Consider the following 54,500-nt stretch of genomic DNA (forward strand, 5'->3'; position numbering starts at 1 on the left):
AATCCCAAAGGCCAAGGATGGTTTACAGCCCACCCTGGACCTGTGAGACCTCAACAAGTACCTAAAGAATTTAAAGTTCTGCATTGTTTCCCTGGCTTCTATTATCCCCTCCCTGGATCCAGGAGACTGGTATGCCACCCTCAACTTGAAGGATGCGTACTTACACATAGTGATCTACCAGTTTGCAGTCTTCCCATTCGGCCTGGCAACAGCACCAAGAGTGTTTACCAAGTGCATGTCGGTGGTCGTGGCTTACCTCAGGCGTCGGAGTATTCAGATCTACCCGTACCAAGATGACTGACTCGTCAAGGGCGGCTCCAGGTCTCAAGTCCAAAGGGATGTCACGGTGCTTCAGGCCATGTGCCGCTCTCTGGGTCTACTGGTAAATGACAAAAAGTCAACATTAATGCTGGTGCAGAGGATAGAGTTCATCAGCGCGGTCCTTGATTCAACCTGCCGCTGGAAAGGTTCCACACGTTGATGAACCTCATTGCGGAAGTCCCCTCTGACTACAGCCAAGGCCTCTCTGTGCCTCCTGGGTCACATGGCAGCATGCATTTATGTGGTCCGCCATGCCAACCTATGGATGTGGCCCCTGCAACAATGGCTGGGGATGGTCTATTCCCAGTCCAGAGACGCCCTGGAAAAGATGGCTACCATTCCCCAGGCAATACTTACCTCTCTGCAATGGTGGACAATCCTGGAGGGGGTTCCGTTCGACAACCCCCCTCACTCCATCGAGTTGGTGTTGGATGCCTTGGACCTTGGCTGAGGTGCGCGTCTTGGTGACCTCCAGACGCAGGGGATGTGGTCCCCAGAGGAGGCGAAGTTTCACATAACCGTCAAAGAGCTCCAAGCAGTCTGACTGGTGTTCGGAGTCTTCCTACCCCACCTGTCAAGCAAGGTGGTATGAGAGCTGATGGACAACACAGCCTTGATGTTCTACATCAACAGGCATGGGGTAGCGCGCTCGTTGACTCTCTGTTCAGAGGCACTCCGTCTATGGGACTTCTGCAATAGCCATGAAATCCACCTGGAAGCTTGTCACCTTCCCAGTGTCAGGAATACGCGGGCAGACCATCTCAGCAGCGACTTCTTCTCTCACCACGAGTGGTCTCTCCATCCAGAGGTAGCCTGCATGATCTTCCAAAGGTGGGGAACTCCCCAAGTGGACCTTTTCACTACCAGACAGAACAGGAAATGCCACTGGTTTTGCTCTCGGCAAGCCCTCAACCAGACTGACTTACCTGGCCAAGTGGAAGAGATTTTCCTACTGGGCATCTGAGCGTGGCATCTCTCCCTCGCGTTCTTCCATACAGGCTGTCATGGACTACCTGCTCCATTTGAGGAAACGGGCTGGTACACTTTTCCATTAGAATGCATCTAGCAGCCATCTCCACTTTTCACCCGATGATCCAAGGACAGACGGTGTTTTCCCATGACATGGTGGTCAAATTCTTGAGAGGGCTCTCGAGACTGTTCCCACAGGTACGGACTCCTGTCCCGCAGTGGGATCTTAACTTGGTCCTCTCTAGGCTCATCAACCTGCCCTTTGAGCCGCTGGATTCCTGCTCCCTTTCCCACCTGTCATGGAAGGTCACATTCCTGGTGGTGGTGATGTCGGCAGCTCGGGTCTCTGAAATTAAAGCTTTGACCTCAGAAGACCTCCCCACATGGTCTTTTCCAAAGATAAGGTTCAGTTGCTGCCCCTCCCAGCCTTCCTACTAAAGATGGTCTCCACCTTCCATATGAACCAGGACATCTTCCTCCCAATGTTCTTTCCCAAACCACACAAGACCAGTGAGCAGAGGCGTCTTTACGCCCTGGACGTCTGAAGGGCTTTGGCTTTCTACTTAGAACGTACCAAGCCTTCCAAAAATCAACTCAACTCTTCATCGCTACTGCGGATAGGACGAATAGCCACCCGGTGTCCTCGCAGAGGATTTCCAATTGGATTACCTCGTGCATAAGGACCTGTTACGATCAGGCAGGGGTTTTGCCGCCGCCGATTGTCAGAGCACACTCGACGAGAGCGCAGGCATCTTCGGTGGACTTCCTGGTGCACATCCCTATCCAGGACATCTATAGAGCTGCAATGTGGTCCTCTGTTCACTTTTACCGCTCATTATACCGTCACTCAGCAGGGAAGAGATGACGCTGGGTTTGGCAGAGCTGTGTTGCAATCTACATGTCCGTGAACTCCTACTCACCTCCAGGGGTACTGCTCTCGAGTCACCTAATATAGTATGGACATGAGCAAGCACTCGAAGAAGAAAATAGTTACGTTTTCTGTAACTGGTGTTCTTCGAGATGTGTTGCTCATGTCCATTCCATAACTCGCCCTCTTTCCCCACTGTCAGAGTTTCCAGCAAAAAGAAACTGAGGGTGGGGAGAGATACTGCTGAGGGAAAACTTCCGGCACCAGTGCATGTGGAGAGCACACACACCTAATATGGAATGGACATGAGCAACATGTCTCAAAGAACACCAGTTACGGAAAAGGTAACTGTCTTTTTAGGGCTCCCACCCTCCTGCTCCACAAGCACAGGCCCCTGCACCACAGATCCTGGGACACACAGTCAAGCTGTTCTGCTGCTAAGACATGCTGATAGTAGCAGGAGTGATATTACATTACATTAACACCTAGAGGCTCCAACTGAGACTGAGTGTTAAGTACTGTATGTACACATAGTGAAAGGTAGTCCATGCTGCAAAAACTTCAGTAGACAAAGGACTGGACAGGAACCAGAGTGGGGGAAGTGACTTGCCAGTAGCAGAGCTGGGAATAGAAGGCAGGTCTTCTGAATTCTATCCTAGTGCTCTAGCTACCGGACCAGACTGGCTCTCAGTAATGTCATATCATTTGTACTGTGTTCAAGCCACTGTAGTTTGATTGCTTTCCCCTTCCCAAGGGATGGTGTATAGACTTCATTATGCTCAAGGTCCTAGTGGAATACCCAGCAGGTTAGCACATCACCCTAAAATACAATAATACTTTGCACTTTACTACACCATTCATCTGATGTTTTTGAAGGCATTTTATAATTATTAGCTAAATCTCACTATGACCCCCGCCACCCATGTGGTAGAGAGATATCACCCCATTTTACAAGAGGGGAAACTGAGAACATAAGAACATAAGAATGGCCATACTGGGTCAGACCAAAGGTCCATCCAGTCCAGTATCCTGTCTGCCGACAGTGGCCAATGCCAGGTGCCCCAGAGGGAGTGAACCTAACAGGTAATGATCAAGTGATCTCTCTCCTGCCATCCATCTCCACTCTCTGACAAACAGAGGCTAGGGACACCATTCCTTACCCATCCTGGCTAGTAGCCATTAATGGACTTAACCTCCATGAATGTATCCAGTTCTCTTTTAAACCCTGTTATAGTCCTAGCCTTCACAACCTCCTCAGGCAAGGAGTTCCACAGGCTGACCGTGCGTTGTGTGAAGAATAACTTCCTTTTATTTGCTTTAAAACTGCTGCCCATTAATTTCATTTGGTGGCCCCTAGTTCTTATATTATGGGAACAACTAAATAACTTTTCCTTATTCACTTTCTCCACACCACTCATGATTTTATATACTTCTATCATATCCCCCTTTACTCTCCTCTTTTTCAAGCTGAAAAGTCCTAGCCTCTTTAATCTCTCCTCATATGGCACCCGTTCCAAACCCCTAATCATTTTAGTTGCCCTTCTCTGAACCTTTTCTAATGCCACTATATCTTTTTGAAATGAGACCACATCTGTACACAGTATTCAAGATGTGGGCGTACCATGGATTTATATAAGGGCAATAAGATATTCTCCGTCATATTCTCTATCTCTTTTTTAATGATTCCTAACATCCTGTTTGCTTTTTTGACTGCCACTGCACACTGCGTGGAGGTCTTCAGAGAACTATCCACGATGACTCCAAGATCTCTTTCCTGATTAGTTGTAGCTAAATTAGCCCCCATCATATTGCATATATAGCTGGGGTTATTTTTTCCAGTGTGCATTACTTTACATTTATCCACATTAAATTTAATTTGCCATTTTGTTGCCCAGTCACTTACTTTTCTGAGATGTTTTTGAAGTTCTTCACAGTCTGCTTTGGTCTTAACTATCTTGAGCAGTTTAGTATCGTCTGCAAACTTTGCCACCTCACTGTTTACCCCTTTCTCCAGATCATTTATGAATAAGTTGAACAGGATTGGTCCTAGGACTGACCCTTGGGGAACACCACTAGTTACCCCTCTCCATTCTGAACCTTTACCATTTATTCCTACCCTTTGTTCCCTGTCTTTTAACCAGTTCTCAATCCATGAAAGGATCTTCCCTCTTATCCCATGATAACTTAATTTACGTAAGAGCCTATGGTGAGGGACCTTGTCAAAGGCTTTCTGGAAATCTAAGTACACTATGTCCACTGGATCCCCCTTGTCCACATGTTTGTTGACCCCTTCAAAGAACTCTAATAGATTGGTAAGACAGGATTTCCCTTTACAGAAACCAAGTTGGCTTTTGCCCAACACTTTATGTTCTTCTATGTGTCTGACAATTTTATTCTTTACTACTGTTTCAACTAATTTGCCTGGTACTGCCGTTAGACTTGCCCAAAGTCATGCAGGTCGCCTGTGGTTTAGCTGGAAAATGACACCAAGCATTTCTGACTTCCAGTCTCAGTCTCTAACTGCTAGAGAACACTCTCTCCCTAGAGTCAGTAAGTAGGCTGTGGTTTAATTCCAGGTGGGCAGGGTGGACGAAGGAGCCATGTGTGTGAGAGCATACAGAGCCTCCTGAGTTTTAGTAGACGAAGGTCCCTGACACAATTCTGGGTCTATTGTAAAAGACAGACATCAATTCCTTGGGCTGAAGGGATGGGTGAGCAGAATGAGGTAATTGAAGGGAATGGCTCCTAATAAAGGACAGAAATGCATTTTCACTTTTGCCAGCAACTGTTGCTATGGTTACCAATGTGCTTTAAAAAAAGGAAGAAAAGTTAATCAGGAACTAAAAGCTTCTAGACACTTCAACAAACTCTCAGGCTGTCCACAGAGAACCTGATAGGTGGAGACCTCTCAGCATGATACTCTCTCTGGTTTCTCTTGGAACCATTCTGGCTCCTTCTGGATCCTGACTCAGTTGTTTTAAAGGTATTTAAACAGGGAAGTTTGGAGGTGACCTTCTAGTGTCTGGACTCCTCCATGGGCATGTATATATCATGAGATTTGATTCTGTGTCTGTTTACCTCGCTGCTTGTCTTCCTGGAATCCTGGTTCTTGTAAGAGAACAATGGGAGGTCTGATGCGAGAAGATGGATTCCTTTGTCAGGGTCTGGCTGCCTAGTCCGAATGTGGATGCAAAGAGAAAGTCGTTTCCATTGGCTGAATGGAAGCCTGTTATCTTACTCAGGTTTCAAAGTTTGGTTAGATTCCACGTTGGCCTTAAGTTTATATGTAGTTGTTTGATGCAACTGAATGAGTTTGGAGGTGAAAGTCTCTTCTCACCGTAGGAGAGGGTGGTTACTCTGGGCCAGGGCTAGGGTCTGTTTGGCAGAGCAAGGTGGAAGAGCCCGGGGCTGAATGAAGATGCACAGTGTACCCAGAAATCATAGAGGGCCATCAGCTTTTGGGCACAGAATCCTGCTTACTAGACAAGTCCTTACTTCCTTACTGGAAGATATTTTTGTTTAAATAGCAAAGTCTGCCAGGCTTGTGTGTCAGGAGTGGCGATGGGCCAGAACCATCAGAAAACCCCAAACTTTGATGGAGTTTGGCTTTGAGATCTATGCCACAGCTATAGGCTGTACTAAAAGTGGTTTTCAAACACTGCTCCTCTCTCTCAGACCAAACTTTTAAGACTGCTAGCCATCCTGTGTAGATTGATCTGAATGGGGCTAGTCACCCGGTTCAGAAAACCCTTTTCTTATCTTGTTTATACAAAAGTAGCCCCTTCCCTACTCTGTTGTTGTTTCTCTTTTTCTTTTTCTTTCCTAACAGCTTGCAGTGGCTGACGCATTGTTTTTCATCCTGCTGAGGAAATATTAACTGGCCTGTATTTTTTCAATGTGCTTTTTTTCTCTTTAAATAGGTGTGTTGACATTCTGTACCAAGACGGCACAGTTCAGAAGGTTCTCTAGGCGTAATAATTCAGCTTGTTCAGTCCAAGCTGAACCCTGATACAGCAGCTGTAGGGAGCTCACCACTATTCTGGTTTCAGCTTTTTCGTACTGTGTGCGTCAAGGGAATGATGTAACAGCTCTGGCTGTAGGGAGTTTTCAGCTATACACAGGTCCACTCTCTGCCAGCAGGAGGTGCTGTAGGGAATGCTGTATACATTCTGGCAGCATGGGAGTCATAGTAATTCCAGTTCCAGCAATAGGGAATGGTACAGGCATTCTGATTATGCTGGGGGGAGGGGGACTGTAGGGGATGAGGGAGCTCACATTTCAGGCCTCTCATCTATCTCTAGATTTTATGTACTCGTATGGCTGACAAAATTGTAGAGCTGAGCACCTCCTAATTTTTACTTTATTTCTCCTCACAACACCCCTATGAGGCTGGGCAGTGCTATTATCCCCATTTTGCAGATGGGGAAATTGAGGCACAGAGCGATACAGTTAGGCCCGTAAATAACTCTAAGGCTCTATGCCTAATTTATTGGCCCAAGGTTACAGAGAGTCTGTGGTAGAGGATGGAATTGAACCAAGATCCCCCAAGTCTGAGGTTAGCATTCTAACCACTAGACCCTCCTCTCCCCGTTACAGAAAGAACGATCCAGGAATTCTGACTACAGATTAGCTGATGGCTACACTGGTCCCAGTGAGACTCACTGGAAGGAATGGTGTAGGACCCCAAGCTGTAGGGAGCTCCCCTAATGTCTCTTAAGTTCCTGTAGGACTGTATACATTTGGAGACTATATTTCTCTGCCTATGGTATAATTATTTTCTGATTTTGTTCCAAGTTTGCAGCCTTCCTGGGCCTCACTCTGTTTTCTCTCCTTTCCTCTGGAGCTCTTGTAAGGAAGCGTTTCTGTAACACTGCAGCTTTGGCCTTTTCCCAAATGCCTTTGGAATGAGAGAGATGGGGGAAGTGGGGATGGGAGACTGACTCTGACAAAGAGCAAATGGCACCAAAAACAACATGAAAAATCTCCATTGGTGAAAAAGCAGAATAACATTCTTTTCTGCCAAAGAAAAACAGTCTGATTTGGCCAAATAACTGTATTTAAAGAAAAACAATATATTCTTCTCCTGGGCAGAAACCCCACCGGATGTTCTGAACATTAAGTACAATAATTTAAACAAGAGGAATGTATTAGATAGAGTTAGGGGTCAAAGAAACATTTATAAAAGGTTTAAATAAGAGGCTACATGGATAGTACATTTCCCTTTATTTGTGCCTCTCATTTATTGTCTTTCCATTTTCACTTTCAGCCTCCTCCCTTTCTTTCCTACTCTTTCCAAACAAATTTTTCACCTTTTTCCCTCTCTTTCTGGCCCTGATCCTGCAAACATGGACACCTGGTTAATGTTACTACTGTGAGTAGCCCCATTGATCTGGTGGTAGTGTTAAGTACATTTATGTGTCTAAAGCATAGAGGCCTCTGTCCCTATGTCTCTCTATCATTTTGAGTTTGATTCCAGTACCATGACATCAGTTTTTGGGCCCAACCCTACATTTTTTTATCATTTGAGGAGTCCTGTTGAAGCCAACAGGGAGTGAGAATGGCTTAAGTAAAGATTTGCAGGATCCAGCCTTCATAATAAAAACACACATTCTTTTGATGCACCAAGCAGAGCATATTTTATCATAATACAACAGCCTTAATTCTGAACCAAAATAAATATCATTCTTTCCTCTGTAATCTCATAATATGCACACAAATTCTGAAACCTGTGTGTGTGTAATAAACATATTTATCTCAAATGCAAGACCACATATATAATCTATCATAGATTGATAACCTTACTCACTTTCCTTTTAAACTACATATACAACATCATTCTTAAGATCAGTAATAGCAAGGGCTTTACCACAATATTCTTTTGCAGGTTGATAAATATAAACTGATATTTCCTATTTAATTGTAACCCTTAAAGAAAAATTAATGCAAACACCTAAATCAAAATAACAAAAATACTCTGAAGAACAAATCAATATAAAACAGCACCCCTGGGGTCAGAATTTAGGTGATTGTGTTGTCATGAGAGATTTCTTTATACTTACTTCATAAGAAGAATATGCTTGCTCATTATATAGTCAGTATAAGAATAATACTAGCCTTAATAATTTTTAAGTGCGTGGATTCAGTAAATTATGGGATAGATAAGGACACTGTTGTCACTTAGCAAAATTAACTGGCTTTGAACAGACCAGGCAAAAATACAGGTAATTTCCCCATCAGATGCTTTTAGCATCCTCTTTGTCCTGGACCAGTCTGCACCTGGGTAAGGCATCCTTAAAAGAGATTGTATAAAATGTTTCCCATAGGATTACCGGCTCTTTAATCACCACTTGCCTTCTTTCTGCATGTATCTGTGGCCAGTAGGGTCTCCCACTTCCATATTGTGAGCATCTTTATTATGGGGACTTTGGCTCAGCACTGTTGGTTTATGTCACAAGAATCCTCTAATGGAATTCCTTGTGTCTCACTGCACCAACCCATTGTTCTCTGTCATCTGCTTTGTCCTTTAGACCAGCTGTGAGTGCTCCAGCTGGCAGTCTGTTCTGCTTCAAGACAAAAGGCCAGTTGTGGCTTAAGTGTGCTAGTAACAAGCCACTGTGTGTGTATGTGTGTGTGTGTGCGCGTGCGCGCCTGCCTCATGAATTGGATAAGTCATTAGGCTTGTGTGATTTAACTCTCATGGAGGCACAATGTTGCTGTTTTTTATACATTGCCACATGCATTTTCAGATTGTGGAGCAGTCTATTTGGTTCAATGTCCAGCCAGCCTTTAGATGTCATAGGGGTTTTCTGACCAGGAAGTGACAAAGTGGGGGGTTCTCTTGTTTTTTTCTTGTTTTTTTCAATGGTTTGCATGCAGAGGAGGTGGGACACAGTTTCCCTGGGTGTTACTGGTTTAACGAGATGATGGGAGAGGGAGTTTGTTGTTACAGAGGACCAATGACGGAACTTGGGACCCCAGCCAATCGCCTGGAGAATGGATACCCCAACAACTGGTGACCGGGAGGCCAAGCTCGGGAGTCACAGCCGGTTCTTGCCAGTGGGAGGACAATAAGCTGCTGAGAGAGGACCCCGGTGACCTGACCAGCAGATTCCAGCCAGAGGGGTGCAAAGGACACCTGAGAGGAGAGGAGACCCAGGAGACCCTGTTTACCTGGATAGAAGACAATGGGCAGAGGCGGGACTTGGGGGAAGTGATATCAGATGCCCAGCTGGAAAGCACCGGGGGCGGGGAGACTCGGGACTGGAGAGAGAGAGCAGGCAGAGCCCACCTGGATGCAGGAGAGACTTAGATGTACTGTGCTGAGGGAGCCAGGCCTGAGAACCCTGAGATTTTCCTGTGCTGTGTTCAGATGCTCAATAAACCCACCTATTTTATGCTGGCTGAGAGTCGCTCGGGTCTAGAGAACAGGGTTGCATTATTTCCTTTGGGAGTGGAGGCTCCAGGGGTCCAGAGCAAGTGGACTTTCTGAGGGGGCCCACAGCGAGAGACAGGCATGCTAAGGCTCAGAGAGGTGCAGTTCCAGGAGACGGAGGGGCTTAACCCCCGAAAGAGAGTGGACCCCCCAAGAAGGGCTGTCACACTGAAGAGGGTTGCCCCCAGGGACTGTATGGGCCAAGAGTGGGCTCAAGCTGTGAGTCCGTGACAGAGGGTCCCAGCAGGGGCCAGCCGTGGTCACTCAATTAGGGTGAACTGCACAGAACGGGACAGACAAACCCCAAAAAGCTGGTGGATATTCCAATACTTAGATTTACCAAGCCAGCATAAAACAGTTTCTTTATTACCTTACTAGTTACTCAGAAGTCCAAACAACACAGTTCCCTTAAAGTGATTCAGCCTCAGGCCTCCATCCAGGTACCTAAGTCAAATATCATGATTTCTGAAAATCTTATTTCATCATTTAAAAGAAAAGGTTCTACCAATCTCAAAGGATCAGACACATTACCTCCCAGGTTAATGAATATTATAGATTTTACCCAAATACACACTACAGTCAAATTCTTAACTAAACTAAAATTTATTAAAAAACAAAAGAGAGAGAGTATGGTTAAAAGATCAATATACATACAGACATAAGTTCAATCCACTGATTCATAGCAGAGATGGTGAACTTTGTGGTTGCAAAGAGTTCCTTTAGAATTCAGTTCATAGGTTATAGTCCAAAGTCCAAATATCATATTCAGGGCATACCAACATAACTGGGACCTCAGCCTTGTGACTCAAACTTCCCCTTGCTGAAGCTTAAGCAGATCTGAGATGAACAGGATCAGGACCCAAGGGTCTTTTAAGTGTCCTAGCATCCATTTTATCACACAGTCCTGGTCAAACAATAGGCTTTTGATGTAACTTTTTGCTTTCTAAACACCACCAGTAATTAGTTACACAAATTAACACAGGGCAATTTATCCATTAGGCAGTCGATTACAAATTTCAAAGAGACATATAGACAATGACATTATTTTACCCAAGATTCATCCAAATGTTAATATTCCCTTTTGATCTCTGAATCAATAGTTATAGTCACAGACAGGAACTGTCTTTTTATGGGTAGCATCTAAGATACACACCATTTGTACAAAGAAAAGGAGTACTTGTGGCACCTTAGAGACTAACAAATTTATTTGTGCATAAGCTTTTGTGAGCTATAGCTCACTTCATCGGATGCATTCAGTGGAAAATACAATGGGGAGATTTATGTACATAGAGAACATGAACCAATGGGTGTTATCATGCACACTGTAACCAGAGTGATCACTTAAGGTGAGCTATTACCAGCAGGAGAGCCGGGGGCAGGGAGGGGGGATTTTGTAGTGATAATCAAGGTGGGCCATTTCCAGCAGTTGACAAGAACGTCTGAGGAACAGTGGCGGGGGGTGGGAGGAGAATAAACAAGAGGAAATAGTTTTACTTTGTGTAATGACCCATCCACTCCCAGTCTCTTTTCAAGCCTAAGTTAATTGTATCCAGTTTGCAAATTAATTCCAATTCAGCAGTCTCTCGTTGGAGTCTGTTTTTGAACTTTTTTTGTTGAAGAATTGCAACTTTTAGGTCTGTAATCGAGTGACCAAAGAGATTGAAGTGTTCTCCAACTGGTTTTTGAATGTTATAATTCTTAACATCTGATTTGTGTCCATTTATTCTTTTACGTACAGACTGTCCAGTTTGACCAATGTACATGGCAGAGGGGCATTGCTGGCACATGATGGCATATATCACATTGGTAGATGTGCAGATGAGTGAGCCTCTGATAGTGTGGCTGATGTGATTAGACCCTATGATGGTGTCCCCTGAATAGATATGTGGGCACAGTTGGCAACGGGCTTTGTTGCAAGGATAGGTTCCTGGGTTAGTGGTTCTGTTGTGTGGTGTGTGGTTGCTGGTGAGTATTTGCTTCAGATTGTGGGGCTGTCTGTAGGCAAGGACTGGCCTGTCTCCCAAGATTTGTGAGAGTGATGGGTCATCCTTCAGGATAGGTTGTAGATCCTTGATGATGCGCTGGAGAGGTTTTAGTTGGGGGCTGAAGGTGATGGCTAGTGGCGTTCTGTTATTTTCTTTGTTGGGCCTGTCCTGTAGTAGGTGACTTCTGCGTACTCCTCTGGCTCTGTCAGTCTGTTTCTTCACTTCAGCAGGTGGGTATTGTAGTTGTAAGAGTGCTTGATAGAGATCTTGTAGGTGTTTGTCTCTGTCTGGGGGGTTGGAGCAAATGCAGTTGTATCGTAGAGCTTGGCTGTAGACAATGGATCGTGTGGTGTGGTCTGGATGAAAGCTGGAGGCATGTAGGTAGGAATAGCTGTCAGTAGGTTTCCGGTATAGGGTGGTGTTTATGTGACCATCGCTTATTAGCACCATAGTGTCCAGGAAGTGGATCTCTTGTGTGGACTGGTCCAGGCTGAGGTTGATGGTGGGATGGAAATTGCTGAAATCATGGTGGAATTCCTCAAGGGCTTCTTTTCCATGGGTCCAGATGATGAAGATGTCATCAATGTAGCGCAAGTAGAGTAGTGGCATTAGGGGAGAAGAGCTGAGGAAGCATTGTTCTAAGTCAGCCATAAAAATATTGGCATACTGTGGGGCCATGCAAATACCCATAGCAGTGCCGCTGATTTGAAGATATACATTGTCCCCAAATGTGAAATAGTTATGGGTGAGAACAAAGTCACAAAGTTCAGCCACCAGGTTTGCCGTGACATTATCGGGGATACTGTTCCTGACGGCTTGTAGTCCATCTTTACATGGAATGTTGGTGTAGAGGGCTTCTACATCCATAGTGGCCAGGATGGTGTTTTCAGGAAGATCACGGATGGATTGTAGTTTCCTCAGGAAGTCAGTGGTGTCTCGAAGATAGCTGGGAGTGCTGGTAGCGTAGGGCCTGAGGAGGGATAGGTTTGCATTTCAAAATTCTAGCCCATTTAGCATTAATGGTCCTAATTATCATTTGCATACCATTCTAACATGACTTTAAAGGTGGGCTTTGGGTCATTCAGCCTGCAAGCTGTTTAACCCTTTCTAGCCATGCGTCACAGGTGGTGTCTAGTCTACTGCTTAGAATTGGAGATTAGGTGCCAGCAGTTCTGGATTTTCTATCTGGTTCTTCTACTGACTCACTCTATGACATCAGACAATTCATGTCACCTCAATTGCCCAACATGTAAAATGGGGCTAATACAGACTTACCTTGCCATGCAGGGCTTCATTCACTCCTGTTTGTAAAGTGTTTTGAGATTAATGGATGAAAGGTGGGGCCCCTGCAAATCTGCAGTCCTAGATGAACTTCTTATGTGTTGTCATTGTGCTGCACAACAGCCACTTGGTGCTAGCAGTGGGACCAGAACTCAGATCATCCTTCTCCAAAGGCACCACCTGAATCACCTGAATTATTCCCTACCAGAGACATACATCTCTCTCTGGCCTCTATGGAAGACAGCGGAAGTGTCACTTCTATAGGATAAAACTTGGTTTCCAATTGTTAGTGAGATTCAGAGTCTTTCACCTCCTGGGTCTCAATTCAAAGCCATCTTTTGATTGTGAGTTGGGCCTGGTACAAAATGGTTTTGGCACTTTCTATTCAGTTCCCAATACACAGGGGCCCTGATTCTGACCTCTGTTAGTGTAAAGGGGACAGAGCCTCCTTCTCAGAGGGGAATAGCCTCAGCTTAAGGGGGCTCCATGGACAATTTAGAGTTGTCACAATGGCTTTATGCTGCTCATATTTGCAGTTCCCAGTGTAGGCATGTACTATGGAGAGGGGGATGGCTTGAGTCCAGCTGGTCTTGGCTGCTGGGCAGCCCCTAAGACCACTGTAGCCAGAGCTTAAACTAAAGCAGCCCTATGGCAACTTGCATCAGGAACCATGCAGGCCTTGGCAGACAATGGCTTAAAGCCACATACTCTCCCATTGGTGTGCTGAGCTGAGCAGAGGACTGGAGCATCTGACCCATGGTGTCCACATCCCAAACAGCACCTCCACACGTAGCACTAGTTGGCTCCTACTGTGGTAGTTTCTCAGCAGAGAGGTCATGGAACTAATGGGCCACAGAGAGCAAATTAGCCTGCCGTTTATAGTCAGGGCTGAGTCAGGGCTGCGGCATGTTGCCAACAGCGCAGGGACTGGGCTGCTAATGCTGTACCTTATCTGATGATTATTAGAGGGCTTCTGTTGGTCCCGTCCCTTTCCCCAGCTCCATGCATTTGCTGACTATTGTATGGCACATGGAATACCGCAATACTGGCTTCTTGGCTGTGTGGCACCTGGCCCCATGGAGTTCTTAGGCAGTTCCACAAAGCAAATGATGATAATAACTATTAGCAGACACCAGGAGAGGGTGCCTCTGCCCCACCCTGAGAGGGGATGTCCCTGTCCCTCCTGCCCACAGAGGCCCCTCTGCCCCATCCTGGGAGTGGTATGTTGGAGGCTTGGGAATGATTTGGTTTTCTCTGTTTTACAAAGGTAAAGCAGCCTCTGTTTATTCCTTCCTTGTGTGAATGGCTGTGGGACAGTGGACTTGGCCTATCTGTGTGAGGGAGTTTGGAGCAGGTTATAGCCCCAGTTAAGAGAACTGATGGTCCAGGAAGTGCATTGTCAGGCTGAGGGGCTGACCAGAGGAGCAAGCGTTTGGTGCTAGCACGTGAGAATGTGGGGAGGCCAAAGCGTTTGGGAATCATTACAAATCTCTCTTGCAGCTTTTTTAGCTCTGGGTCAAGGGGGTTGATGCAGCCAGAAGGAAAACTTGAAAGGGGCAGAGGGGGAGTGGGAGTGCTATCAGACAACCATGTTCTTCCACAGACACCCCTGCCCACCCTGCCCAGCAAGTCATGTCCAAGGGAAACAGCTACTTTGGGAGAAGGGTATGGGAAGGAGAGAGCAAAAACTAGGAGTATGAATTCATTTACAGAAAAGATTGGGAGAGGACAAAGGAAGGCTGGAAATCTGGGAGCATGGAAGTGTCAAGACATGATCTCTGTGCTTCGCTGGGAAAATTGGGTTTAACAGCCCAGCACAATGAGGCCTTGTGGTTTGTAATGTATGACAAGAATTAGGCCTGACAGCACCTCTGATGGGAGTCTCTCTAGCCTCTTGCCCACCCTTCCTCCACCAGAGCTATTTCAGCAATGTGAGCCTGGCTCTCTGCACTGCTAAGTTGCCATCATTAACCTAATTCCAAGCTGCCCCTTTATGCTGCTCACTTCCAGAGAATATGTTTTCCACAGCCAGGCAGCTAGACCTGTTAGAAGTGTGTATGGGGGGGAGGGGGGAGGAGATCAGAAATGTAGGGGGCAAGGTCCTTGTCCTGCTCCCTCATTTCACTTCTGTTGGGTTTAAGGCCTGGCCAATACCTTGTGTTAAAAAGGCAGAAATTTCAACGCAGATGCTCCTGCAGGAGGGGTAAGGGGACCTGATGATTAAGAGAATGGCAGCCCTATGCCATGGGGCGAAATATCTGGCCATATACTTCACTAGCCTCTCATACAGAACCATTCCTTTCAACAGAAAACAGATCTAAGGGGACAGCACTTAGCTGCCACTCTATGGCTGGAATCTCTGCCAGTGTAACCACTGGTTACGAGTCCCCCTCACTACCAGTTCCAGTCTTATAACCAAACTCTCCTATGGGTTGGTTCAATCTACAAGGGCCAAAGCAATCCATGTTATTACACAGGTGGTAAGGGCATTCCTGTGTTATAACACAGCTCCACAACGCAGCCTTCTGTATATAAAGGGTTAATAAATTATTGGTAGAGGTATAAGCATGTTACAGCATAGTATTGTGCTATTGATGGTTATAAGCACATCAAAAGAAGGTGTTACAGAGGGTAACAGGTCAGGTTATAAGTAACTTGGACTCCATAACAATCAACTATTTATTAAAATGTCTATTTACCCTTTATTAAAAGAACCTTAATATAAAGTGTGACTTCCAGTTTGTAATGTAGATATGACCAAAGCAATGTCCATAGAACATGCTAAGGCCTAAGGCTGTAGCATATTTCAGGAATAAGGTGAAAGTCCTACCTACACTATACAATGAAACCAACACAGCTGTCACTGGGATGCAGAGGAGGTCTGAATGCTGCACTATAGCTACTCCCTGACTCCTTTTCTGGTTCAGAGCAGACAGGTTCATTGGCATCAGGGTAGATTAAACCAAAGGACCAAGGCTACTGAGTTAAACAGAGATACACCAGGGTTGAATTTGGCACTGAGTTGCTCCAATCACACGATGCTTCTACCTTGGTGTTTCATGGGCTAAGCTTGTTAGCTGCTGTCCACCTGGAGAGCCCTGTGAAAGCCTCTCTCCAACTTGTTAAGCTCTTACAAAATCTCGGTTATTAGTTTTTGTTAACTTTCCCCAAACTCAATTTTGTTTCAAAACTAGTGAGATAGGAACACAGCCTGACCCAGCGTCCCCAGAAAAAAATCACGGACGCAAGCGTTGCTAGAAATACTCATTTTTTTATATGGTGTTTCAAAACCACAGATGACAAATACAATTTTTTATTTCAAACCACAACAAGAAGAAATCTCATTGTTACAAACTACACAGAATCAGGGCTTCCTTCCTTACCTTGTAAATAGACGTTATATGTATAAACTCAATTACAAAGATTCTCACGGCCATTGACTACACCCTACAGAATGGCGACAGCTAATGTGCCAGGCAGTGTTTTACAGCTGTGGAGATGCACTTTATATTAAGATTTCAAATTAAAAAAACAAAACAAAACATGCTTTACACATAAAAGTTTAGTCTTCAAAAAAAACCCACAAATTTGGTATCATTATAACTTTTAGTGCACATATGGTGTCCCCATTCCATTGTCAAATATCACTCCTCTCCCAAATAAGCGTTTTTGGATAGGAAGTGGGGCAGAATCATGTGAACCGTCATTCATTGGCCGCAGGTCCCATCCACACTTCATATGAAACAATGGTGTTGTAACCTGTCTCATCTAACCCTTTACAACAGACATGTCTCCGTGCTGCAGATTTTTTCACAGTGCAACCATGTTACAGATGTTTATGTGTTCACACCTACCCTAGGTTTGTAGCAGTGCATTGTGGGAATCATAGAATCATAGAATATCAGGGTTGGAAGGGACCTCAGGAGGTCATCTAGTCCAACCCCCTGCTCAAAAGCAGGACCCATCACCAGTTAAATCATCCCAGCCAGGGCTTTGTCAAGCCTGACCTTAAAAATTTCTAAGGAAGGAGATTCCACCACCTCCCTAGGCAACGCATTCCAGTGTTTCACCACCCTCCTAATGAAAAAGTTTTTCCTAATATCCAACCTAAACCTCCCCCACTGCAACTTGAGACCATTACTCCTTGTCCTGTCCTCTTCCACCACTGAGAATAGTCTAGAACCATCCTCTCTGGAACCACCTCTCAGGTAGTTGAAAGCAGCTATCAAATCCCACCTCATTCTTCTCTTCCGCAGACTAAACAATCCCAGTTCCCTCAGCCTCTCCTCATAAGTCATGTGTTCCAGACCCTTAATTATTTTTGTTGCCCTTCGCTGGACTCTTTCCAATTTATCCACATCCTTCTTGTAGTGTGGGGCCCAAAACTGGACACAATATTCCAGATGAGGCCTCACCAATGTCGAACAGAGGGGGACGATCACGTCCCTCGATCTGCTCGCTATGCCCCTACTTATACATCCCAAAATGCCATTGGCCTTCTTGGCAACAAGGGCACACTGCTGACTCATATCCAGCTTCTCATCCACTGTCACCCCTAGGTCCTTTTCCGCAGAACTGCTGCCTAGCCATTCGGTCCCTAGTCTGTAGCTGTGCATTGGGTTCTTCCGTCCTAAGTGCAGGACTCTGCACTTATCCTTATTGAACCTCATCAGATTTCTTTTGGCCCAATCCTCCAATTTGTCTAGGTCCCTCTGTATCCTATCCCTGCCCTCCAGAGTATCTACCACTCCTCCCAGTTTAGTATCATCCGCAAATTTGCTGAGGGTGCAATCCACACCATCCTCCAGATCATTTATGAAGATATTGAACAAAACTGGGAAAATCTGGGCAGCTCTCATGACACCTCAACAGGGTCTAGAGTAGAGGACATGCTGCAGCAGGGGGACCAAAGCATGCTGGGCTGTTCACCTGCACAGCAAAAACATGTTACAAACTGGTTACAAGAAGCCAACCATGTTCCAGGCTAGATCTGAACTGAGCCAAAACTACCTAGTTAGTTGCCATGATTACTAAATGAGTGTTAATAGTGTCGTGTATGTAGACACAAGCCATGGTTAGGGTCAGCTGTGCCACTAATAAGTTACAAACTCAATTGGAAGTTGTAGTGTAGCCAAGGTCTAAAACTCCTGGGCTTTAGCAGCAGTTTCCACATGAAATTAGGAGTGTGCTGATAGTTAACTGGTGTGACTGACTTTGTCCCAAACTCCCCTCAGCCCTGTCCCTTTAACTCAAAATTTCTGTTCTACAGCTTCTGAGCACCCCAAAGTGGATGTGTCAGCTTAAAACTGAAAACCCAGATCTCCTTCCCACACACCCCAATAACCGAACCAAGAGATTATTCTTCTCTGCAGTTGTCCAAGTTCCAACTGTTTGTAATGATCTAGAAGACAAGAGTCTTTTGAATCTCTTGATCCTTAGTCCTATCTCCTGTTCTCCAATGAGAAGCTTCTGCTTTCTTGCTCTCTCCTCCCAAGGTCTTTGCTTCTGCCTGAATGCTTCCATCAGCAGCTGTTGCCTGCCTACTTTCCACCACTGGTGGCTGAAGCACACTGATCTGTGATGGCATGGCAATCTCTGTTCCACATGTACAGATTCTCTGTAGGGACTCCTCACAATGTTGCAAATCCATCTCCTTCAATACACAAATGGTTGACAATACTGTATATCTATACAGTGTGTTGAGATACCATCCGCTCAGAAATACACAAGCTGCAGAAAGACAAACCTGTGCTCTCCAGTCACATCTCCGCCATGCACTCAGGCTCCCACAGGTGCCATTAGTTTATGGGGTCTATTATACAGGAACCTTTTCTTCAAACTACAGTCTACCCAAATCTTCATTTAAAAATATTTCCCTTGTGAGAGTTCACTGCTGTACACACAAGAGTTATACTGGACTGTCTTCTGCACCACTTCAGGCTGAATTTCGCAAAGGTTCTTCCCACCCCACTTGTCCTGTCAAGGCCCGTAGATGATGATCACAGACCAGAGACAGCACAAAAGTGATGCTAAAATGGTGTCAGCTTCTTTAGTGCAGAGATGAAACCAGACTGGAACACCAGAACCAGAACCCTGGATCTGGATCTGAAGCAGAACTCGGGGGAAGTTTAGAGCCAATCTCAGCCTGGGCCCTGGGCTCTCTTTTAAAGTGTTCTAGAAGCTGTTTGGTGATTCTGCATTTTGGGTGTTGCTGAAGGCAAGGACAATGCCAGGTTCCTTGCTGGCAGATATAAACTACTTCCCCAGCACCCAAAACCCATAGCAGGTAATCTTCCTCCTCCCCTGGCAGATACAGATTGATACCCACATTCTGCTCTGCTACTGTAGTGTAAAGCTGGGGCCCCTCCAGGGAACACTCCCCAAGTGTCAATGAGAGTAGACACAAGATACCTGTGAGGACTCTATGGGGCAACTTTTTGGCAGCCAAGTTCAGAGCCAGGGATAGGCAAACTTCTAGCTGTGATCCATTAATTTATGTCCTTTCAAGAGCCCATCCAGCAGATATCCCCAACGCTGCTCTGACTCTCCCCCATAACTCAGCTATCCCCCACTTTCCCATGCTGTGTACAAAGCAGTGTCTTCACATTTCTACCCAAACAAACACTAAATGGAATGTAAAAATGATAGCTGCCACTCCCTGGGTCTTCCTCCCATCCCTGGAGGGGTGAAGCTCTGGGGGAAGGAGAGGGAGCAGGGCAATTTCAGAACCAAACTTTATCAGAGCAACAAGGCCCCAATTCTACAAAGCACACAGATGCCTAAATACCTTTGAGGCTCTAGGCCTTAGTCCCTTTGAAGTCAATGGGACTGACAGCATGTGCTCAAGAACTTTGCTGAATCAGGTTCTATGGGTCAAACCAGGTGCAGTTAGAATGGCCTCTTTCTTCAGGCAGGATTTTCACAGACAGGCTCCCATGCCATTGGCTGGTTTTGCCAAAGCCTTTTCCATGATGTGTGGGTGTGTTTCGGTGCAAAATGAGAAGCAGAATTGCTCATGCATTGGTTTCCAGTTCTGATGATCCACGCGCTCAGCCCACTCCCATGTTTAGTCTGAACAGTCACAGTACAGCAAGAAAGTCCCTCAGCGCTGGGACTCGCCTGGCAATGAATCTTGGGATACCAAGGATTGACTTAGCAACTGTGCAGAGACTGTGTCATTTCACTGGCATTTTTTGTCCCCTCAAGCTGCTTAAATGGAGGGTTGACTAGAAGTCCTGCTGTCCATTAGTCAGTCCTATGTGTATTACTGTTCCCCACAAGGGGAGGGTCTAATTCCCTTTATGTTACTCAGTGTGTGCCCACTCCTAATCATTAGTCTGGGGACCTCCGCCCCAGGGGCCAGGTTCCTGTTAGCACAGAAGGTGCCTTACAACTCTCTTCAGCACAGAGCAAGTGAAGCACGAATGGGGACCACTGCAGGTCTGTATGGGAAGGGGAGAACTCTTGCTAGCTCCAGGCTGGTGGATGTGAGCCCTTGGTGGCGCCATTGTTGCTGCTGGTGATCCCCATTCCCAAGGGTCAGGCTGAATGCCCCTGCCCTCATCGCTCAGTCCAGCGAGACTTCGCAGGGGTTCTCATGAGCCTGGTGCGCATCCTCATAGATACGCCGGAAGTCTTTGTAACGGGGAGCACAGGTAAGCCAGGCCTCCCCAAAGTGCAGCCACCCCATGAAGAGGAAGCTGCCAGGTCCTGGTTTCACTCCACATTGCAGCAGGGTGTGGATGCTGCCCATGGATTTGCTGGATTTGCCGGCAGGCTGGAACAAAGTGAATTTCTGCCTGTGAATGCGCATGGCACTCACGCTGATGATGGATTCCTGCATCTCAACATCATTGGAGACGGTCCGGATGTTGCCACGAATGACTGAGGGGAAAGGTGGTAGGACAGACACAATTACTCATTGATCCAGAGCTAGGAACTGTTGCACTGCTGTGACTTCTGCATCCCTAACTGGGAACACTTAGCTATCTGGTAAAAACTGACTAGGTCCAGGTGGCACAGGCTATCCACTGGGTCACTGCACCAGCCTCTTATTTCTGGAGACCTGGGCCCAAAGGCTGATGTATTTACATGTTCAGCACACTGGCAGCTCTGCATGGGGATGTGGTGCTGGAATAGTTGAAGGGACTGCAGGTCACAATGGAGGTGCATTATAGATTTGTAAGACCAGAAGGAACCACTGTGAGCATCAAGTCTGACCTCCTGCATAACACAGGCCAGAGAACCTCTCCCAGGGATTCCTGCACTGAGCCCAGTTACCAGTGCTTTGTGGGCAGGGGAGCTGCAGGAGAGAATTGAGGTTCACTGGCCAAAATAAGAAGGGGAGATACTTGAGTAAGTCTAGGGGACAGTGGCAAAAACACCCATGCTCAATCCATGCCAGTGCTCTTATCCTTACTACCACGGTTAGAGCTGCATCCCCCGCAGAAGTCTAGTATAGACCAGTGCTCAGTGGGTTCTCCTGTGCTAATCCCCTTGTAATGCAGATGATGGATGTCAAGTGCTGTATTCTAAAGGGATCATCACCACCCCTCTCTCTCTGTTCTAGTTGGGATGTCACTCCATGAAAGAAATGGCTGGTAAGTTTAGAAAGAACACAAAAGAATATCCCCCTTCACACAGAGGACAGCCAACCTGGGGAATGTGCTTTTGCTGGGGGTCATTGAATACATAGGCTGGATACTCATGGGCATTTCCTAGCATTCACAGTTATGTACTGAGATAAAGGTTATGAAGCCCCATTCTTCAGTGAACGCACTGATTGCCTGTGAGGGTCAGGAAGGGATTTTCCCCTCCCTGCACATATTATGTGTAATACTGCACAATTAGCTGGGTGCGTTCTAGTGGGGTTGGCCTTCCCTGAATCAGCAGGTATTGGCCTCTGCCAGACCACTGGATTTATGATCTGATCTAGCATGGCAAATCCCTTGCTCTTATGTTTGACTTCTTCATTGGCATGGCAACTCTGGACTGGACAGCCAGTGACCCCTGACCCTCCTTCTACTGTTTAGAGATGCAAATTAGGAGCTTAACAGCACGTGCAGGAATAATTGGCAACTGTACACTGTGGCACAGCCATGTGTGGACATTTAAATAGGAGCAAGGCTGTTTTCGGCTGCATGGTCACAGCCTGGGAGCAAATGCCTTGGCTTAGCTCTGTCGGCAGCACTTACCACAGGCTACCTGCTGACGATATTAACTCTGCCATGGCCTGGCCTGCCAGCTATGAGTCAGCTAATTAAGTGGCAGGAACAAAGGGCAATGGCTGGTTTGTTTGCCGTTGTAAAGCTGCCACACTGGGCTCTCTGTGATTCCACACCAACTGCCCCTTGTTTTGCTCAGCATATGGAAAGTTCACACTGCGAATAGCTCCCATGCACATGCTCTGTCAGATCTGGACTATGCCCAACCCTGTGTGTGCGTGCAGGGGCTGGCAAGGATGAAAAGATGGCCCCTCCTTCCCATTTCAAGTGCCTGGCTTCTGTGCTGCAGGGGAAAGAGCTTTTCTGCTTTGCCTATGCTGTTGAATTTCTCCCTCTTCCTCTTTTATTTCTGCACCAATTATTTCACTGGGAAGACCAGTGGAATACAGGGGTGTACGAAAGACTCAACACAGAGTACATTAAGTAACAAATCTGGCCACACAGTACTCCAGCTTTCATTCCAATACTTACTAGAGCAGGGTGGAACATTTTTGACCAAATGACTTTGACTGATATATGCTATTTTGTCAAAGAGGAAACGTTTTGCAGAAACGTATTGGTTTAGCCTGCTTTCATAGGCGAGGCTTTTTTTGGCCAAGTGCTCTCTGGTCACATCTGATGAGGGAAGGCGACCCAGATTGAAAAGCTCACATTTTGCATCCAAAAACAGATGTTTCAACATGATTCAGTTTAGCTAAAACGTGTGAAATGTTCTAATGTGGAACAAAAATAAAGTTCAGAACCTTGAGAACTGCCCCGGAATGAAATTGTTGCACTCTGCACAGCTCTAGTGCTTGCCAGAGATCTCCCAAAACTCCTTGGTAAGACGGGGAATAGATTTCAAGGCCTTTTAATCCACCAGCACAGTTCCTTACCACTTGAGATAAGGAAGAATCTCCTTAGTTGTCATAAGGCCTATGACACATAACTGAGCTGTTCTCATTCTCTCTAGTAGAGGCCAGTGCTAAATAGTACTGTGTATTATGTGCTGGTTAGCATGTCTCTTTATCATGGGGACATCAGAGACTGGATTTTTCTTTGTTCTGTGTTTAATTCTTGGATCCACTGATGTCAGACACCCCCGATTCCTGGAAAAAGAACTCGTGGGGGAAGAGAATGTGAAGCAGAAGAGGGCAACAGTAAATGTAGAAATGGCAAAAGCTTACTCACCAAAGTCACTAGTGCAAATGGCCATCAAGATCTCCGTGTTATTACACGGCCGGCATGCCCCTGCAGCATTCAAACAGAGAAAAGTTGTGTTAGAAGTGAGTCCCAGGCTTTCTTCTCAGATATTCCCGAGGCGGGAATGCTGGCTTAATCCCTTTTGTTTGCAGGTGCCACACAGCATCGCCATCTGGCCTCCTCAGACCATCGGGTGCCTGGGGCTCTGCCTTTGTTCTCACAAGGGTTGCTCTGCTGCCCAGTGCCCTCTCGGGGCTCTCTCTACTTGGAAGCTGGCCTCGTGGAATACAGCTTCCCCCTGCAATAGCACCATGCACAAAGGATGTGGATTCTGCAGAGAAAATACAAAGGTCCCAGAGTCAAGCTCAGAGCTTCTGGATTTGTGTGGGGAAAGCTGCAGAGGCAATGTGCTCTGAGGGAGCTCTGCTGAGTCAGGAATTGCAATGAGCTGCTCAGGAGAAGGGAAGAACAAGATAGGGGTTGCTGGTATCCTGTATCCAAGTGCTTCCAGGTGCTTGTGGGCCATTGCAGGCAGAGGTTATGCATGCAGAACATAAGCAGTGCTGGACAGTACCTTCTGCACTGAGGGACAGAGCATCGAACCCTCTGTGGGCAGAGAACAAGTGTGTTGGAGGAAATGTGGGCTGAAGTGTGATCCTCATCATGCTAATGAGCTGTTTAGCTACACTCTCCTCTCTTAGGCCTCACTCCTGCTCCTGGGCAGTAGAAAGTTGGCAGCTGCGCTCTCCCTGCCTTGCTCTGTACTTTGTAGCTTGTGCTCACACATGCAACACCTGTGAGAGTTAGATCAAGAGTCCAGCTTTACCCTTCAGTCAAAATACAACCACTCTGCCAGAGGAAGGTGATGACCCGGGTCAGTGTTTGGGCGTATTGGTTTCCATTCTAGCCTGGCTCCTTTCCCCAGATCTCTAGCTGCTGACTTCCATCTCTGGTGTAGTACCAGTTTGGGAGACTGCATCCCAATTCCTTACTGTCCCAAGCTCCACTGAGACAACAGATCCTCCTGTTCCCGCCCACCCCTGCTCTGCACATGGTATGTAAAGGCAGAGTCGGCTTAAGGTCTCCTGGGGCCCTGGTTCAGAGCAAGTGGAGGAACCCTGGCGCCAGAACTGGGGCCCAGCCCATGGCCCAACCCCATTCCACCCCTTCCCTCATAGCCCTGCCCCTGTTTCGCCCACAGTCCCACCCCCCCCATTCTGCCTCCCCACTTCACCCCCATTCCCACCCCTACCTCCTGTTCGCTCCTTTCTCCCGCCCCCACTGCAGCCTCAAGACCAGAGAAGCTCTGTCCCCCCCACCACAGGCCCAGCGCCACAGCGGCGAGTGAGAGCTACTTGAGACTCAGGGCTACAGCGAGGGCTCCAGGTGCTGGGACTTTCCCCACTGCCCCGTGCTTCTCCTGGGGACCTGGGTCTTGGTGCTGGGGCTTCCCCTGCCTGCCCCACGGCTTCTGCCAGGGCTCCTGGCTTCTGCCGCCCCATAGCAAATTTCTGCTGTGGTGCTCATTTTTCCGGGGCGCCCCAATTGGCTGGGCCCCCTGGGCAAGGGTAATCCACCACTGGCAAAGGTCACTCTCAGCAAAACCCCTCCTTTCTCCATAGTGCAGGGCAGTCTCCACTGAGCAAATGGCTGTGTAAGACAGTGGTTCTCAGCCAGGGGTCCAGGGCCCCCTGGGAAGCTGTGAGCAGATTTCAGGGGGCCCGCCAAGCACGGCTGGCATTAGACTTGCTGGGGCTCAAGCCCTACTGCATGGCACTGAAGCCCGGGGCCCCAAGTCCCGCCACCTGAGGCTGAAGCTGAAGCCTGAGCAACTTACCTTAGCAGGGTCCTCTGTGGTGTGGCCCTGCTTGCTTCCCCTAATGCTGGCCCTGGCTTTTATATGCAGAAAACTAGTTGTTGTGGCACATGTAGGCTGTGGAGTTTTTATAGCATGTTGTGGGGGCCTCAGAAAGAAAAAGACTGAGCACCTCTGGTGTAAGGCACTGTTGAGACTGCTCCACTGCCCCTCCAGAGAGCATAAGGAGTTAAGAGACCAGAGAAAGCACATTTCAGAATTGGTGCACTAGCCGCTGGAACCAGAAAAACAAGTCAAGATACCACTGCCCACCCCTCCGCCCCTGGAGTTCACACTCTGGAGCAGAGACTGAAAGGAATCCTTAAGCTGAGGTGCACATCTGTCTGAGCCAGGCTGCCCTCTGGGCTGAGGCCGTGGGGCTGGGCAAGTGCAACAGGACTAACTGCTGTTCATAACCCTCTCTGAGCTTTGTCAGATCTCATGGGCTAACCCTGCTTGGGCCACACACTACTCAGCCAAAAGGGGAATAATATTTAGCATTCATATTTCTCAAGCATTAATTTATCTTTGCATCTCCCTTCCCAAGGACCCAAGGAAGCATTATCCCATTTGGCAGCAAAGAGAGGTAAAGTGATTTGCCCAAAGCAACACAGTGAATTGGCAGCAGAGTGCAGGAACTGAGCTGACAAATTCTTGACTGTTAGCCCTGAATTCAAGTCACTAGACCACATAGCTTCTGTGTATCATGTTCCCCATGGAAAACTTCGTACACTTGCTTCATTTCTGTGGCATGGTGCCCCCCAAAAACACGCTCACAGGCTGATGTGTTGTTGCCCATCATCCTACAGTACGACAGTATCTTTCCTGTACAGGCTGTCTGGTGATGTTCCAAGCTGTGTACACCTGAGTTGCAGGCTGGGCGGTCCACACACACATGAGTTTTGGTCCTGCCTGACCTCCAGTTTATAATAGTATTATTATGCATCCCCTCTGCGACCTCTGTCAGTTGGCATCAAGTGGTCCCTGGGTCACAGTGAAGCCTGCTAAACAACCAGTGGGGCCATTGGACGATCGAGATGCTAAAGAAGCACTCAAGGACGATAAGGCCATTGCGGAGAAACTAAATGAATTCTTTGTATCGGTCTTCATGGCTGAGGATGTGAGGGAGATTCCCAAACCTGGGCCATTCTTTTTAGGCAACAAATCTGAGCAAGTGTCCCAGATTGAGGTGTCATTAGAGGAGGTTTTGGAACAAATTGATAAACTAAACAGTAATAAGTCACCAGGCCCAGATGGTATTCACCCAAGAGTTCTGAAGGAACTCAGATGTGAAATTGCAGACCTACTAACTGTAGATTGTAACCTATCGTTTAAATCAGCTTCTGTACCAAATGACTGGAGGATAGCTAATATGATGTCAATTTTTAAAAAGGGCTCCAGAGGTTATCCTGGCAATTACAGGCAAGTAAGCCTGACTTCAGTACCAGGCAAACTGGTTGAAACTATAGTAAAGAATAAAATGGTCAGACATCTAGATGAACATAACTTGTTGGAGAAGAGTCAACATGGTTTTTGTAAAGGGAAATCATGCCTCACCAATATACTAGAATTCTTTGAGGGGGTCAACAAGCATGTGGACAAGGGGGATACAGTGAATATAGTGTACTTAGATTTTCAGAAAGCCTTTGACAAGGTCTCTCACCAAAGGCTCTTAAGCAAAGTAAGTTGTCATGGGATGAAAGGGAAGGTCCTCTCATGGATTGGTAACTGGTTAAAAGATAGGAAACAAAGGGTAGGAATAAATGATCAGTTTTCAGAATGGAGAGAGGTAAATAGTGGTGTCCCTCAGGGGTCTGTACTGGGACCCATCCTATTCAACATATTCATAAATGATCTGGAAAAAGGGCTAAACAGTGAGGTGGCAAAATTTGATACAAAACTACTCAAGATAGTTAAGTCCCAAGCAGACTGCAAAGAGCTACAAAAAGATATCACAAAACCAGGTGACTGGGCAACAAAATGGGAGGTGAAATTCAATGTTGGTAAATGCAAAGTAATGCACATTGGAAAACATAATCCCAATCATACATATAAAATGATGGGGTCTAAATTAGCTTTTACCACTCAAGAAAGAGAGTTGTGGATAGTTCTCTGAAAACATTCACTCAATGTGCAGCAGCAGTCAAAAAAGTGAACAGAATGTTGGGAATCATTACAAATGAGATAGATAATAAGACAGAAAATATCATATTGCCTCTATATAAATCCATGGTATGCCCACATCTTGAATACTGCATGCAGATATGATCGCCCCATCTCAAAAAAGATACATTGGAATAGAAAAGGTTCAGAAAAGGGCACCAAAAATGATTAGGGATATGGAGCTGCTGCCAGATGAGGAAATATTAATAAGACGGGGACTTTTCAGCTTGGAAAAGAGATGACTAAGGGGGGATATGGTAGAGGTCTATAAAATCATGACTGGTGTGGAGAAAGTAAGGAAGGACGTGTTATTTACTCCTTCTCATAACACAAGAACTATGGGGTCACCAAATGAAATTAATAGGCAGCAGATTTAAAACAAAAGGAAACATTTGTTTTTTCACACAACGCACAGTAAACCTGTGGAACTCCTTGCCAGAGGATGTTGTGAAGGCTAAGACTATAACAGGGTTCAAAAAAGAACTAGAAGAGTTAATGGAGGATAGGTCCATCAATGGCTATTAGCCAGGATGGGCCAGGGATCATGTCCCTAGCCTCTGTTTGCCAGAAGCTGGAAATGGGAGACAGGGGATGGATCAAGTTGCAGTGGGGAAGGTTTAGATTGGATATTAGGAAAAAAATTTTCACTAAGAGGGTGGTGAAACACTGGAATGCGTTACCTAGGGAGGTGGTAGAATCTCCTTCCTTAGAGGTTTTTAAGGTCAGGCTTGACAAAGCCCTGGCTGGGATGATTTAACTGGGAATTGGTCCTGCTTTGAGCAGGGGGTTGGACTAGATGACCTTCTGGGGTCCCTTCCAACCCTGATATTCTATGATTCTATGATTCTATGATCACTTGATGATTACCTGTTCTGTCCATTCCCTCTGGGGCACCTGACATTGGCCACTGTTGGAAGACAGGATACTGGGCTAGATGGACCTTTGGTCTGACCCAGTATGACCATTCTTATGTTCACAGACCCCTCATTCTGCCAGGTGCTGTATGTACACATAGCAAGAGACAGCTCTGACCTAAAGCAGTTACAAGCTAAACAGACAGGATCGATAAGGAGAGGGAGAAAGCAAGCATGACCACCCTTGCTTTACAGCTGGGGAACAAAGTGCTTAAATGACTTGCCCAAGGTCAGCCGAGGAGTCTGTGGCAGAGCCAGGAATTGAACCGACTCTCAGGGTGCTGTGTTAAGCACAAGACCATCTTTCCTCCCAGTACAGTTTATCCTTCCCCTAACCTGTCAATCTAAAGGTCTCAAAGCGCTTTACAAAGAGCAATTCATGTATCCTTGCCCCTCCCCTGCATGGTAGTTCATTGTTGGCATCCCCAGTGCAGAGAGCAGGAAACTGAGCAGTTCAGTGACTTGCCCTGGGAACAGAATACAGAGTCCCTGACTCGGAGCACACTCACGGGACCACCGTGTGCCCTTTGAGGAGGAGCCTCTTCTACTACCCATACAAACTGGGAAGTAAGAGCCAAATGAAACTGAACTGGTAACAGCCATTAGGGGAGAGGGGAAGCCCTCTCCATTCTTGGGACATTCTGAACAGGGCCATGAATGCTATTTCTCACCAAGGGGAAATGTTTCCTCTATCCCAACCCCAGTGTTCTTTAATAATCAGAAATACACAGTGATTGACAGCTGCCACAGGAGGAAGGCAATGACATGCTCCCCTTCTGTGATATAGGCTAGAGATGGAGCCAGGGATTTGGCTTGAACCCAAGTTTCCCTTGGTCTGAATGACCCCTACCACATGCATGTCCCTCCCTGGTTCAAACACTGCTGAGCTTTCGAGCTGAGAACCCAGAGTAGGAGGAGAACTTTCCTGGTGTTCAAGGTGCCTGGGATTCAACAGTCGGTTTCTGACCTCTTATACAGACAGGCTCAGGTTGTCTCTAGGCTCAAGGTTCCCAGACAAGCCCTTGTGGCAGGTGTTGGTGTTATGGTACCTTTACATAGGGTGATGAACCTGACTAGGACAGACTAGCTCTCCAGGCAGGGAGGGGTATGCTAGCTCTGTGGCAAAATACTGCTAATTCACCCAGCCCACAGCTTCCAGATCTTTGTGCTCTTTCCCTGACCCAGGGGTCAGCTCTGCTGCCATCGGAGGTGTTCCTATGGCTGGGAAGGAGAAGAGGGGGGAGGAGCACCATTGCTGCAGGGCCAGGCTATTTCTTTCCAAATCCCCTTTCCTGAAAAACCAGTCACACTAATCCCGTGTTTAGGGTTCACAGGGCGCTGCAAGAGAGCAACCCTTGCCATTCCCATGTGGAGAATGCCGGGGTTGCCATGGCAACCAGGAGAGCCCCTTATCTCTGGGGTGGCTGAATGGCAGGGATGTCCCTCACGGGCTGCAGAGTGGACTTTTGTTAGCTCAGCTGTGGAGCGAGATGGCACTGATTAAACATGTCTATAGGAGCTGCTTTGAGATCCTCCTCCGGCTCCTGGCTTCGCTCTCTAAACACGCTCAGGAAAAGAGGCCAGCTTGGGTTGCCACCCCCTCCCTGTCCCTGACAGGAGGCCCACATCATGCGGGTCCTTTAGCAGCCAGTAGCTGGAACCTCCTACAGCCTGTGCCTCTTTGCAGCCTGGAGCAGCAAGAAACCCAAGAAGATTCCCACTGACCAAAATGCTCCTACTGTGTAACAGCTGCGTGGCTCAGGGCCCTGCTATTGCGGTCAATAATGGGCCCAATCCTGGCACCCTGACTCAAGCAAAACTTCCCATTGTCTTCATTAATCGAGGGGAATTTTGCCTGAATGCAAACTAAGTAAGGCCTTGAGGACTGATCTTTTAATAATTAATTATCCTGTGAAGTATATCAGCAGTGGTACCCTGATCTTACAGAGAGGGAAGCTGAAGTACAAAGAGGTGAAGCAATTTGCCCAAGGTTATGCAGTGAGTGAGTCAGTGTCAGAATCAGAAATAGAACCCAGGAGTCCTGGGTCCTTGTGTCCTGCTTCAGCCAGCCTCCCTCTGTAAAAGGATGCGCACAAGTCTAGATTTTTAGCTGGCCCTGGTAGAACAATGCAGTAAGGAATCTCATCCTGCTGGAGCAGCAGCTCATGTCAGGAGGACACTGTTGTGGTGGATCTCACCCTCCTTGCCCAGTGAGGGAGGAGACTGGCAAAGTCACAGGACAGGACAGGAGGGCAATACAGATTAGCAGCGAAATTGGTTAACAGTCCTGGTGTAACCCACACACCTCCTGGGTGTGGTGTTCTGTTCCCTCTCGTGGCACCAAGACTACTTAGAGAGAGAGATTAATGAGTCTTCTTTACAGACTTGGCTGTATGGCTTTTAGGTCATGCAGTAGAGGCTCATACATTTAGCTCCAGAGGTCCCAGGTTCTTTCCCGCCCACCGATGGCCAGGGTCTGTCAGTGTTACACTTGCACCCTGTGGAGCCATGCCACTGGCTATTTACCTTCCATGCTGAGGTTGCTGGAGGGCAGTGAGAGGCGTGAGTTCCAGTCTCCCCGCAGCTCATAGCGGAAGGCAGCAATCCGACGGCTGATGTCCTGGTGCAGGGTAGACTGAAGGAACAGTGCCACTTTCTCCTGGGGCAGCCAGGTGAAGCAGCGCACCCTGCGGCGAAGGGAGGCATCTGCCTCAGACAACAGCAGCTCCAGGATCCCATTCCTCTCCAGATAGATCTGAGCTCCTCGGAAGGTGCTGGAGGGCTTGATACAGGTGGTGACCTGCCTGGGGCTCTTCCCTTTGGCTGCAGTGCTCATGGGGAGGCGAGGGGAGAGGCTGAGGCGTAAAGCCCCGGCTGGGTACAGCCACTCAAGTGAGCCCTCAGCACAGTGTAGAGAGATCTGCTCCACGCTGCCCGATTCCTGGGACAGGCCACTGCGAGGGGAGAACAAACGCATGTTACCATATTACTAGTCCAGTGGTTCTCAACTTATTACACATTGTGGGCCGCATATGTGGCCCACAATGTGTTAGCTGGGCCTCAGGGGCCAAGTGGCAGGGCAGCAGCAGTCCGGACCCCTGCCATGTGGGGCTGGCTTCCCACCCCAGACCCTTGCCGCATGGCTGCTCCAGACTCCCACCACATGTCTGCCCTGGACCCCAGAGCTTGTGGGGCTGGGTGACTGTCTGCCCCAGACCCCCACCACATGGCTGCCCTGAACCTCAGCGCTTGCAGGGCCGGGCCGCTGCCCCGGACCCTATGAGGTGGGTTGGCAGCCCTGGACCCCTGCCATGCAGCTTCCCTGGACTGGGGCCGGCTGGCTGCCCCAGACCCTGGAGCTCACGGGGCTGGCCGCCTGCCCCAACCCCAGACCCCTGCTGCGTGGGGCGGGCTGGCTTCCCCGACCCTGGACCCCTGCCATGCAGGGCTGGCCAGTTGCCCCGACCCCGGATCCTCGCCCCATAGCTGCCTGGACCCCAGAGTTTGCGGGGCCAGGCAGCTGCCCCAGGCCCCAACCCTGTGGGGCCAGCTGGCAGCCCCGGACACCTGACTCCACGGGGCTGGCTGGCAACCTGAACCCCTGACCCCGCCACGCTAGGCAGCCCGGATCCCTCCGCACCGAGAACCTGGCAGACCCTGGCATGCAGGCAGACTTTAGCACACAGCTGAGCTGGGCCACAGCTGTGTGCTAATTGGGCTGCATGCAGCCACGGGCCCTGGGCTGAGAACCACTGTACTAGCCCATTGGCACAAGGCTCTCTATCCCAGCATGCTCCAGGGCCACTTCAGCTCCCAATGGTCTCGCCATGCAGCAGATTAAACTAGCATCCAATGGCCACAGCTACCAGCACTGACTCCACTTGCCAAGAGCCTTGGGAGTAGGACTAGGCCCTGATCCTCTAAGGTATTTAAGTTAGATGCCTAACTCCCACTCAAATCAATTGGATGTAAGCACTTAACTCCCTTGCAGGATGTGGGTTTTAGTGACTGGGGCACTCCATGACGGAGCTAGAATGTGGGCTTGTAACAAAGAGTCAGGCTGAACACTTTCCTGACTGCTCCTTTTGTCTTCCTCCTCCAGTTCTGGGCTGACTTCATGCTTACTCGCTCCTTCCTTGTGGAGCAGCCTGCTCAATTACTGTGCGACCAGCTTGGAAATCACCTGTTCCAGGTGGAGATGGACCTGAGTCAGACCCTGGATCCCCAAATCCACTGCCCCTATCCAAATTTCTTAGCTGTTCCTCATTTTTTCTCTGGGTGCTGAACCCAGACCTTGGCTCCGGACACCCTGATGCTTTGGTGAAGTTCAGACGCAAATGCAGCGCTGGGGGCCCCCTTCTCTACCTCACTGCAGAAGCAGCATGACAGTCATAGAATCCTAGGCTAGCAGGGACTGCAAGAGTCAGCTAGTCTAACCCCCTGCCAAGATGCAGCATTATGAGGTGGAAAGGCTCCAGGGAATGAAGCTGCTCTTATCCCTATTATATCAGCATCTCCCAACCAAAGATACCACTAAGCTTGAATACATGGCATACCAGGCTCCAGGCCTGGACGTCTCATGCTCTTCTTTATCCAAATTATGCCTGATCTTCCCAAGAGATGAACATCATCCTCTTTCCCTAAGACTTTATCTTCTTTCTGGCTGCCTGGCCACCACCAAACTCCTCCTTTCCATGGCCAGAATTTTCAAGCCTGGCCTCTGATTGTGAGGGGAGGCCCTCATTTTTTTGAGGGGGGGCTAATATCTTGAACCTCATTGTCTGAGCTACTGGGCCCCAGCAGCTTGTAGAGATTTCACTTGTGGATGTTCAGCACCTCCTGGTTCAAGATGCCTCTAGAGCAGTGGTTCTTAACCTTTACTGCAGACTGCACCCCTTTGGTTCTCAAAATATGTTCTCTCACCCCTTATCAAAAATCATTGAAGTAGGTCAGTTCTTTAAAAGTAGATATATTTTTGTTTGTATATTACAGTAATCGTTAAATGTATAATGTTAATAAATACATAGGTTTGATGAAACAAAGTAGTTGTACTTACGTGCCTGTGCTCAATTTGTGTTTTCGATGATTTACCTTCTGAAAAAATCTGGCATGTCTCGCACCCCCAGGGGGTGCATGCACCCCAGGTTAAGAACCACTGCTCTAGAGGGTACCTGCAAATCACTGGCCTCTGTGACATTGTTGGCCTGAGGTTTTGTCATAATCATTGAGTTTGGGTCCAGAAGTGGCCACCAGATCATCTAGTCTTATCTCCTGCATATCCCAGGCCTCAGACACCACTCAGGAGCTTTTGTTGTCTCCTGGCTTTTGCTTTGCTAACTGAGAGGACAGGAGCTTGGTACAGGGAGTCTGCATGGGACCCTGCTCAGCAAGGGCTCTGGCAGGCATACCTGTGCCTGCCACGGTGGGTGTGGCTCTAGAGGGGAGGTATCAGGCTGAAGGACCAACTCCACCACACAGCCTCTTGTGGCATCAGTTGTGTCTGCCCTATAGTTCATGTCTGAAAGCTGTCCGATGACTAAGCTGGTTAGATCCCGCTGCAGCAGCTGGTTAATCACTGACCCATTTCTTACCCACCAGACTGACAGATTATAAAGAGTCCTCCAGGCCCTAATAGTTGCCATATGGTGATGTTCAGTGACCTGCTGCCAACTCTTGTGATACTGAGGGATTTTCTTAGCACCCCAGCTCCTGGAGCCAAGTGAGTATGTGAGACTCCCAGCTTTCTTTTCTTTTTTTAAAAAAGGATGTTTGTATCTCTTGAGGCTACAGAGCAAAGCTTGAAAACATGAAGGGAGCACAGCTTAAAGGCTCAGAAACCAGAAGGCAAATGCAAAGAGCCCAAAATTTATTATTTAAAAAAAAAATCCTGATTTTTTTGTGCCTGACTCACAATTTTTGAATGCCTCAGGCTGGCCATAGTGGGCATGTTGGAGGGAAAGTGAGCCTGGGGGACACGTGATAGAACCAGCTCAGCTACTGCACCAGAGCCTTTCCTTCCAGAATAAATGGCAATGTATAGTGTTCCCCTTACTCAAAGGTGAACCCAAGGGGTTTGGCTGAGAAGAGACGGAGAAGGCTGGAGCCCCACACAGCTGGGCAAACTCCTAAGAGGTGTCCATCGAAAGGCAGAGGGAGCTCACAGAGAAGGACAGGTTGTGGGGGCAGTGGGGGTAGCTTGCCCCTGCGCCCGCCTGTTGTCTTTTACAAATTAAAGCCCAGCTTTCTCCTGAATCCGAGATGGGATTTACTCTGCTTTCCTTGTGCAAGAAGAGATTTGAGGCCATTCAGAGTAAACTTAGTTGAGCAGCAGGCCTGCAGATGCTTGCTGTGGGCAAAGTCATCCTGCTGCTCTACTACGCTGCTGCCTTGTATACATCTCTAGGCACGTGGAGTGTGCACAGTATAAACAACAGAGAGTGCAGAGGGGAGTCCCCCTTCCTGGAAGATGAACTATGGCCTCCACTTTTCTCCATGCTGGCGTTTAGTATCTATAGCCACTCCTGACGCCTTAACCTAGCCCCTCCCTGTGGGCCTGGAACAACCGTTTGGTGCAGGAACTCAGTGTCCTTCAGCGACATTCCCCTGCAGGGAAGGCAGAATTTTAAGGCTCCGTGATTGTATTTTGTACCTCTCCTTTGGTGTTTGATAGCCCTTTTTAGCTAAGGATCTCCAAGTGCATCAACAATCATCGGTCCCCCTTCCCCCACGATGAGGTGGGTTAGACAGGTAAAGTGAGACACAGAGAGACTTGTGCAAGGTCATACCATGAGCCTGAAGCACAGCCTAGGCAGCCCAGCTCCTAATCACATTCCTGACCCACAAGACCATCTTTTATCTGTAACGCAAATGAAGATACATTAGAATCCCATATGTGAGAACAGAATGGAGGCTCTGAGAGGCAGCATGTACTAATGGATAGGGCACCCAGCTGGGACCGTTAGAGCAAACACATAGCAGGATACAATCTCTGCCCCAAAGTGGTTGCAGTAGAGAAGACAGGCAAAGGATTGCAGGGGAAACCAAAGCACAGAGCAGGAATGTGACTTGCCAAGTAGCAGAGACAGGAATAGAACCAGGTCTTCTTAGTCATAGTTTAGTGTCCAATCCAGTCTACCTCCTGGGTTTTTTTTAAACAAAAAAAATTATAATATAAAACTACTGTGTTGTTCTATAGTGCTTTCCACCCAAAAAACTCAAAGCAGGCAGGGATATATAAGGAGCACTTCACACCTGTATTGAAATACCTTTGATATGAAACACAACAGTTGCTAAGCTATAGTGTGACTGTGCGCTGTTAGTTGAAGTGCAGAAAACTAGCTGTATCTGATTTAAACTATAGGTAAGATTTGGAAGGCTAATTACCTGCTTTGGAATTTGGTCCATACACACAACGCTGACAAAGAATGCCAGGGGATCATTAATGAGAACAAGTGGCCAGGATCTTGGTTTGCTGTCTTATCTCAAAGGTGCTAAGAGGCTTAAGAAAGAAAAATAATCTTTAGGTTTTTTCAATGGGGTCTCTCGTCCAAGTACTGACCCAGCCCAACTCTGTGTCGTTTGAGAAAGTGCATACATGAAGCTAGTAGAGCTTGCAGTCTACTAGCCAGCAAGTCTTCCCCAGTGTTCTATTCTAATACAAGTTGAGTCTTTGACCAGGGAAAGGAGGGAGAGAAATATCTGCCCAGGTTGGTCCCCCAAAATTGTGAATCTGTAACCAGGCCCCATAACAAAACAGTGAAATCTACAGAGTTACAGCCTGGCAGGAAAAACTAGTTCAGTCATTCACTAGATATTCACATATGATCCAAAAGAGGGACCAAGTCATTTATTTAGAAACCTTTTCAGGGCTACTGATTCTGTTAAATCTCTGCTGTAAAAGCAAAAGCCAAACTTTTCTAAAGTAGTTCCAAAGCTTTTGGAGCAGTAAGAGTGTGATAATATGAGTACTTCTCCATTCTTTGCACTATCAAGCAAGCAAAAGTCTCAGCAGGAGGTAGAAGGGCATGAGTCTTTAATCTAGACTGAACCAGTGACAGTCACTTTACCTGTTTTTGCTCCTTTGTAGTTAACTCATCTGTAGAACTGCACATAGGCAAAAACACTGAGAAACAGATGCTGCCACTGAACTATCTTGGGTATCAGAGTAGCAGCCGTGTTAGTCTGTATTCGCAAAAAGAAAAGGAGTACTTGTGGCACCTTAGAGACTAACAAATTTATTTGAGCATAAGCTTTCGTGAGCTGCAGCTCACTTCATCACTTCAGGCCCCACTATCCTAGGCACTGTACCCACACAATGAAAAGGTGTTCCAAGCCCCAGGGCTCTTACAGTAACTGCTTGACAAACCTTGCTTTGTTCTCGGATCTGAACAATGTTTGTGGTTTTAAATGACTCCTTGGCCTGGGAGTTCTGCAACCTCCCAACAAAATCATGTCAAAGAGCAATTTGGCTCATGTATTAAAGCAGGCTGCTCAGAGGCTTTCTATTTTGAGGTTTTCACTTGAGTTCTTTTCCTATGAAAGCAGGCAGCATGGTGTATTTGGAAAGGATTAGCTACTACTGCATCCGATTTTATTGTTCACTATTGATATTATTATGAAGTGCAAAACAGTTAGGTTGGAGAGGACAGGGAATCAAGAAACTGCAAGTGGCAGAGGTCTGTAACTCTCACATGTCCCTGTAACACTGCAGGGAGTAAGATCACTGTTTAATTCTAGGGGGCAGCTTTGACCTTGCAAGGGGGCATGCCATAAAGATGAGAAAAACTAAACAAACTCCAGCACTTTCACTTCTTTACTCCTTTCTCCCCTCCTGCCACCTTACAAAGAAACAATAAGAGGCCTGCAGCCCTAGGATGCAATAAAACAATCATCACACCAAGTAAAACCCACCACTACGGAGCACAGAGAAGCTGAGGTAGCCAGCGGGAGGGTTTATGTGATGCAGAGACCATAACCTCTGCCGGAGGACACAAGATGCTGCCCCTCACAGAGAGACGGTTTGGGAGGATGGATGTTGTTCTCTCAGACTGGATTTAAGTTAAAACCTTGTAAGCTTTCATCTAGCTAGCTTTGAGGGAGATACTTTCCCCCTCTGATAGCAGTCGGGGAATGGGGGGTAGAGGACAGAACCCAAACCATCACCTCCTTAGAGGAAAGCAATCCGTTTTCCCCAGAGGCTCTGTGAAAGTTAAACTCAATTGACTAAAAATGGCAGCCACAAGAACTGGAATTTTCCTTTTCTCAAACATAAAGTGGAAACTCAATTATTTCCCTGGGCATAGGTTAGTAAGAAGAATGCAAACTTCTGGTTAAAAGCTCCTCTCCTTTACACCATTGACTTCAGTGGGTTTACTCCTGATTGACACCAGGATAAGTGCGACCAGAATCAGGCCCCCTCTTGATACTTATAACAGCTCATCCAGAACATGCACTACCCCATCCACCCGCTCCTAACACCCGAAACTCTGCTGCACCAATACCCATCCGGCCGGCCGGACTCCCACTGGGGGCAATGGGGCTGGAAGGTATGAGCCTGCATTACTAACAGAAAGTTATCTGAGTTTCTGGACAAAGCAGATAGTTTCCCACCATAGGGCACATTTAGCACAGCGCGATCTCTGGCGATCCTTGCCAATGGTTACTTATTTTTAATTGAGGACCGAAGTTCGTACCTCCCCCTCCAGCTGCACTGGTCTTCTGAATAACTGCAAAGGGCCGTATCCAGGACACCAAGGCAAAGAGCCCACAGCACCAAAGGCATCTTCTCTGAGATTTCGTCTCCCAATAAACCAGAAGGAGGAATCAAATGCCAGAGACTACAGTAAATCCTTCCCCAACAGACACCATGCTGGAATGTGCGTGGGGAGGTAACGCCTGCATGTCTCCGCCATCCATCTCCCCAGGCCTCCGCCGCAAAAGTTGTCAGGATGCAAAGCAGGATTTCCCTCCTTCCTCCTGCTAGTCCGGAGTGATGCTGTGATTCAGAGCCAGGGGACAAGCAGCCGAGATGAAAGTGACCAGAAGGCTCATTGTGAAATTGACTAAGGTGTCCACAGATTGCTGGTCAGATTCAACGACGGTGGACTAAGGGGCGAATGCGTGGGGGGCGGGGGGGAAGGAGATGATTTGCCATTCTCCAATCGGAGCAGGGCTCGGAAACTTTCAGCCAATCGGAGCAGAGAGAAGGATGAGGGGTGGGCTCCCTTTCTCCATTAACAACTAGAATTTGAGAACAATATAATGAAATAGAAAAAAAGAGTGAAAAGGCTGATTTGAAGTGATTGTTGTCCAGATGCGAGGAGTTCAGCACACAGACAGCTGATGGTGTGCACAGTGATTTGAGGGAATGCTTAATTTTTGAGAAAGGTTTGGGGAAATATATATACTGCTGATTGATTAAATGGTAAAATATACATGAACACAACTTGTAAACAAACCCCTTTCTATTATTCAGACACACAACATGAATAAAACACTGAATCAATGAGTCTTTTGCACATAGGATCTGACCTCCCTAGGACTAATATTTATCTTGGAAAATGTAATTGTCAAATCTGTGGTTTTGAGGTAAGTTACACAGGAAATGCCAGCTTGGGTAGATCTAATCAGGATGCAGGTTGCTTGAATTATAAATGATATTTACAATATAAGATAAGTAATATCAAATTATGCATAAAGGGCCAAATTTGATGTCCCTGCTCAGTTTTTATTCCATCCTTATTCAGAGCATGAAGCCAATGGAGCTGTGTACAATCTTAAAAAAGGTTCTTTTAATCTGATCATCTAACTTTGTAACAGGTATTTTGCCTGGACTTAGAGCTTCAGAATTTGGCCCACTGTGTATCTGACCCAACCCTTCTTTTTGTCTGTAGCAATGGAATAGAATTGCATTACAGATTTGTTAAGAGCTCTGAAAACATACAGGGAATGCATTCCCCATTACCCAGTTGTTGCTGTTATTAGCCTGTTCATCAGCATAGCATAAAACTCCTTTATTTTTTTTTTGCAAAAGCCGTTCCTAATGATTTTATTTTTTTCAGACGCTATTGTCCCAGGTCCACAAGCCCTGCAATTAATTAAGTTTCCATTGGAGTTATAGCCCGCCAAAATGTTTGAAATAAACATGGAACAATTGCAATGCAATGATACAGGCAAGAGAACAAAGCCTCTAGGGAGAGGGTGGAGCAGAATGGTAATGAGGGATTGTAAATTTGGATGGAAGAAAGAAAGAAAGGGAAGGGGGGTTGGGGTAGGGAAAAGGAGGTTGCAATCTGGATTCAGAGCCCTCAGGCCATGAAATGATACTGAAAGAAGTCAATCTGTTGGAATCCATAGAAAATGAATCCAGTCTGAAAGCGATGGCATGGTCCATTATTATGCTCTTGTCTGATAATAAACCAGCAGCAGAAGTTTAAGGTGGAACAAGTCCTGGGGGAAAGCTTGTGAGTAGAAAGGAGCCAGAGGAGAGATGCACACAGACCCGATGCTGTTGTAAAATTAGTGTCTTGGTATGTCAGAAACACTGCCCCAGTCACAGTGACTGTCAGCCCAGAAGTTGGCATGTTTGTTGGGTAAGATCCTTTTAGTGCATGGATCTGATCAAGATTTCCTTCAGCGTGGAAAACCCATTTCACATTCATCTGTCTGGGTTTGTATACGGCCCACATCCCCATAGAATCTGAGCACCTCACAATCATTAAAGGATTTTATACTCACAACAGCCCTGTGAGAGTGGGTTATGTTATCTAGCCACTGTTTGATCAATAGGGAAACGGGGCGCAGGGGTGGATTAAATTATTTTCTTAAGGTCTCAAAGGAAGTGTATAGCTGAGCCAGAAGCTGAACCTAAGTCCTCATAATCCCAGTATCCTATCCACTAGGCCACCTTTCCCCTACTTCTATTGACAGTTTAGGTAACCTGCACCCAGCTAAGAACAGCCAGAGCCACAAAACTTGGATTCAGAGCCAAACATTTCCCACATTTTAGGGAAAGGGATTTGGGTTCAGACTTGTCTCTGTTTAAGAGAGGAATTATTTAGCAGCCCCAGACAAGGGTGCCACTGACACAGCCGTTGGCAGTGCCCCTTGGGATAATTGGCTTGTTGGCCAAACCTTAGTGAGTACAACTGGTTTAGCTCATGCGTCTGATGAAAACATTGTCTATATCAATACTGTTGTTTGTCTTCAAGCAGGTATATTTTGCAATGGGCTGTGACAACCTATCACTTTAAGGTTGTCACAGAAGCTGCTCCTTCCTTCACTGTGATGGCAAAGAGAGAATTCAGACCTCCTGCTCCAAAAACACAAGCCCTTGACCACTTGTGCTGAAGGTGAGTTTCTCTTAGCAGTATAGGGCCTATGATATATCATTGAGCAGTTCTGATTCCATCCACTAGATGGCAGCAGCACATATACCTAGTGGCTAGTTCATCACAGTGTTTTCATTTCACAATTGTATACTACAGCCAATGTAAAATACTAAATAATTTAAGAGCTACAAAGAGATCACACTTAACATGCATATACTTACAGCCTCAAACATTACTTTTTACAACTGAGACCTCATATAACAGAGGTGTGCATTAGCCTCATTTTACTAATGGGGAAGCTGAAACTAAGAGCTTAAGGATATGTCTACACTGCAATTAGACACCTGTAGCTGGCCAATGCCAGCTGATTCATGCTCATGGGACTTGGGCTAAGGGACTTTTAATTGTAGTGTGTAAACATTTGGGTTCAGGTTGGAGCCTGGGTTCTAGGACCCTGCGAGGTGGGAGGGTCCTGGCACTCAAGCTGCAGCCCAAGTCTGAACATCTACATTGCAATTAAACAGCCCTGGAACCTGAGCCCCGTGAGCCCGAGTCAGCTGGCATGGGCAGCTGTGAGTATCTCATTGCAGTGTAGCCATACCTGAAGTGACTTGCTGAAGGTCACAGTACAAAGGCAGTGGCAGAGTGGGGTTAAATGCCAGAAACTTATGAATGAGTGTCCTGTGTTCAACTTCAATCAACTTGACAATGCTGCCCAGCAAACGAGCCCCATGGCTCAGGGTTATGCCCCTCCATACTTCCCCAAGTTCCTAAGCATGTGTCTATTAATCCTGGGGTAGGAGAGGGCTGGACAGGTAGGGCAGGCCTAATGCTGCCTTCTGGGCCAAGTCGCTTCTCCAAGCAAATGAGCAAGGCTGAGGTACAGCCCTTTTTTAATGCAAATGCTGACAGGTCCCGTTGCTATAGTGGCACTGAAATGATCTGCACACGCTGGGCATGAGGCAGTGATGCCCAGAGGAAAGCCCCTCTTCCTGTGATCTCACTGACCTTTGGGAGATCCTTTGGGCCACACCATGGCTAAGACAGAGAAGGGTTTCTACATCAAACTGATTTTTTTCAATGGCTCCTTCTGTCTCTGTGCTACTCCGTGTCATAAGAGGAGCTGGTAAGGCCTTGCTTAGTGCTGACCAGAGTATTGTAATAAAAATCCCCCCACTCACCCAGAGGCAGATTACGGTTTTGCGGGGCCCTGGGCCAGAGCCAGAGGGGGCCCCTCCCCACCCCTTCCGCCTGAGGTCCCCCCTCTCCCCTCTGCATTCCTGCTGGGGAAATGGACTCAGGGCACAGGGACTTTCCCCACTCTGCCTGCCTGGTGCTCTTGCCAGGGAGCAGGGTCAGGGTGCGGGGGCTTGCCCTACTCCCTGACAGGAGCGCTAGCCAGGCAGAGTGAGACAAGCCCCTGCACCCCGACCCCGCTCCCCAGCAGGAGCGCCGGGCAGGAGGAGTGGGTTGGGGTGCAGGGGCGCCCATTTTTCCAGGGCCCCCCAGTCTGCCAGGTGGGGCCCACTAGGTTTGCTCAGTTTAGTCCAGAGGAAGAGGAGCTCCATGGGTGATGAGGGGTTGGACAAGCTGGCTGCTGCTCCGGTTTTAGGTTCCTCCTGCAGATGTTTTATTTCAGACTATATTGTGTCCCCCTGGGAGAACATTTGCCCAGGCTCCCCAAGAAACACTAGCCTTGCTACTATGTGGTGACGCCCACTGGGGCCCGTAAGCCTCTATTGTCAAAGTATAATCCCCCTCCCCCGCACCCCTAGTTCATTGCTGAGTCGCCTATTGTGTCTGGTATTCCCAGATGGCAGCCTGTAACCAGGGCTCTTTCATTAGTTATTTAACCTCCGGCCCAGAGCTGATACAGCTGTGCTCTTCAGGGGCTAGGCAGTGCTCTTGCCTCCTGGCATTTCCCTTGTCACAAGGAGGCAGCTACCTTTATTTGAAAGCAGCCATGCAACAGGAGCTGCAGTCCCCACACAAGTCCCTTTCACAACGTCACGCCCACCTGGGTACCCACAACAACCTGCACAAAAATACTCTCTGGTTTTCCCCTGATCTCATGCAATCCTAGCTTCTGTTTGAATGTTCTGGTGGGCCTTGGCATGTGGACATGGCCCCTCCCTCAGCCACCGGCCCTACCCATAAACACAAGTGTGGAGGCTGGTGATTTGTGATCTCCAAGGCTAAACCCCATCCCCTCTTCATTCTGATCTGGGTCTCCTGGATCCTCACTTAACAGCCTCTCTGAACCTGAGATTCCCCCACTCCATTCACCCCATCCCCGACAAAGGGATGGGCCTAGCTGAATCATGTACAAGGATGGATTTATGTCTCATGCATGGTCCAGAAAGGTAGGAGAATCTGGGCTCCAGCCCCTGCTTGACCACTTTTCTTGTTATTGACATAGGGTTATCAACTTTCTGATTGCAGAAAACCGAACACCCCTGTCCTGCACCCTCCTGAGGCCCCACCCCTGCCATATCCCTTCTCGTAGTCCTGCCCCCCCCATCCCTCCTCCCTCCATTGCTCACTCTCCCTGACCCTTGCTCATTTTCACTGGGCTGGACAGGAGGTTGGGGTGCAGGAGAGAGTGAGGGCTCTGGGGTGGGGCCAGAAATTAGGGGTTCAGGGAGCTCTAGGCTGGGGCAGGGGGTTGGGGTATGGGGGATGAGGGCTCTAGCTGGGGCTGTGGGCAGGGAGTTGGGGTGCAGGAGGGGGTTTGGTGTGCGGGCGCCAGGTGTTGCTTCCTTCAGGCAGCTCCTGGAAGTGGCTGGCATTTTTCTCCAGCTCCTAGGTGGAGGGGCGGCCAGACAGCTCTACGTGCTGCCCTCGTCCACAGGCACTGCCCCTGCAGCTCTCATTGGCTGCAGTTCCCAGCCAATGGAAGCTGCGGAGCCAGCGCTCAGGGCCGGGAGCATCGCGCGGTGCCCCCATAGCTGTGCCTCTGCTTAGGAGCCAGAGGGACATGCTGGCCACTTCAAGGAACCACCTGGAGCCAAGGCAAGCAGGGAGCCTGAATCAGCCCTGCTGTGCCACCAACCAGACTTTTAATGGCCCGGTCAGCAATGCTGAGCGTCGCCGGCAGGGTCTCTTTTCGACTGGGTGTTCCCATCAAAAACCGGATGCCTATCAACCCTATATTGACATTAAAGTAACATCTGAGCAGGGCCCAGTGTGCTAGGCATGGTACATGCACACAGTAAGAGACAAGCCCTGCTCTAAAGAGTTTCTGATCTAAAGAGGCAGGGCAGACAATGTGTGGGAGAAAGGAATGAGTATTATTCTCCAGTCTATAAGTGGGGAACTGAGATGCAGAGATATTAAGGCCCAGACCCTCAAAATTACTTAGGAGATGAATTCCCATTGATTTAAATGAGAGTTAAGTGCCTAAATACCTCTGAGGAGCTGGGCTGAAGTGACTATCGTACAGTCCTACAGGGAGCGTGTGGTTGAGTGCAGTCTAAGCAGGTCCCCAGAACTAGTGGGGGTTGGGGGGGGCACTGGTGCTAGAACTGTGGCCCCGACCCCTGCTCCTCCTCTTCCCCCCCGGGGCTCTGCCCCCTCCTCCTCCTCTCTCCCCCCGTTTGCCCCCCAAGGCCCTGCCCACTGGCTAGGGCAGAAGCCAGAGCAGGGCTGTGGTAAGAGCCACCCAGGGAGCCCCTGCCGCTGTGGGGAGCTCCAGCTTCTGACCTGGCCAGGGATGGGGCCTTGGGGGGAGAAGAGGAGCAGGGGATGGGGCCCCACAGCGAATGTGCTGCTAGAAGAGGCTGCCCTTTGCAGTGGGGGAGCTGATCACCTTATCAGCTCCACCGCCACAAAGGCAGCCCCTGTTGACACCGCCGCTTCTCACCAACCTGAGGTCACTACTCCCATGTTAAAAAGTGGGCAGGCATGGCCACCCTGTCCTCCCCCAGTTCCAGCATCTCTGAGTCCCCAGGATGTGGGGGGCTGAACTGCTCTTTGTGACCAGGGCCCCAGGACATCTTAATCCGCCTCTGGCCCTAACTACGAGACCATCTATTGGTCAACACTGGGTGTGCCCTTTGGCATGTGGGTAACCTTTAGGTTGAAATGTTCCCAATTAGTATTGACTTGTTAAAGACAAGGATGCATAAAACCTCAGGTTCAAGCCTCTAGGTCAGTTACACAAAATGTGTTCAGTAGAGGACTGTGAGGTGACACTTTGAGTGATGAATCCAAACTTTATTTAAAAGGAAAAAGATTAGGTAAGTTGATGGGCATGCAATTACCACTGACACTCAACTATGAAATAGTGTATCAAGGAGTGCTCACTCCACTGACAACAGAGTGAAGTACAGCCTTATCACCCTGGAACCTAATGGGACCCTTTGCGTATTAATTGGAGCACTCCTCAATTTAGCAAACCAACTCTTTTTCTGATCCATTATAATATAAATTAATATTCAACTACACTTTACCATAATTATATTTCTGCCCCTTTTTAATAGCTCTTTACATTACATGTATTTCAATTAACATCTGCACCAGTGCCCTTCCCATACTATAAATATAGCTAGAATGTTAATAAAACATTCACAAGTCTTAATAATCCTGCTCAAACCAATTATAACCTTAACATAACACCGGGTCAGAACCTTGTTAACTCTTACTTTGTCATAACACTGTATCTCCAATTTATCTCTAACTTTTTCACACTAGCAACTTTAATTTCCTATACTCCTCTACATCTAGGCTACTTATTTCTTAACTTGTGCCATCTTATAGGTTACATATGACATAACCACTTTGTGGCAGTTTCTCCTGATTGGCCAGTTGGGTTGAGAATGCCTAGTGTTTGTATAGTGCTTTGAGATCCACGCATGGAGGGAGTTAGGGGTGGAAGTTTGCATGAAATGTTTTCTGAGAACCAAGTTTCGCCTTTCTCTGACAATGGATCTCCCAACCCTGATGCGGACCCTAAGGATCACCCTCTCTTGGAGTGAGAAGGGAAACTAGGTGCCATGTTCATTCAGTTCTGAGCTTCCACATGTTGTCCAGTGTGAAGAAATCACCCTCTCTGAATGGAAGAAGGGGGTCTAGTCATTGTGTTTGCTCAGTTCTGAGGTGCCTCCCTGCTTCTCTGATTGGATCTCTCTTCCTTGGCCTCCCAAGGCATGAACGGTTCGCGCCAACTGCTCAAACTCCACCACTGAGAAATCTGAGATCTCTTGAGATCCCTGATCTCTATGGGCAGCACTTACAGCTGGAGGTATATATAGAGCTTATCAAAGAAGAACCACAAGCAAGAAGGGCCAACTTATTGTTTACTGACCATGACTAGGTGAAGCTGACTCAGCAAAGTGAGCATCTGTCTGCAGATGGAATGACAAGCCTCATGTCACCAGTATGGAGTGAAAAGTAGCTGTATAACACGTTATTCACCAGGCTGGGAGCAGATGTGTTTCCATAGGTGAGGATGGCCAGGCCTCTCACACAGGGGAAGAAGTGTGTGCATTGTTCCAGCATTCCACTCCCAGAGTCCCCCAGATGTGGTGGATTTCATCCAGACAAGGTGTGGAGGAGACACAGGACTGAGGTGTGGTTGTTACATGTGTTTGGCACATTGGGGAGTGTGAATGAGGAGCTGCAGAAAGCTTCTGGCCAGGCTGCAGGAGGCCTCAGTTCCATGTTTGGATTTGTCACTGGCCTTGGGCAAGTCACTTAATCTCTCGGTGCTGCAATTTCCCCATCTATGAAATGGGGTTAATGCTATCAATCTCCTTTGCAAAGTGCCTTGAAATCCGTGGCGGGAGAGTGCTAGGTTAGAGCTACGTATTACTGCAGCTGCTAGTTCCTGGACCTACAGGTGTCAGGCAGGGTAGAATTTACCTTCTTCTTTCTCAACTCAACCTGAGATGTAAAGATGGGACACCTACATCCTGACTAGCTCCTACATCCTCTGGCTCTCATTCAGGAAAATCCCTACTGAAAATCAATGAGAGATTAATACTGTCTAGGCTATAAGCAAGCAGCTGCTGAAGACGCTGGCCACATGGCAGCATGCTGACAGTTGCAGGTAAGCCAGCCAAGCAGACTCCTGAGGCTACTCCCTGCCAGCAGGCTAGCATTTTGAAATGTCTGATGTTGGCAGCCCCTACACTAAGGAGGAGTGGAGTGCGTGTGTGAGCTGGGACTACGGCTAATCCTAAAGAGATGGCAGTATCAGAAAAGGATGTGTTTGAAGTCAGAGTAGATATGAATATTCCATCAAGCTGGCCCTTACACATTCTCCAGATCTTCAAAGAGAACTTGGCGCTAACTAAGCCAAGTTCTCTTTAGAGGGACATGTTCCTTCCAGAAGCTACCACGTGTTTGGCGGGGGGGGGGGGGGGCTGAGAGACAGCAGCTTTAAGCTATGCTCGGGCAGACAGCGTGCACTGTACTTTAGTAACTAAGTATAATGCTCTCACAGATCCCTTTCCACAGGGAGGAGTCTTACTTTCAAAGTTCTGTGGCTCAGTCTTTCTCCCATTGATGTCAATGTGAGTTATAATAATAAATAGATTCTGGAAGGGACACAAAACCTCCTGCATCGAGGTTTAAGACAATCTCTAGGGTTAGGAGGAGCCTTCCCTAAGGATAGATAATCTCATAATTTCCTCTGGCAGTTTCTTGCCCTTCCACTAGGGCTCACTATTGTCAGAGATGGGGTGCTAAACGATATGGTCCGCTGGTCTGATTTGCTCTTGTCAAGCCATCAGTTCCTATAAGTCTTGTCTAGGTCTCTAGGAGATTGCATTTGGCTCAGTGAGCCAGTCTGCTTTTGGTTTCTGTTTCCTCGGCCACCTAACTTGATTTTAGAAATCTAACTTGTTTAAGAAAACTAGAGCACTGTTGTTACTTTATCTGGGGTCAGAGACATTGTCTGATTCTTTCGGGGAGAACTTTATTCTTGTATTCTGGTCAAATGAAGAGCAACAGTCTGGTCATAGGCTAAGAGCAAGATGGCTGGCTTCACCTAAGCAAGGTACCACAAGGAGACCTGGGGGTAAATATGGGCACATAGGAGAAAAGGTCCTGGAGTTAAGCAGTAATGAGAGAGAGTCACAAGAGAGTCACTCACAGAAAATAATGGCAGGTGCATTTAAAAGAGATATAAGGAAGTCCTTCATACACTGTGTGGTGTGTGCAACTCACTGCTGCAGGAGGTCATTGAGTCAAATGCTGTGGCAGGGAGTTAAAAAGACTCCTCAAGGTTATTTAGACTCCTAACTTTCATTGATTTCAATGAAATTTAGGAGCCTAAATACATCTGAGGATCTGGGTCTAAGTTCATGTTTCAGGGCATAAATAAAGGGGGTCATGAAGGACATGGTCCTCCACATGCACAGGTGCATTGAGGCAAATGCATCACTGGTGTAATCCTGTAGAAGTCTATAGAGTTACAGCAGGGATTAATTTGGTTCATTGGTTGTTGTTTTTTTCTCCAGCTTTCCTCAGGAATACCAGGTATGATACCAGACTAGATGGACCAGAGATACACCTGCCAACATCAGAAAGCTACAAATGGGAACATCTGGGGAGAAAAAAACAGAGACAAGGCCTTTCTTTTCCTTGAAATGCATTGGACTGGGAGAGCTTTTTGGTGGGACTAAGAAGAACAATGATCAATATATCTAGCTAAAAATACCCTCCCTCCTATATATAGAGGTTGGCATGACTGAGCACTTTGTAAATGGATCAGTAGAGGCACTGCTTTGATCTGGAGCAGCAAATCCTATGTGATGATGTGGGGATCTGTCTATGTACAATGTATGAATTATGAGTGAGATTATGAACTCTCTGTATGGCTCTGTGCCAGGCTGCAAACTCCATTTTGGATGGTTTGCTGCATTCGCTGTTGTCCTGTCATCTCCATGTTGGACTGAAATTTCAAGGTATGGGGGCCTGGGTCTAACATTGGAGGGTTGTTAAATCTTGATCATCTTCTATTCAAACAGAAGTACCCTTGGACATAGAGCTGCCGCTGCCCAGAAGAACCAGTCTGGGCTGGTAACCAAGCAACAGATCACCTGGTGAGGGATTTTGATCACCTGCTGAGAGTGAACAGAACGTCGCTTGACAAAGGGGGTGTATGGTTATAGATTAGAGGGTCCCTCAGAAGCCATTGTAAGGAGCACAAGTGACCACAAGCAGAAGCAGTGGAAGCCTGGGCAGGAGAGTAGAAGGGGACTGACAATAGAGGTCAGAGAAAGAGAGATATGGCATGATTCGGAATAGAAGCCATGTGCTGCAGGGGGGTCCTAGACTGCTCAGAGGGCTCTGCCAAAGCCCAGAGCACTCTCCAGAATGGTGAGGAAACTGAGGCAGGGAAAGGTATTTAGATGTTTTTATTATTTTGTGTAGATCTGTGTATTTCTTGTCCTACTTAAGTAAAGAGTAATGTTGTTTAGAATCCTATGCAATATCTGTGTGTCTGCTTTGCTTCCATGTGCCTCTGAACAGTGGAACTGTAAACCCGCAGTGCCCACAAGGTCAAACTCTGCAGGAAGATGTGTTTTTAAGCTACTGGGTCAGCACTGGTCTCAGGGGCTTGGTAGCTGGGCTGTGTTTGTTCAGCTGTCAGACACAGGATCTGCACTCCAAGAGTGTGCCTAAAGACCCCAGCCAGGGTCAGTGCCTGGATGCTGTTCACACTCAGGAGGCTTAAAGGGCATCCAGGGACTGATGAAGTGGGCTCCAAACAACAGCCTGCTGAGTGTCCATTGGGGGAGGGGTATGTGCACCTTATACAGGACAGCCCTATTCCTGCTCTATGAGAACAGATCAGTTGTGGTGCTAGCCTGAGAGACTTGGGTTCAATTCCCTGTTCTATCCCAGACTTCCTTGGGTAAGTCACTTAATGTCTCTGTGACTCAGTTCTTCATCTGTACAATGGGGATAAAAGCACTGTTCTGCCTCAGGGGGTGTTGTGAGGATGAATATATTAAGTATTGCAAGCTTGCTTGGATGCTCTGGCAGTTGGGGTCAGATGATAACTTTAGCTAGATAGAATTGTGTTTGTAATGGTACCAGCTGAGTTGATACTTTCTTGTGGTTTTGTTTAGAGGGGTCTGAGCTGTGAAGCCCAGATCCTGATTCCAAATGTTCCTAGGGTCCTGTGGTGTTTGCATTAGGCACAGCCTCAGTTCTGCCAGAGCTAGACAGGCTCTTATTGTGGAAGGCCTGGCTGCTTCACTCTGGAAATATGAAGTGGTGTTGTTTTGAGCACTAGATCCTTGTAAATAGGTTTGGTTCCACTGCATAGCAGGGAAATTCCAAGTTGACAGCCACACAGTCTCAACTCACAGCCTGCCTAGGAATGTGGTTACTCAGTTCTCGAGAGAGCTCTCAGCACACATTCTGCAGTGATGGCTGCTACACACCAGGCCCTTCCCAATGCAGGGAGCACTCTGAAGTTGGCAGCACGAACTCAGAGCTGAAGCAGCCTCAGGCTTTGTCCTGATCCATCTCTTCTCTGACAGATCTAAAAAGTGGATTTAGTGCTGGGGGTGAGAGAAGCCTTGGTGACTGAAGACCCCTCCTTTCTCTCAGAAGAGGGGTAGTACCAGCAAGCACTCTCTGCTGCCCTGCCAGCAAGATTCAGAGGGAGAGAAGGTGGGGAGTTCAGTCCCTGCAGCCCATTCATTCCTTTGCCCCCTCTATGGAGCCTACCAGCTATTGTGGTGGCTGTGACGTGACTGCCTGCCCATTGGGACCTAGAAGGAGACTTACCAACTCATGTCACCCAGGCCACCCACTGTGCTGCCATCAGATGATAACACCACCTGGGCACTGCCAGCAATCATGCCCTCTAAACCATTCCCACGAGCCTGCAAGCTGAGTTCCTAGCCCTACTGGTGCTGGAAAGCCTGGATGTGAATGGAGGCATTTCTGAGTTTGCTGTCAGCCACAAACAGTAGCTGGAGGTGTGAAATTCCAGTTCATCTTAACCGGGTGTTAAGTTTGAAACCTAATTAGGAGCCTACAACGTCAACATCATTAACAATGGCTCTGTTGTTTCTTGCCCCAGAAACATGGTGGCTAGCTGGACCTCCTGCGTGTTTGAAAAGGAATGGCTAGTAGCCAAGTGGTCAGGGACACAACCCCATGCTCTGGGTGTCCCTAACTGCCAGAAGCTGGGACTGGACGACAAGGGATGGATCACTCAATCATTGCCCTGTTCTGTTCATTCCCTCTGGGGCACCTAGCACTGGCCACTGTCGGGAGACAGGATATTGGGCTAGATGGACCATTGGTCTGACCCAATATGGCCATTCTTATGTTCTTTTCTTTGAGCATGGCAAGCCATATGCAGCTCTGATCACCAAGCCCCCAATAGTCCAGAGCCCAATGATGCAGAAATGACACCTTTTAACTTTCTTCTTATTCCAGTTTCCCATGGGTCTCGCTAATTGGGAAAATTCTTTAATGGAGAATGAAGTGTGCGAGATTCAACGAGAAACAATGGACCAGCCCAGCACTGGGGGTGGGTGGGGGCAGGAAGAGGACACAGATGGATCTGTAAGAGGAGCCAGCACTGCTCATGAAAACTCAGCACAGACGGGACTAATTTTGGCTCCATTCATGGCAGCAGAAGGACACATTTTCTCACTTTCCCTTCCTGCTGGTCTCAGAGGTTCTATTGCCCCTCCCCAGAATCAAACTGCTCCACGCCCCCTCCCTTGCAGAGCAGATTAGCTATGGGGGTGTTGACAAAGCTGAGTTAGCAGATGTGGGATGTGAGTTGAAATAGTGCAGGACAATGCTATGCTTCTGTCTGTGTGCTGCGTGCCACCGCTCACCCTGCAAGGGCTCCAGTGGAGGAGAGGTGCCATTTGCTCCTGTGCAACCCCAGAGCACCAGAAAGTCCATGGGCTGGTATCTCTATGATGAAGCAAAGGCTTTCATGTTTAGCTATAAGGGGCCTGCTCCTGCTCCTGTCACCAGCAGGACTGAGGCCTTTACAGCATGCTCGGCTGTAGGGTGGCAACACTACAGAGAGAATAGCAGTGCTTGGGTATGTCAGTGAGGAGCATGACATGTGGGCAGTATGTGGCAAAGCCTATGGGGTGTGGATGCTGATGACTGGGACAGCACAGCAGGCCAACCAGCAGTCAATCTGTGCTAAGCTGGGAGGAGCGCTCCATAAACGCCCGCAGAGCGACCTCATTGTGCTTCTTCAAATCCCTCCTTAAGATTCAACTTTGCTGTGATGCCTACAAAAAACCTTTCATTACTTAGGCTGCTGGTGCGCTCAGACCACTGCCTGTCATGCTGGCCAGCACCGCTGGTGCGTTCGGACCACTGCCTGTCATGCTGGCTGTAGTAAGATGAGGCCCTGAAACTCCAACCCTGGTATCAGAGGCCCGGTATGAGGCCTGAGGCCTGAACTAAAGGAATGGTCAAGACTTTGCTGACATAAAGCAAAGTTAAGCTGCGAGCCAGAGGCAGGCCCTGCTCACAGAAGCTGTCAAGGAAAGGGCTGATGTTGCACAAACACATATCTAAAGTGTATTGGATTCCAGAGCCGTACACAAATGGCACAAGAACATTCTTACACCGTCCCCACAGATAACCAGGGGCAGGGGCAAAAGGCCAGTGTGAAGGGTAGAGTTGTTTTGTTCGAACCAACATGCACAAGGTGAGAGGCGGCACCTCGCTGCGTAGAAGGGTGGGGCATTGTTAGGTAAAGGGGTTGCACCTCAGTACGTCAGGAACGTTGTGTAACTTGTTTGTAGCTGTGCAGAAGAATACATCTCTGGGGGAGTGACTCTCCCCAGCCTCGGGGGCAGTGGAAAGTCCCGCCACTGACTGAGCGGTGTCCATTGTCAGGGAGCACCTAGGGACTAGCACCAAACCGTAGATATATAATCCGGGGAGCTAGAGACCGTGTTTCTCTTCAACAATAAACCTGGCCGAGGTGTCTTCGTACCTTACTGGAATCTGTGGTCATTGGGGGTTCTCTTGGGGCCTGCTGGGCCAGCGATCTGCAGAGCCAGGGCAGCAGCACACAGAGGGAAAAAAACGCACACACGCAGCCAACTGATATCCGCGTTGAGCAAGAGCAGAGCACCACACTGGTGGCCACTGACAACATGGGCCAGTGCTGCTGGGGTGCTCAGACCGCAGCCTTTCACGCTGGCCAGTACTGTCTGATTGCTTCTTTGTGCTCCCCTGTCTGCCTGCACCCACCTGGTGGTTCTTGTCTTCTGCTTAGATTGCAATCTCCTTGGGGGAAGGAACTGTCTTTTTTGGTTCTGTGTTTGTACAGTGCCTATTACAATGGAGTCCGTGTTTGTGGCTGGGGCTCCTCAGCAATACTACAGCATAAATAATAATAATAAGGCATCAGTCTCTCTGTAATAAAGCTTAATTGAAACAAAACACCATCCCTATAAAAAAACATATGAATTACACATTTTCTGCATACTTTTCTTTTATTTATAGATGTGTTGGGGTGTCCACCCACCCAGGACTGGAAGGGGTTAAGGGACTAGGTAGGCCTATTAACTCCACAGGCTGCACATGGAGGGAGATGCAAAGAGCAGGGAATTGATGGCAAGCAGGCTCAGCTGGGCAGGAACAGGCGGGGCCTATGAAGCCAGGAAGCTGGCACCAGACACAGGCAGTAGTTACTCCCTGGGAAGGAGGAGCAGTCCAGGAAAGGAGCAATGAAGGATGGGGGAGGAAGCCCAGAACTGCTGGGTGGAGGGTCCCTGGACTTGACCCAGAGTATAGTGCAGGCCGGGCCCTTACCAGCCACTGAAGGAGTTGCACCTGATGCAGTGAATGGGAAGACTGCCTAGGGCTGCTGAATGAAAGACTTTGATATACCTCAGAAGGGGGAACGCTTGCTGGAGGAGTGAGTCATGAAGAGGATGCTGCAGTTCCTGCGATGAGAGACGAGCTGCAGACCTGAGAGAGATGGTGTAATGGTGTGTGACTACAGGAAGGGACGTTGACCTTGAGATCTAATCCCCAGAGTGACTCAGAGGAGGCACCAGACAAGTGGTGAGTGGAGCACCCCGTGACAGTAGGTCTCAGAAAGGATTTGTATCATGGAGGCACACAAATAGCTCAGGCTCCCATTGCCTTAGGTGCCCTACCACACATAGTTAAAGGATCATCTCTGTCATCTAAAACAGCTTGCAATCCAAGTTTGAGCCCAAATTCAACAAATGGGATGCTGGACTGGGCAACAGAACACCAAAGACACTTTTTGCATATACCAGCTAGTTTGTCCATAAAGTGTGCTCTGGGTAACAACATGAAGACTCCATGCTTGTAACACTAAATTGGCTCGCTCTTAAGAGAAATATTTACAGAGTTGCTGCAACTGGTATTCAAGCCATGTGCACACAGACTGACTTTCTGGTGCACCCTCCAAACACTTCCTTTCTGCAAACCGTGCTCCTCCGTCTAAGTTCACAGCAGGTTGCTACACACACAAACCCACATTTTCAAGATAAATATATCAGCAGCCTCAGTCCCCACTCACCACCTGCCTAGCCATTTTATATTAAAATTTCATGACTGATGTTAAAAACAGTAAATCAAAAACATTGCAGAATAGCTGCTGTCAAATTCAAATCAGAAGAAGCATCCATCAAAGGAATAACTCCTATTAGGGTGGAGGAAGTAAAGGCCAAGCTTTTTAAGAGAAGAAAATACCAATTAGAGATTGAAAATAAAACATTGCATCTAGTGCTGTAATTAAATCAAAGCTAAAGCAAGTAATAACCAAACAGTTAAAACTGCAGGAGCTCAGTGGCTTACTCCAGCGTACTGTTATGACAGTTCTCTAGGAAAGAGAGATGTCTGTCTGTAGACAGTGAATAGATATGTGCTAGTAGATGGCACTGAAGAAATGGCAACTCATGGGAGGGACACAAAGGGGGGGACACATGACCCCCATGTGACTCCTCCCAGCCCCCCCCAAGGCATCTGAAAAGGGGCATGTGA

General features: G+C 47.7%; 1 protein-coding gene across 1 annotated transcript; it reads right to left on the reverse strand.

The window, feature by feature from the left end:
• Positions 1 to 16,116: 16,116 nt before the first annotated feature.
• Positions 16,117 to 38,313, reverse strand: METRN (meteorin, glial cell differentiation regulator). Its single transcript, XM_084641450.1, has 4 exons — positions 37,887 to 38,313; positions 30,721 to 31,148; positions 23,251 to 23,310; positions 16,117 to 20,740 (listed from the first exon to the last, which is right to left on the reverse strand). The coding sequence occupies exons 1-4, from the start codon at positions 37,973 to 37,975 to the stop codon at positions 20,424 to 20,426; spliced, it is 894 nt and encodes a 297-aa protein (XP_084497576.1). The 5' UTR covers positions 37,976 to 38,313; the 3' UTR covers positions 16,117 to 20,423.
• Between the last annotated feature and the right edge of the window lie 16,187 nt (positions 38,314 to 54,500).

This window comes from Lepidochelys olivacea (assembly GCF_965140295.1).
Source record: "Lepidochelys olivacea isolate rLepOli2 genome assembly, chromosome: 10".
NCBI lineage: Eukaryota > Metazoa > Chordata > Testudines > Cheloniidae > Lepidochelys > Lepidochelys olivacea.

Excerpts from the sequence above, each read along its gene's own strand:
- METRN (XM_084641450.1), bottom strand. The coding sequence starts at position 37,975 with ATGCCTTTGGTGCTGTGGGCTCTTTGCCTTGGTGTCCTGGATACGGCC. Across the intron at positions 23,311-30,720 it reads CAGCAACCTCAGCATGGAAG|GGGCATGCCGGCCGTGTAAT; the intron begins GTAAATAGCCAG and ends TGAATGCTGCAG. Across the intron at positions 20,741-23,250 it reads CATTTGCACTAGTGACTTTG|TCATTCGTGGCAACATCCGG; the intron begins GTGAGTAAGCTT and ends CTTTCCCCTCAG.